Source organism: Macaca fascicularis, chromosome 7 (assembly GCF_037993035.2).
Source record: "Macaca fascicularis isolate 582-1 chromosome 7, T2T-MFA8v1.1".
NCBI lineage: Eukaryota > Metazoa > Chordata > Mammalia > Primates > Cercopithecidae > Macaca > Macaca fascicularis.
In genome coordinates, this window is record NC_088381.1 from 90712017 (window position 1) to 90781972 (window position 69956).

Sequence of the window (69956 nt, forward strand, 5' to 3'; positions counted from 1 at the left end):
CCATCCTGGCTAACATGGTGAAACCCTGTCCCTCCTAAAAATACAAAAAATATGAAAAATTAGCCAGGCGTGGTGGCATGCACCTGTAGTCCCAGCTACTTGGGAGGCTGAGGCAGGAGAATGGCGTGAACCTGGGAGGCAGAGCTTGCAGTGAGCCAAGATCACACCGCTACACTCCAGCCTGGGCAACAGAGTGAGACTCCAGTCTCAAAAAAAAATAAATAAATTAGCTGGGCGTGCTGTAATTGCAGCTACTCAGGATGCTGAGGCAGGAGAATCACTTGAACCTGGGAGGTGGAGGTTACAGTGAGCCGAGATCGTGCCATTGCACTCCAGCCTGGGCAACAAGAGTGAAACTCCGTCTAAAAAATAAAATTTTTTTTAGGCTGGTCACAGTGGTTCATGCTTGTAATCCCAGCACTGTGGGAGACCAAGGCGGACAGATCACCTGAGGTCAGGAGTTTGAGACCAGCCTGGCCAACATGGCAAAACCCCATCCCTACTAAAAATACAAAAAAATTATCTGGGCATGGTGATGAGCACCTGCGATCCCAGCAACTCAGGAAACTGAGGCAGGAGAATTGCTTGAACCCAGGCAGCGAAGTTGCGTGAGCCAAGATCGTGCCATCGCACTCCAGCCTGAGCAAGAAGAACGAAACTCTTAAAAAAAAAAAAAAAAATTAATAGTCAAGTACAGTAGTGAGAAGGGGAAGAGGAGAACAAAGAATTTGATCTACAACTGTGAACAATCAATTGAAATAACTCACTACCATTGGACCAACTCTAGCACAGTTTTGACTTTTTTTTTTTTTTTTTTTTTTTGAGACGGAGTCTTGCTCTGTAGCCCAGGCTGGAGTGTAGTGGTGAGATCTTGGCTCACTGCAAGCTCCGCCTCCTGGGTTCACGCCATTCTCCTGGCTCAGCCTCCCGAGTAGCTGGGACTACAGGCGCCCACCACCACACCTGGCTAATTTTTTGTATTTTTAGTAGAGACAGGGTTTCACCGTGTTAGCCAGGATGGTCTCGATCTCTTGACCTTGTGATCCGCCCGCCTCGGCCTCCCAAAGTGCTGGGATTACAGGCGTGAGCCACCACGCCCGGCATTTTTGACTTTTAAAAAAAATCATACTGGGCTGCACAGTGGCTCACACCAGTAATCCCAGGACTCTGGGAGGCAGAGGTGGGTGGATCACTTGAGGTCAGGAGTTTGAGACCAGCCTGGCCAACGTGGCAAAACCCCATCCCTACTAAAAATATAAAAATTAGCCGGACGTGGTGGCGTGCACCTGTAATCCCAGCTATTTGGGAGCCTGAGGCAGGAGAATCGATTGAACCCGGGAGGCGGAGGTTGCAGTGAGCCAAGGTCACACCACTGCACTCCAGCCTGGGGCGACAAAGCAAAACTCAGTCTCCACAAACAAAAAAAGCATACTGACTTGCTGAAGAGAACTGGCCAGTTGCCTGCAGAATGCCTCACCTTCTAGACTTGCCTGGTTGCTTCCTCCTAGTGTCCTTTAGTTTGTTTCTCTATCCCAAATATTTTCTCTAAATTGCAAGTTACTTCTTTTTGTGAGTGGGAAGCAGCTAGAATATATACTAGGTTGAGTTACACACCTGCATCACACCAGAACTGGTTTACCATTGGTGATGCTAAGACTGACTCCGGGAAATGGGCGATGATATTTGGTCTGTTCCCTCTAACATAGTTACCCTCCAACAGTCTAGTTCCACCAACATAGTTACATTTATAGCCTCATGACTATAAACTGAGCCAGGCAAGGTGGCTCATACCTGTAATCTCAGCACTTTGAGAGGCCAAGACAGGAGGATGGCTTGAACCCAGGAGTTTGAGACAGGCCTGGACAACGTGGCAAAACCTTATCTCTACAAAAAGTACAAAAATTAGCTGGGCATGGTGACACGTGCCTGTAGTCCCTGCTACTTGGTAGACTGACGTGGGAGGATTGCTTGAGCCTGTCTGGAAGGTCAAGGCTGCAGTGAGCCGTGATCATGCTACTGCACTACAGTCTGGGCAACAGAGCAAGACCCAGTCTCAAAAAAAAGAGACTGCGGAGTTACTGTGGTGTATGAATGTCCACTTGTCCACCAACGAATTCACCTGTTTTTTATTTTTATTTTTATTTTATTTTATTTTATTTTTTTTGCGATGGAGTCTCACTCTGTTGCCCAGGCTGGAGTGCAGTAGCGCGATCTCGGCTCACTGCAAGCTCCGCCTCCTGGGTTCATGCCATTCTCCTGCCTCAGCCTCCCGAGTAGCTGGGACTATAGGCGCACGCCACCACGCCCAGCTGATTTTTTATATTTTTAGTAGAGACGGGGTTTCACTGTGTTAGCCAAGATGGTCTCAATCTCCTGACCTCGTGATCTACCCACCTCGGCCTCCCAAAGTGCAGGGATTACATGTGTTAGTCACCGTCCCCAGCCTTCACCTGTTTTTTTAACACCAATTAATAATCTTTGCCAGACTGGGATCACCTGAGGTCAGGAGTTCAAGACCGGCTTGGCCAAAATGGTGAAACCCCATCTCTACTAAAAATACAAAATTAGCTGGGTGTGGTGGTGTGCGCCTGTAATCCCAGCTACTTGGGAGGCTGAGGTAGGAGAATCACTTGAACCCAGGAGGCAGAGGTTGCAGTGAGCAGAGATCATGCCATTGTACTCCAGCCTGGATGACAAGAGCAAAACTCCATCTCAAAATAATAATAATGATCATCATCTTCGCCAGAATCAATAATTTTATTAATATTCACAAAATATTGTTTTTCAATTCTATTACTTCTTCTACATTTATTAGCTGGCATTTTCCTTTCCTCAACTAGAGTTCTAATTAATATTTTATTTTAGTTTTAGTTTTTATTTTGTAGAAGCAAGTTCTCTACAGAACTCCTGGGCTCAATCCATCCTCCTATCTCAGCCTCCAAGTGCTGGAATTTCAGGTGTGAGCCATCACACCCAGCCCCTAATTAATATTATTTTAAAAAACAACCGCTTGCTGGGCACGGTGGCTCGCACCTGTAATCCCAGCACTTTGGGAGGCCGAGGCGGGCGGATCATGAGGTCAGGAGATCGAGACTTTCTTGGCTAACGTGGTGAAACCCTGTCTCTACTAAAAATACAAAAAATTAGCCAGGCATGGTGGCGGGTGCCTGTAGTCCCAGCTACTCGGGAGGCTGAGGCAAGAGAATGGTGTGAACCCAGGAGGTGGAGGTTGCAGTGAGCCAAGATCGCGCCACTGCACTCCAGCCTGGGCAACAGAGCGAGACTCCGTCTCAATAAATAAATAAATAAATAAATAAATCCCAGTGGGCCAAATTCAATGCATTTCAAGGCCAGATTTAGCCTGCTGGCTACCACCTTCTGATCTACAATCTAAGCTGGACAGTCTAATTTATCATCACTGTGTACCTTGTGACATTAAGCCTTTTTATTTTTATTTAGAGATGGAGTCTTGCTCTGTTGCCCAGGCTGGAGTGCAGTGGCACAGTCTCGGCTCACTGCAACCTCAGCCTCCAGGGTTCAAGCGATTCTCCTGCCTCAGCCTCCCGAGGACCTGGGGTTACAAGTTTATACCACCATGCCCAGCTAATTTTTGTTTTTTAATAGAGACCAGGTTTCACCATGTTGGCCAGGCTGGTTTTGAACTTCTGACTTCAAGTGATCTGCCTGCCTCAGACTCCCAAAGTGCTGGGATTACAGGTGTGAGCCACCAAGCCCGACCTTTTTAAAATTTTTGAATAGAGATGGGGTCTTGCTATGTTGATCAGACTGGCCTCAAGGAATTCTCCCATCTCCACCTCCCAAAATGCTGGGATTACTAGCATGAGGCACCATGCCCCGCCTTTTGTTTCTAATAATTACTTTGCAGTTGTTGACATGTTGCTTGTAATCTTTTCACGTCATTTTATGCGTGTATTTGTCTCTCTGGCTAGACTGTGACCTCCTCAAGGACAGGGACTCTCAGTATATTTCCTTTGCTTTTCCTTTGCTTCTCCTAATGTCCTTTTTTTATTTTTTTGAGATGGAGTCTCACTCCGTCACCCAGGCTGGAGTGCAGTGGGACCATGTTGGCTCCCTGCAGCCTCTGTCTCCTGGATTCAAGCAATTTTCCTGCCTCAGCCTCCTGAGTAGCTGGGATTACAGGTGCCCACTACTACACTCGGCTAATTTTTTATATTTTTAGTAGAGACGGGGTTTCACCGTGTTGGCCAGGCTGGTCTCAAACTCCTGGCCTCAGGTGATCCACCCACCTCGGCCTCCCAAAGTGCTGGGTTTACAGGTGTGAGCCACTGCGCCTGCCTCCTTTTTTTTTTTTTTTTTTTTGACAGAGTCTCACTCTGTCATCAAGGCTGGAGTGTGGTGGCACGATCTCAGCTCACTGCAACCTCTGTCTCCTGGACTCAAGTGATTCTCGTGCTTCAGCCTCCCGAGTAGATGGGACTACACACATGAGCCACCACATCCAGCTAATTTTTGTATTTTTATTAGAGACAGGGGTTTCACCATATTGGCCAGGCCAGTCTCAAACTCCTGACCTCAAATGATCCACTCACCTTGGCCTCCCAAAGTACTGAGATTACAGGCATGAGCTACTGCGCCCACCCTGTTTCTCCTAGTGTGCTTTTTTTTTTTTTGAAATGGACTCTCGCTCTGTAGCCCTGGCTGGAGTGCAGTGGCCAGATCTCTGCTCACTGCAAGCTCCGCCTCCCGGGTTTACGCCATTCTCCTGCCTCAGCCTCCCGAGTAGCTGGGACTACAGGCGCCCGCCACCTCGCCTGGCTAGTTTTTTGTATATTTTAGTAGAGATGGGGTTTCACTGTGTTAGCCAGGATGGTCTTGATCTCCTGACCTTGTGATCCGCCCGTCTCGGCCTCCCAAAGTGCTGGGATTACAGGCTTGAGCCACTGTGCCCAGCCCCTAGTGTGCTTTTAAAGTTTGGCTACTGTTAGTCCTAATGAACAAAAAACACATCAGTAAGAACAAGACGTTTTCATTATTGGTGCTTATGTTCCCTGGCTTTCCCACTAAGTTTCCCTAATTCTCTATCATAATGAAGTGCTTATCTCCTTTACAATATGTAAACCTTTACAGTTTACTTGTGCTGTGGGAATCCCTATGAAAGGGGGTGGAAGGGAGGAAGGCAAAAAGCTCTTTATTGCTCTTCAAAAGTTGGAAAGTCATTATCCAGCTGTGTGACCTTGGGAAAGTCACATCATCACTCAGTTTCTATTCTTCATTCAGTAAAATGAGGTGACTGGGTTATCTCTAAAATCACATCCCACTTGGCTTGAACCCTCAAAGCCTGATTAGCTCACTTCCTGCTTGGATGGTACTCTGGTTCCGTTCCCATGGATTAGCACTATCCTTTCCAAGTAAGGTCAATTGTAGGTGAAATGACACCCAGAGTAAACAGAACTTGTCTCTGATGACTCTCCTGTCATCACAGTTTTCTGGTCTAATCTATATGTCCCAGTAAAGATTTACTCATGTTTTCAAGGTAAAACTTCAGTCCTTCACTACCAGTGCCAAGTGTGGATATTCCAAAGGCCCCTATAGAAGCAAGAGACCCATTCTTAGGTATTCCTCACTGTAAGGTAGGAGAGGGCAGAGAGGACTGAGATTCATTAGACTCTTTTCGTGGAACTTTACCATAAGGGCTCTGAATGACCTCAGACCAGCTCTGGGGGCATGAAAGTGTCTAAATCACCAAACTAAATAATGCCTTAGCTTACCTGTGTCTTCTTCTTATTTCAGTCCTATGGCTCTCTTTTCTTTTTTGACACAGGGCACCATCACTACTCACGGCTCAGTACAGCCTCAACCTCCCAGCCTCAAGTGACCCTCCCACCTCAGCCTCCAGAGCAGCTGGAACTACGGACATACGACACCACTCCTGGCTAATTTTTTTATTTTTTGTAGAGTCAGGGTCCCACTATGTTGCCCAGGCTGGTCTTGAACTCCTGGACTCAAGCAATCCTTCCACCTCAGCCTTCCAAAGTGCTGGGATTACAGGCATGAGCCACTGTGCCTGGCCATCCTTTTCCTTTTTTTTTTTTTTTTTTTGAGACAGAATCTCGCTCTGTCACCCAGGCTGAAGTGCAGTGCCCTGATATCGGCTCACTGCAAGCTCTGCCTCCAGGGTTCACGCCATTCTCCTACCTCAGCTTCCCCAGTAGCTGGGACTACAGGCGCCCGCCACCATGCCTAATTTTGTGTATTTTTAGTAGAGACGGGGTTTTCATCGTGTTAGCCAGGATGGTGGTCTCTATCTCCTGACCTCGTGATCTGCGCCTCTCAGCCTCCCAAAGTGCTGGGATTATAGGCGTGAGCCACCGCGCCCGGCCGCCCTTTTTTTTGAGACAGAGTGTTGCTCTGCCGCCCAGGCTGGAGTGCAGTGGCCCGATCTTGGCTCACTGCAAGCTCCGCCTCCCGGGTTCAAGTGATTCACCTGCCTTAGTCTCGTAAGTGGGACTACAGGCGCCCGCCACCATGCCCAGCTAATTTTTGTATTTTTAGTAGAGACAGCATTTCACCATGTTGGCCAAGCTGGTCACGAACTCCTGACCTCAGGTGATCTGCCTGCCTCAGCCTCCCAAAGTGCTGGGATTACAGGCGTGAGCCACCATGCCCAGCCCCTTTTCCTTTTTTTTTTTTTTTTTTTCTTATACGGAGTCTTGCTCTGTTGCCCAGGCTGGAGTCCAGTGGGGCAATCTTGGCCCACTGCAAGCTCCGCCTCCAGGATTCACGCCATTCGCCTGCCTCAGCCTCCCGAGTAGCTGGGACTACAGGCACCTGCCACCACGCCCAGCTAATTTTTTTGTATTTTCAGTAGAGACAGGGGTTTCACTGTGTTAGCCAGGACGGTCTCCATCTCTTGACCTCGCGATCCACCCACCTCGTCCTCCCGGAGCGCTGGGATTACAGGCGTGAGCTACCGCACCCGGCCCCTTTTCCTCTTTTTATTCCCTTCTTTATAGGTACAATCTGAAGGTTCTCATCCAGCTGGCTTTATGTACTTGGAAGTAGGTCTTTCTCTACATCCTTCTTGACTGAGGATAGTCTCCAGCCTGATTATAAATGGCATCTTACCATTTCCCTGGCCCTGAGAGCTCCAAGTGGTGGAGGGGAAGATACTCTCTAAGGAGTAAGGCAGAGAGAGAACCATCACCAGATTTTTTCTTTTTTTTTTTTTTTTTGAGATGGAGTCTCACTGTCGCCCAGGCTGGAGTGCAGTGGCGCGAAGCCGGCTCACTGCAAGCTCTGCCTCCCGGGTTCACGCCATTCTCCTGCCTCAGGCTCCTGACTAGCTGGGACTACAGGTTCCCACTACCATGCCTGGCTAATTTTTTGTGTTTTTAGTAGAGACAGCGTTTCTCCACTTTGGTCAGGCTGGTCTCGAACTCTTGACCTCAGGTGTTCTACCTGCCTCAGTCTCCCAAAGTGCTGGGATTACAGATGTGAGCCACTGCACCCAGCCACCAGCTTTATTTTTGATAACCCACTCAGGCCTGTGGTGAACAGCGCTGGCCAGAGCAGAGCTGAAGTCTGCAGTCAAAGCCTAACCCTTGTCCTGTGACTGTCATCTGAAAAGACAGAGTTGATCCATAATTCCTCCCATTTTCCCCCTTTCTGCATCTCAGCACTAGTGGTTGTTGATTAAATCAGGTGGCAAGTTGGCCAAACAAGGTCTACCTTTTGATGTATACTTGGCAGCACCCCACGAATCTTTCATCATCAACTGTAAATACTAAAAAACTGTAAATACTAAACAGAAATATTGAGGAAGATTAGTCTCCCAGCAAATAGGAGGATTGTGATGCAGGATGCATCTGGGAGCCTGCCAGTGATGGTGTTGGGGTGGCTGGCACTGCTCTTTTGTCATGGCCTGCCCTTATCAGCTGTTATCATTTATTTTTCCTCAGGAAGAAGTTGCGTCAGTGGCAAGAACAGAATGTTGGGGAGCCCCGAGGCTAGGACAATCAGCACAGACCTAGAAACGAATGAGTCAGACCAGGAACGGAAGAGGCCAAAATCAGTAAGAAACAAAGGGTCAGGAGCTGGGCACAGCAGCTCATGCTTCTAATCCTAGTGACTTAGGAGGCCAAGGTGGGAGATCACTTGAGGCCAGAAATTTAAGACCAGCCTGGGCTACATAGCGAGATGCTGTCTCTAAAAAAATTTTTTTAAACTTAGCCAGGCATGGTGGTGCATACCTGTAGTCCCAGCTACTTGGGAGGCTGAGGCAGGGGAATTGCTTGAACCCGGGAGGCACAGATTGCAGTGAGCCATAATTGTGCCACTTTACTCCAGCCTGGGTGACAGAGTGAGACTCCCAACTCTTTTTTCTTTTTCCTTTGAGATGGAGCCTTGCTTTGTCACCCAGGCTGGAGAGCAGTGGCACAATCTCGGCTCACTGCAACCTCCGCATCCCGGGTTCACGCCATTCTCCTGCCTCGGCCTCCTGCGTAGCTGGGACTACAGGCGCCCGCCACCACGCCCAGCTAATTTTTTGTATTTTTAGTAGAGACGGGGTTTCACCGTGTTTGCCAGGATAGTCTTGATCTCCTGACCTCGTGATCTACCCGCCTCACCTCCCAAAGTGCTGGGATTACAGGCATGAGCCACTATGCCCAGTTTTTTTTGAGATGTAACCTTGCTCTGTTGCCTAGGCTGGAGTGCAGTGGCGCAATGGCTCACTGCAATCTCCACCTCCCGGGTTTAAGTGATTCTCCTGCCTCGGCCTCCCGAGTAGCTGGGACTACAGGCATATGCCACCATGCCTGGCTAACTTTATTTTTGGTAGAGACGGGGTTTTACTATGTTGGCCAGGATGGTCCTGATCTCCTGACCTCATGATCCTCCCACCTCAGCCTCCCAAAGTGCTGGGATTATAGGGGTGAGCCACTGCGCCTGGCCAAGACTCCCAACTTAAAAAAAAAAAAAAAAGGTGGGGCTCAGTGGCTCACGACTGTAATCCCAGCACTTTGGGAGGCTGAGGCAGGCGGATCATCTGAGCTCAGGAGTTTGAGATCACCCTGGCCAACATGGCAAAACCCTGTCTCTACTAAAAATACAAAAATTAGCCGGGTGTGGTGGCGCCTGCCTATAATCCCATCTACTCAGGAGGCTGAGGCAGGAGAATCACTTGAACCCAGGAGGCAGAGGTTGCAGTGAGCTGAGATCGCACCACTGCACTATTGCACTTCAGCCTGGGCGACAAAACGAGATTCTGTAAAAAAGAAAAGAAACAAAAAACAAAAAACAAAAAACCTGAGGGGATGGATGTAAAGTTACACAAGCTTGTCTGGATTTCCCATCACAGGGCCTTTGTATTCATTTATTTAACAATAGTACAGAAGAAGCGATCTCAGCTGTACAAGAAGTAATTCAGTTTCAGAACATTTCTCACTTCAACAAGGTGCATTTTCCCCTCTGGCACTCAGTTGTATAAATCTGAACTCTTTCCCTCTCACTCAGAGATCTCCTCTATGTATTTCCCAGGTTGGCTGGCATAGTCATCTTAGAATAGCCCCCAAATGTGGAATTTCTGTTGTCAGGAGTCATCATTTCCAGTATGAAACTCACTGAGTGATAGAAAATGAGGACTAAAGATCAAAGATTACTAGATTAATTTGCCTAAAACCAATTCCCCTAAAACCAATTAGTCTAAAATAAATATTTATCAAATCTGCAGCATTTCAAAAGGGTTTAGCAGATTCACCCTCTTAGTTATTACTGTTGTCTGTATAACTTTTCATTGTAAGTCAACTGAATATGCCTCATGCCTATTCATTTGTTTAAGATATACTGGCCTTTTAACAGTAGGAATGTAGAAGTTAGACCAAAGCATCAAAATCACATTGAACTCCATTACATTTTTCAAGGCATTTAATTTGTAAAGGAATATTGGATTAAGAAACAAAAAAAATGATACACAAAATGCCTGTACCAATTGTATTTATTGCTAGAAACTTTAAACTTTTTAAAAAAGTTTTTGAAAGGTAGATAACATAGAAAAAGACATCCATAAAGGTAGGAAGCAATCTCATCATTTACAAAGTGCTGCAAATTTGATAAATTTATGTTGCTGATAATAAGTCAGAAGTACTCTTGGATGAATAGATATAAATCCTTGAAATATCCAAAGCAAGACAAAAAAGAATAGGACACCTAAATGGATATAAACACACCAAAATACGAATTAAGCTTTTGGCAAATTAGTCATTAAGTCATTAACTTTAAGCAAACAAGTTTTCAGTAAATTGGTTTTAAGAGATCTAGCTTTAGGTGAACTAGTTTCAGGCAAACTGACTAGTACCAAATCAGTGTTTTGCTCCCTCCAGTTCCCCCCAACTGTAGTTTTGGGATTGTGATGGATGCAATCCAGGACCCCTCTGAGAGGTGGCAAGTGAGATTCTACTAGGAAACCAAGTGTACAAGTGACCTGAGAAGAGAGTAAGACAGAGAGAGTGTTTGTGTGTGTGTGTGTGTGTGTGTGTGTGTGTGTGTGTGTGCGCGCGCGCGCGCACATGAACACAACCACACATGCATACGCTGGGCTGTATGGCTCAGTGCACCTAAACTTGGGAGTGTAGCTAAGCTGAAGCTTCCTAGACATCCTCACAACAAGCTCCACACCCACACAGACCTGCTTATTACCTACCATAGCCAAGGAGAAGAGCAACCACGTACAAGCACCTACCTAGCCTCCCCAGACCCACGTGAGTCCCTGAGAAACAGGAAATATAGGCAGCAACCCCACTCAGAGCTGGTCCCCATTCTCAGCAGACAGATGAGGAGCTCTCCTAGTCCTTAGAAGAAGGCCAATAAATAACTCATTAATGAGGTCCAGAGTTTCTACTTCTTCATCCAGATATAGGTGGGGGACCCCATATCTGACACCATGTGTCACAAAAAAAGTGAAGAGCTTAAATTTGGTTGCCTAGCAGGAACTCACCACCCTAGACTTGCTGCCTCTCAGGGGGATCCCATCCTGCATCAACCACAACCCCAAAACTCTGGGGTTTGGGGGAGCTGGAGGGAGAATTACACTTTGATTTGGTTCTAGCTAGTTTAGCTGAAACTAGTTGATTTAAAGCTAGGTCCTCTACTCTTGGAATCCGGGACCAGAACATTATGTGACTCATGCACAATCATATACTAGGCCAGACACAGTGGCTTATGCCTGTAATCCCAGCACTTTGGGAGGCCAAGGTGGGAGGATCACTTGAGCCCAGGAGTTCAAGACTAGCCTGGGCAACATGGTGAGATCCCATCTCTAAAACAAACAAAATATATATACTGAAGATACAGAATCAGATGTTCAGAAAGTACTGGAACCCTCCTGTGTGTGCCTAAGCTCAGGATGCACACATGGGAAAAAGGCCAGTCACCCCCACCCTGGTAAATATAAGGTTTCTCTTCCACAATCCATTTGGAATGTCATGATCTTTGGGTCTCCAGTCCTTGGGGTCCTCCCCAGAGGACTCTTTTGCCAGGCCTGTAGAGTGCATTATTTGCCTTGGCTGGCCTTAGAGGAGCCCACTGGCCAGAGCAGTTTGTCAGTGGTGGTGACAGCAGCAGCAGTGATTGCAGCTCAGATATAGTTGGCAGGGGCTTGTCGGGCATTGAGCCGCTGCATGTGGCAGCCATGGCAAAGCAAGTGCCCATCCAGAGGGAAACAGCAGCAGCCTTCCTCATCACTCAGCTGCATCCGGCAGTCCTAGGGAAGAAGGCACCTAGTTCACCTCAGCCCAGGCACCTTGGATACTGAGGGCATCTTAGGAGTCTGCCCTGCTCAACACCTGACTCCTAATAACTGGAAGAAAGGGATGGGGTGGGAAGGGCAGGATGGAAGAGCAATCTGAGAAAATATTAATACCTCAGCTGGACACCAGGTGTCGCTGCTGCAGCAGAAATAATGACACAAGTCTGTCTTTACAGCAGTTTGACCAGACTCGCTACTCTTAGAAAGTCCTGACTCTGGGAGAGTCAGATTCAGAAAGGACTAAGCAACTTGGACCAGAGAAAGTGGCTGGAGGGGACAAAAAAAAAGGCTGAAGATAGGTCACAGTATCTTTCTGGTTTCCCATGCCCTACACCTCTCCCATAGATGTCTGGTTGTTGCAGGACTTGACTCCTACCCTCTTCCCATTTCCACTTCTTCTCCAGCACCGCTGAACCCCAACACTCACCTCACAGTGGTAGCACTCAAAGTGATAATCTCGGTCCATGGATATCACTCTCACGATGTCCTCACAGCCCTGAAACATGCAGACCCCCATGGAGATGAGAGCAGCATGTTGCTTCACCTCCACCTCCCTCATATATAACCCTTCCCATCCCATGGGAAGATCATACAAACGGCCCCAGAGTCTCTCTGCAATCACCTGTAGTTTTAAGATGCCTCTGCAAATCCTACCAGAACTCTCCTTATCTCCTTCACTGGGCTGCCCCCATGTAGCACACTCCCTCTGTACAAGAGCCCTGGCCTTACCTGCGTCTCCCAGTTGTGGGGGAAGGAAAGGGACAGGAGGCATAAATAAAGTAGGCTAGGCTGGGAACAAGGGAATCCAATAAGATCTGGCTTCTCGGCCGGGCGCGGTGGCTCAAGCCTGTAATCCCAGCACTTTGGGAGGCCGAGACGGGCGGATCATGAGGTCAGGAGATCGAGACCATCCTGGCTAACACGGTGAAACCCCATCTCTACTAAAAATACAAGAAAATTAGCCGGGCGAGGTGGCGGCGCCTGTAGTCCCAGCTACTCGGGAGGCTGAGGCAGGAGAATGGCGTGAACCCGGGGGAGCGGAGCTTGCAGTGAGCCGAGATCGCGCCACTGCACTCCAGCCTGGGGCACAGAGCAAGACTCCGTGTCAAAAAAAAAAAAAAAAAAAAAAGATCTGGCTTCTCTCCGTAGGTACATCCTCTACACACAGCTTAAATCATTTCTGACCCATTCCTACCAGTGCTGAGGATTCTTCCCACCTTTTTCCAGCCCCTACATCTGCAGTCTGGTGACCTCAACCTCAAATAAAGTCTCCTCCTCTGGACTGGGATAGAAGAGATAGAGCCTGGGCCCAGTTAGGCTTTCAGACATGTCCAGGCCCGGATGTTAGGGTCAGGGTGGTGACCCCAAGAGGCAGAGTCACACGGGAATCTTCACAGAGTACATTCCTTGGCACTACTGCTTCCGGCAGGAGGCCAGGCAGCATGTCCCTAACCCTACGCCAGAGGCAGTGGCACTGGCTGCCCTGAAGGAGAACCCAGACATACTGACCTCAGAGGGGAGGATGGGTTGGCCACAGGCTGCACACTTAGGAGCATAATTTCTGAAAGACAGAGGGAAGAGATGAGCTGAGGTTGGGGAACCCCTGGACCCAGTTCCACACTGCATCCCAAGGGGTGGACTCACTTGTGATAGTCGGTGACACAGTATACTTGGTTGGAGAAGTCCACTGTGAAGGGGATGCCATCCAGGCACTTGTTGCAAACAATGCATCGGAAACAGCCTGGGTGATAGGACTTCCCCATTGCTTGTAGGATCTGGCTCATGGGGTAGCAAGAGAATCAGTCTCCCTCCAGTCTCAGTTCTCCAGCTGCCCATTATGCTCCCTATTACTCCCATTAACCTCATCCAACCCGCTGCTATACTCCTAGAAACAATGCTATGTAATGTGGGGGAAGAAGTCTTAAAATGGAGGCAGAAACCCTGAAAAATGCCTGAGAGAGCATTCAGGCCAGTAGTGTTTAACTCTGGCTGCATATCAGGATCATCTAGGGAGCTTTTAAAAAACATCAACGCTTTGGCCCTCCTCCAGGCCTATTATCACAATCTCTGGTGATGGGATCCAAACACTTTTTTTTTGTTTTTTGGTTTTTTTTTTAGTTCTTCCCAGCTGATCTGCTAGGCTACCATGATTGATAATAACTGATTTAATCCTATCTCTCCTTTTTATAGAAAATAAAACTGAGTCCCAAGTGATTCTAACCAGTAGCAGAAAGGGGATTAAGACTCAGGACCCCAGGCTGGGCACGGTGGCTCATGCGTGTAATCTAGCACTTTGGGAGGCTGAGGCAGGAGGATCACTTGAGGCCAGGAATTCGAGACCAGCCTGGCCAACATGGCAAAACTCGTCTCTACTAAACATACAAAAATCAGCCACGCATGGTGGCGCACGCCTGTAGTCCTAGCTTGGGAGGCTGAGGCACTAGAATCACTTGAACCTGGGAGGCAGAGGTTGCAGTGAGCCAAGATCATGCCACTATGTCAGAGCGAGACTCGGTCTCAAATAAATAAATAAATAAATAAATAAAAAGACTCAGGACCCCACACTCCTAGCTCAGGCTGGAAGGCCTGGCTGTGCCTGCAGAATTAGGAAGGGGCCAGGTTACAGAAGCCTGGGTTGACAGGCTTTTGAGCCCAGACTTGATTCCATAGGCAGAGAGAAGCCACTGTAAACAGCTGCTCTGGGGAGGAATGGGATGAAAGTGATTCATCTGGTGACAGGCTTCTTCCCCCAACCTTCTCTCAGTATCCATTTAGTCCCTGATTCCACTCCTCAGCCTCACAGTGAGAGTTCTCAGCTGAAGGCACTTTACTTACCTTCTCCAAAATCAAGTGACCACAGACACAGCATTTCTCAGCTGCCTCCTGAAACCCTGAAAACTAAAGTAAAAGACAAGACAAAGGGAGGCTGTTATCAAACTGAGAATGATGGGTGGTACTCCAATGGGCCACCAAGAAGGGGGTCAGTATGGAAACCAATTCCAGGTCCAGGTGACCCTTACTCACCAGATAATCTTCCTCACAGTACACAGAGCCGTTGACACTGTAGAAAGCCTTGCAACGCAAAGTTCGCCCTAGAAACAGCAGAAAAGGGGCTGGAACCTATCCCACAGCCCAGGTGCAAGACTTCTGGGGTCACTGCTCCCCAGTGCTGCATAATATATTTAAACCTGGACTTTGTACTTTTCCTCCTAACTGCTGTCTGTCCTTCTTCCCCACACAAAAATTCCATCTGATGCAATTCCAATTTGCTTTGGCTTCATTCCAGCCAACTTCCCCTCTCTTCTGCTTGCTGCTCCTCCAGCTCCTGCCTCCTTAACAGTTTTCTAGGGCCCTCCCCTAAACAAACTGCCTTCCTCTCCAGTGCATAGGAAGCCACCTGGGAGAGTAAAGCCAACTACATGCTGGAATACATGAGCTCTTAATAAGGTACTATATGATTTGCATAGAGAGAATCACATTGTTACAGGCCTTGCCCTCTGGGACCCTTCAACCTAGAAGCCTCTTCACCTGAGCATGTCTATCCTGCTCTCAAAGGCCTATCTGTCTCCTTCCAGGGACAGACTCTATGGAGGTCAGGACTGGAGTTACTGCAGGACAAAGTGCTTTGTTTGGAAGCAAAGCAGGTCCCCTTTCCTGTTTGTTTAAGGCTGCTTCCCTAAGCTTAGAGGGACCCAGAGTCTCTAGGGTAAGAGACAACCCAGGATCTTCTTCTAGCAGACAAGGCAGGACCATTCCCCATGTGACCAACCCCCAGGAACTGCTCCCAGGTGTCTACATTATCAGGGATAGGGGAGGAGTGAGAACAGGTGGAGCATGAGCAATTTTCCCACCTTTGCCTTCTTCCCCTCAAAATCCCCACTTCCAATTCTGTCCAGTGGGTTAGGAAAGCTGACTTAGAAGCTCATGAGACACAGGGGAGGAAAGAGAGGGAAAGAGATATAGCCAGAAGAGGCCCTGTAAACAGAAGGATAGACAGACAGATGAGCCTAAAGAGAACCAGGCAGAAACTGGGGGAGTGAGAAAAGCTGAGTGCTGAAGTCAGACAGGCAGAGATAGGAGATTAAAGGTTTAGCAAAGGAATCAGAATGGGTTAGCAGGGAGGAGGGGGTAATGAGGGAGGGGAGGGGGGCAGTTAAGGCCGCTGGGAGCATCCCCCCTTTCCAAGTGGGCCTCCTGAGCTAACAGTGGCAGGCATTCCTGGAGCGTGATGTCATCAGCTTGGCATGGCCCGGTGGCCTGCACTCTAGTGAGGTGGCTGAACTCTGACCAGCCAAGAGAAAACCCCCCTCTCCGCCCCCAGCAGCTCCCCACTCCCCCAGCCTGCCCCCACCCTCCCCACATTCCAATCTTTCACTGTCGCCCCAGGCAACTTGGCTGCCCAAGACCAAGCCCCACCGAGAAGCTGGAGGGCCAGGCGAGTCCAGGATGGGCAAGCAAGGAGGCATGAGAAGGAGAAACAGAGGTAAGGAAGGAAGGAGGGACTCCAGAAAGGAGACCCACCAGGGGAAGGGAGAGCTAAGTAGAGGGCAGACAAGGAAGCAAGAGAGGCGGAGCAGCTGCGGACCTCCAGACACTTGGTGGGGATCCAACAGCTGCTCTGTGAGCAAATGAAGAGGCAAAAGCTCTCCTCCTGTTCCCTATAGCACTTGTGTGTATGTGGGCAGGGGAGGGGAGTGCTTGAGTGTTGGGGCTACACTCACCACAAGAGCAGCAGACAAAGCACTGGGTGTGGTAGAGGCTGTCCAGGGCCTGGCAAGCATTGCTCTGCCCATAGATGCCTTTGTTGCACTTGATACAGGTGCCTGAGAAGAGAAAAGAGTGTCACACTCTACTCCCCCAGGTCAAAACCAGGGATTCCCAAGCTTTCCTGACTGCCCTTTCCTGATGTGCCAGGGGTCACAGTCTCCCTTTGATGGGCTCCCTTCTGAGAAGAGAAGATAAGAAGTAATGACATGTAGCAAGATCTTGGTTGAGCAGATCCATTCTTGTTTAATTACTCAACAGATATTTTCTGAGCATCTATTTTGTGCTTAACACAGCACCACTACCTGAGGAAACCTGGAGAAGGTCAGAGATATGGTCCCTGGCATTCAGATGCTTAGTTTCTGTTGGGGAGAAAAGATTATACAGGCAAGGTATGATCTCTGTTGCAGTGTGTAGGATGAATGGCCAAAGATGCCGGTCCACAGGTGCTCAGCAGCAGACTTGAAAAAACTTTCTAGAGAAAGCAGGCTAGGCCCAGAAAGCCTCTCTGGGACTTCAGTTTCCCATCAGTCAAACGAGCTGTTCAGTTATAGAATGATTTCTCTCTGCTGCAGACTTCCAAGGATGGAGAAAAGGATCTGGCTCAGCAGAGGGCTCTGTGCAGAGGGGACCATGTGAGCATGACTCCTGTGGGGAGGTGACTGCTGAGAATGTAGGGTGTGTTCCAGGAACCAGGGTTGAACAGGAAAGCAGGGAGAGTAGCAGAGCCCCTGATGCCTCCTAGTCACCTTCTATCTTGGGAAGAACACAGAACTGAACTGCTTGCTATTCTCCAAAGTCCCCCGCTAAGATACATACACCTGGCTCTGGGACTCGCCTTTCCTGGGTGTGTTCTTCCCTCCCTCCACTCCCCAATTCCAGGCCCATGAGTGAGGGCTAGGGCCTGTCTTTGGGGAGCAGATCCCAACGGGCCCGCCCCACCTCTCCCCCTCGGCAGGCTGCCACACTCCCTGCCTGTTGGGGCCCATCCCAGTCTTTGCCCAGGGGCTTGGGAGCCTGTGCAGCAGCTGCAGCAACTGATGGGCCCAGACCTGTCCTGCTCCCACCCTCTGGCAGCTGGGCAAAGCTGAAGCCAAGGAAGAGGGCCCCTACTAGGGGCAGGAGGAGGGTACAGTCAAGCTGGGGCTGGAGGCACAAGGGGTATGTAGGGGTTGTCAAAGGAGGCAATCTCACTCCCAGGGAGACGGGGCCCCCATCTCTGAATTCAAAATGTGGCTTCCTCATGGAAGTGAAGATCTGCCCCAATATTGCCATGCCAGGGGGTCCCGTCAGAGCCGTTCTTTAGGAAACCTTGGACATTATGGGAAGAGCAAATGAAACTGCTCAGGCATGTTGGCTTTACCTCATCTAACCCAGCATATCTACACCTATGTTCTTCCTGCTCTTTTATTGCAGTTTCTCTGAGTTCCTTTCTTCCTTTTGGCTCTGATGGTTCAGCCAAAAAGACTTCTTTACTAGCCACCTCTCCTGGGCCTCAAAACGAAACTGCTAAATGGGCCCTGTCATTCAGTCTTCCTTGATCAAAGCGGTTTGGCATCATCTCCTCTGGGCTTTCCTCTCGGTGGATTTGGAAGTGGGGAAAAGAATGGGGGTGGAGGTTGGGGGTTGAGTTATGCAGCGCCCTTGTAGCCTGCCGCCCTGCTACCTCTGAACCTCCTACCCAACCATCCCTCCCTGGCCGCGTTCCTCTTCCTATTCACTTTTCTAGCCATAGAGTTCTACAGCATGGGGTCCAGGAGTGGGGCACGAGTGGTGAGAAGAGATGCTTGGAAAAGTGAAAGAGGCCCAAAGCCCTTAGGGGGTAAGCCTGCCACTTCTTTCCAATCACAATCATATTCGAAGTTTTTTAGGTGTGTAGTAGTGCCTGTGAATTCTGACTAAAAGATCTTTCAAGACCCTAATGTTCCTCATAGCTGAGACATATAATCAATCAATACTTTTTGAACAGAGTAGGGGAGGGAGACAGCGACCAGGTTTCCTTAACAGTGTCAGGAAGTAAGGCGCTACTTCTAGCCTGAATTCTGAGAGGTTATAACCAGAATTCAAGATCAGGTTATTTCTGGCAATAACACAGGGTCGTTATCCATCCAGAGGTAATGGTGTCCCAGCAGTCATCGCTTTTGCCCTGACTTCCGGAGGATGGGGAAAATAGAGGCTGGTACTACTGGGTCTCTGATTAAATGCCCACGCACGCACCTAGCCAACAGGACTGGGGAGGGACAGCAGTTAGGTCCCAGGACGCTCCATCCCGCCTCCCAGGCTCCATTTCCCCGACAGCCGCCACTACTCTTGTGTGTGCTAGGGAGCGCCCCCCCATCCCCGAACCCCACCCCTCCGCCGCGCGGCGGCGGCCGCCCCGCCCGTGGGCACCTGGAGCGCCCGGGCAGGAGTCGGCACGCACGCGGCCAGCCTGCCCAGCCCCCCCACCCGCGCATTCTCTGAATTCCTGCGGGCGGAGCCTGGGCCCGGGTGGGGGCGCAGCGCGCACAAACCTCCAGGGGCACCGCCGTGAAGGGGGGAGCAGGTTGGGGGGAATGCGCCCTCACTGCCCCACTTGATCCTTTACCTACGAGGCCTCCTGCCGCGAAAAACCGAGGTTCAAATGCTTGAGAAACGGACTCACGCGATACCAGGAGGGTTGAATTTAGCAGAAATAAGGAGCCCTGGTTCATTTGAAAACTAGCAGGAAGGGGACAGTGCTCTGAGGCCGCCCCCATCCATCCCTCTTGTTTCTTTCCTAGTCCCGCGTCTTCACTTCAGACCCCGGGGCGCCGGCACTTTGGGCCGTCGGGGCAGTGGAGAACCGAATGCCGTGACGGGTCCCTTCCCGTCCCTAACCACTTCTCTCACTCACCGAAGTAGTCCTCCCTGGCCTCCGACTCCCGCATCCTGGCCCGGGCGGCCTCCGGAACGAAAGGACCTGGCGGCTCCTCCAGACCCGACGGCTCAATCCCCGAGGGTTCTCCGCGGGCGCCAGCTTCTCGCCCACCGGTGCCCACGGTCAGGCGAAGCAACGCTGTTAGCTCGTCCTGGTACCGGGCGCCCACGGCGCAGTCCCCGTAGCCGGTCACAGAGTGTCGTCCGGGTTGTGCCCCCCGTCTCTCCAAAGGCCCCGCCGCTCCCACTCCGGCCCCGGCTAGAGCTCCAGGGCTGCCCAGGGCCGGGGGATACGAGTGGCGGCTTTCCTGGCAGCCGAACCCCGCGGGCCGCTGAGCGTACAATCGGTCCAGGGCGGCATGGAGCTCCGGATAGGCGGACGGGACCCCTCCGGGAGAATAGCCTGCCGGTGCTGCGGCCAGCGGTGGGCCAAACAGGCACGGCCCCGCTGGCAAGGGGCTCCCGTGGCGCTGGTCGTAGCCCATGCTGATGCCGCTGGTGCGATTGCTGCAAGGCCGGCTACCTCCAGCTCCGCCAGCCCCCGCCCCGTCCAGCAGCAGGCTGCCCCGGGGGCTGGACGGCTTGCTAGCGTCGCTGGCCGAGCTACTGGCGAAGCTGGAGCGGGGGCTGAGGGCCGGGGCCGTGGCCTCCAGCCGAAAATCGGGGGGCAACGACTGAGGTAGAGGCAAGGCCCGGGTGGGCGGCGGCCCCCCGGGAAAGGAGCCTTCGTAGCGCGGTGCCTCAAAGGAGCCGCGCTGATTCCGCTCAGCGTCCAGGGAACCTTGCTCCCGGGCCGGCTCTAACGGCTCATCCCCAGGTCCCCCAGTAGCTCCTCGGGGCCCTGACTTCCTAGGTCCCCCCAACCCACTTAGGCGCCCCTTGCCTGGCCCGGGGGTCCCGTCAGACCCAGACCGGCTAGATTCACCCTTTCTGCGGCCGAACTTCTCCAGCAGGCGACTGGCTTTCTCTCCTAACCGCTCCATGCCCTTGGGTCTGGGGCCTCTCGCCCCCTTCCCGCCTGGCACCCTGTGGCGTCTCGGGCGGCCGGTTCTCTTTCCCTGCAGCCGGACTCTGGTTCCCCAGGGGCACAGGGGAAGCACAGGGGCTTAGCCGGCGGCCTGGATGCCCGGCGCCAGGAATCCCACAGCATCCCCCAGCGGGAGGGGCTGCGTCCCCTCGCGCATCTGGGGCTGAGCGGGGCTAGCAGGGCCTCTGGCCGCGGCTGTCCCGTCCACAGGTCTATCTGTTCACGCGTCTACTCGCCCGACTGCCCCACTCTCCCCGGCCCCCGCCCCCCTCGCTCTCACGCTAGCCACGGACCGAACTTCTCTCCCAAACTTTTGTCTGCTTGGCCGGATCTACTTTCCTAGGAGGGCGGAGCGCGGTGTGTGTGAGAGGGCCGGGGGTGTCCGCGCAGGAATAGCTGGTGTGCGTGCAGAGAGGGCGCTGGCGCTAACTGCCCTGGATGTGGAGGCCCGCGGACTGTACATGAGAGGCGGGCAGGGGCAGTTGGGGCAGCTGCCCCTACATCACTCAAGAATTGAAACAGGAAAGAGTGTGGAGGTAGGGGACGGGGACTCTTTGTCTGCAGTTGGAATGCGCGGAGGGGCATGGTGGAATGTGTCGCGGCTTGGGACCCGACGACAGGAGGCATGTTCTGCGCTAGCACCGTGACTTTGTTCCCAGCGTGGGGACTGTGGGAGAGATGGAGAGAGACTGGTACAGAAATGGTGAGACAAGGAGAGAGCCATAAAGAGGAAGACAGAGAGAAAGAAGACAAATGCATAAAGAGGTTCAGAGACGTGTACGCAAAGACAGTCCTGAAAAGCGACGAAGCCCACAGAGAGAGGTGGAAGACAGGTAGCGAAAGAAAGGGAGAGCTGGGGAGCAAAGAGGAGTGTGGACGATGCAGAGACCGAAGGGTGCGCAAAGGAAAGGACAAGCTTGACCGGATAGAATGAGAGACAAACAGATAAACTGCAATTAAAAAGCACCACCTTCTGGACCCAAAAGTTTTGTGATGGTGGAGAAATTTTGTGTCTGTAAAAGCAGTGAAAAGGAGTGAGGAAAATGGGACTAATCTCTCCCTTGAGAGGGAGGGAAAGAGATCTAGTGTGTGTGTAGAAGCAGTGAAAAAGAGTGAGGAAAAGGTTTGGGACTAATCTCTACCTTAAGGGTAGGACAGTTAGAGGGATAGACAGACACCCCCTGGTGTTGGGAAATGAGATTTTTAGCAAACATTTCAGGTGATTATCGAGATTGAAGGCCTGGTTTTAGGGCCAATGAATACCTTCCCCCGTTGGTTTTGGTCGACAGAAGACTGGTGATACGGAGTAAGTATTAAGAGGAAGAAAAGAAATGCCATGTAGAGGATTTGCAAATGAAAAGGAACAGGATGGAAAAGAGACTGATACTGACTATTTTAGAAGGATCAAGAATAAGGAAAAGAAACCCTGGCTGAAGCAGCGGGGCGCGGTGGCTCACGCCTGTAATCCCACCACTTTGGAAGGCCGAGGCGGGTGGATCATGAGGTCGGGAGTTTGCAAACAGCCTGGCCAGTATGGTGAAAGCCCGTCTCTACTAAGAATACAAAAATTAGCTGGCGTGGTGGCACACACCTGTAGTCTCAGCTACTCGGGAGGCTGAGGCAGAAGAATCACTTGAACCCGGGAGGCGGAGGTTGCAAAAAGCCGAGATTGCGCCACTGCACTCCAGCCTGGGTGACAGAGGGAGATTCCGTCTCAAAAAATTTTTTTAAAAAACACCCAATTAATTTTGCCCAGACTAGAACATCAGAGGCAAGGGGCGGAGGAAGTAGAATGGAGAAGGAAAATGATTGCTTTGAATTTAGATAGTAAACGAGTATGAAAATTATATGCAAACAAGTTGTGCATATTATTTTCATCTCAACATTTTGAACACCTTTTATAATCTTAGTGTAGCCTTAGGGAATGTGGAAAGAAAGGAGGTTAATATCTTTTGGGAAATTAATTTGTGCCAAACTATTTGGCTTCTTTGTCCTAGTTGCATTGTCTCCCTGACCTCATCTCCCCTGAGAATCAGCCTCTCTGTTTCCCTGGTCAAGGCCACAGCTTTTCTCTGATCCTGAGGAGAGTTTCCTACCAGACTGGAAGCAGGGAGGACTGAAAGCACTAGGAACAGAGGGGAGCTATCAGATTGCATCTAAAACCTGCTGTGAGCAACATCTTCAGAATTAACCATAATGTGTTCCCTCCTTTCCTGTGTCCAGATGGGGAAGGAGAACCTTGATTCTTCCTTCCAATTGCATCCAAAATATCCACACAACTTCCAAATACTAAGATTTGGAAGCTTTGATCCTTTGGGGTGAGGATGGGAGAGGAAATCTTATGAAATGCTGAGAAGCCATTAAAGGAGGCCCATGCAAGAGGTGGTGGTAACAATGGGCACAATTGGGATGAATAGCCTGTGTTTTCAAGGGATAACTGGAAGCAGAGATGAGTGAAGGGGAAGAAGTAGAAGATGCATATGCTAATAGGGCATGCTCCAATAGTGCTCATGACCTCAGGTGGCCTCTCCAGAGTCTGAACTGGAGCTGGGATCTCCAAAGGCCCTCTTCATCCCCAATACTTTAATTATAATCTGTATACACAGGTGACTCCCTAATCCTTATTTCCAGCCCAGTCTTTCTTGGACTTAAAAACTCAACTAACTACTCGCATCTCCACATGGCTGTCTCAGAAGCACCCAATATCCTAAACTGATATCTTCTCTGCCTCATGAAACTGGCTCCTCTAGCATTCTCTGAGTAAATGGCACAATCCTGTTAGCTGCTTAAACTAGAAATATGAGCATCAACCCTATGTCCTCCTTCTCCCTGAACCTCAAATCCAACCAAGTCCTATCAATCACCAAGTTCTATTAATTCTGCTTCCTAACCATCTTCCAAATCTGTCCTCCCCTCATCACCACTATATATGTCAAGTCACCATCTTTCCTCTCCTAAACCAATGCAAAAGTCTCCTGGTCAAGGCTTGCTCCCTGCAATCCATCTTATACCCTGAGGTCAAGTGATTTTTCAGTACAGAAGCTTTTCAACTTACAATGGAGTTATGTCTGGATAAACCCATCCATTATAAATTGAAAATATCATAAGGCAGAAGTGCTTCTTCAACTTACGATATTTTCAGCTTAAAATGGGTTTATCTGATGTAACTGCATCATAAGGTGAGGAGCATACCGAATCATTTTGCACCATTGTAAAGTTGAAAAATCCTAAGTCAAACCATCCTAAGTCAAACCAGTGAGTTGGGGACTTCCTGTAGGCAAAACCTGTCGTTTTATTTCCCTGCTAAAAAAAACTTTCAACGATTTCTCACTGCCCTTGGGCTGAAGTCTGTACTCTGTATTATGAGGTCTCACTCTCCAGCCTCTCCTCTAGCATTATCCCTTCCCCAAACCAGTCTACAGTAGAACTGGACCTTGTCTGTACTCTCTGTTGCCCCTGGATTTTTGTACCTGCTGTTCCCTGTTTGGAACACTCTCTTAGCCTCCCCTTTCCTTCTCCTGATTAACTCTTCCCAGTTTAGACATTACACCCTCTCAGAAGCCGCCTTTCCACACTGCAAGAGTCGGTTAGCTACCCCTGCTGTATATTGCTATAGTGCACTCCACTCCACCATGGTCACCCTTATCACAGTTCATTTCATTGCCTACTCCACTGCCTGGCTTCCTGACTAGACTAAAAAAAATCTCTGTACAGCGTCCAACCTTATCGACAATATATCCATAGCACAGTACCTGACACCTAGTAAAGCAATCAATATTTGTTGTAAGAATGAATAAATATAAAGGCATTTTTGCTTTTCAATCCATCCAAAATGCACACCCCTTCTTCAAAATACAGCTTGGCTAACAGGACCAAGAAATAGCTGCAAAGCTGTGTATTTTGCTTGGTCACATAGTGGGAGAGAGGCTGCCAGTGAGACATGGGAACTCTTTAAGCCTAATTTCCTCATCTGCAAGATAGGAATAGTAAAATTTTTCTCATGTGATTCAATAAGCAATAGCTATTATATCAGGATCCCAGTTCCCCAATAGTGAGAACTTGTGTTCCTCTGGTCAGAAGACTCAAGCTCATGACTGAAACTGCCCACCAGGTGGCGGTATTAACCTGGACTGGTCCTGTTCAGTTTCCACTGCAGAGCAAGACCAGTAGTCATGGGGAAGCAAAAGGTGCAACCTGGGCTGCTTCCTCAGAGCTTTGGGTGGAACTGGGCAGGGGCAGAAACAACTCAGAGACGGGGCATATGTCAAGAAGGCCTCATGTTTCTTGGACCCATCCTCCTCCTTTTCTCATCCCAGGCTTCTCTGAGACACTGTTTATGCTGAGGAATAAACATTTTCTGGTTTACTGTTCACACAGGAGGGAGTTTCTCCCCTTCTAGATAAGTTTTTATCCCACCAGAGTGTTCTGCTTCCACTTCCAGTAGAGACTGTGTTTAAAAAAAAAAAAAAAAAAAAAAAGAGGCAAATGTGCTTTCTCACACTGCACAGAGCATCTCATTATTTTGTGAAGCCCCATGGCCACCTATTTCTGAGACATGGGGCATGGCGGAAGCCAGAGTTATTCTTGGCTGTAGATTTTATTCATCCTTTTCCACCTTGATTTCAATGAATGAGTTCAAGTCAGGACAGCAGGTTTTGTGGGGTTGGTCAAAAGATGGGGAGACAGGTGCATTCTCATCCCCTCCCTCATCTTCCTCTTCTTGGAAATTAGGATTGTAAAGTTCTGGTGGAAGGAGCTGGGCTTCAGCAGAAGGCAGTCTGTCTGAGGGAGGCCCATACACACGGTTGGCTTTGGTGCCATGCTTAGAGTTAGCATCCAGGTGGTAGCAGAGCTCTGTGAGGCGCTGGGCCCGGAAACGGGGAGGGCGGGCCACCCACACACCTGGCTCATTAAGACTGTCCTCTTCATCTGACATCAGCTCCTCTGTCACATCCTTCCACAGACGTTGGTCCTCAGGTCCAAAATGCCTCATGATACTGGATCGGTTGGCAAAAAGCTAAGGCAGGAACCCAGGAGATAGATTAGGAAGGTAAACATTCTATGGATTAGATTTGGGGAAGAGGTTTGGTGGGGAAGGCTGTGTAAAATCTGTGCCTAAGTGAACCCAGTTCCCAAGTCAGATCTTAGCACTGGCTCACTGTTATTCTCTATCTTCCTACATTCCTGGCTCTCAACCCTATTCTCAGATGCCATGTCCTCTGGCCCTTCCCACTCAGGGAAGGGTTTAGAGTTTAGTTTCTTGAAAGAAAGGCCTAGAAACCTACCCGATATCGGCGACTTCGAAGTTTCTTCTCCTCTTTTTCCTTCAGGCCTTTAAAGGGATTCAGGGAGTTGCGATACTCACGCCTCTTAGTAAGGAAGTAGGCCACACAGGCTCCTGAGGGGGAGGGAAGGAAGGGAGCAAGAAGGAGGGTCCTCTAGAGTAGTGGTCCTCAGCCCGTTTTTCTGCCCTAACACTAATGAATGGGAGGTTGGGGATCACTACTTAGATGATGGGCTTTTTTTTTTTTTTTTTGAGACACAGTTTTGCTCTTGTTGCCCAGGCTGGAGTGCAGTGGCACAATCTCGGCTCACCACAACCTCTGTCTCCTGGGTTCAAGCGATTCTCCTGCCTCAGTCTCCCGAGTGGCTGGGATTACAGGCATGTGCCACCACACCCGGCTCTTTTTAGTAGAGACGGGGTTTCTCCAAGTTGGTCAGGGTGGTCTCGAACTCCTGACCTCAGGTGATCTACCTGCCTCGGCCTCCCAAAGTGCTGGGATTACAGGCGTGAGCAACCGCACTTGGCCTAGATGCTGGGCTTTCTTGGCATAGACATTAGCATCTATTCACTCCTCTTTGGTTTAGGTTTCTTTTTATTTATTTATGATTTTGTTACGAGACAGGGTCTCGCTTTGTCACCCAGGCTTGGGGGCAGTGGCATGGTCATAGCTCACTGCAGCCTCAAACTTCTGGGCTTAAGTGATCCTCCAGCCTCAGCCTCCTGAGCAGCTGGGACTACAGGTGCACACACCGTGGCCGGCTAATTGGTTTAGCTTTCTTTGCCCACCTCCATCTCCAACACTAACTCCTCCCAAATATCTCCCACTGGAAAAAGACAACTCCACTTGCTCCTGTGTCTCCCAGCTCCCTCCACCAAATAAAACCTACCTCTTCTTGGGTGTGGTGGCTCACACCTGTAATCCCAACATTTTGGGAGGCCTCCTGCTGAGGCAGGAGGATTGCTTGAGCCCAGGAGTTTGAGACCAGCCTGGGCAACATAGTAAGACTCAGTCTCTATTTTTAAAAAAAATTAAAAAACAACAACAATCTACCCCTATTGCCACTCTTGATATAAGATTACAAGTATTTTTTCTTTTTTTTGAAACAAGGTTTGCCCACACTGGAGTTCAGTGGTACAATCTTGGCTCACTGCAACCTCCACCTCACAGGCTCAAGCAATCCTCCTGCCTCAGCCTCCCAAGTAGCTGGAACTATGTCATGCATGCCACCCCGCCCAGTTGATTTTTATTTTTGTTTGTTTGTTTTTGGTAAAGATGGGGTTTCACCATGTTGCCCATGCTAGTCTCGAACTCCTGGGCTGAAGCAATCCTCCTGCCTTGGTCCCCCAAAGTGCTAGGATTACAGGGATGAGCCACGGTACCTGGCCCTACCAGTACTTTTTCAGCAGAAGCTTTCGTAATACTTCAGTGTTAGCTACAAATAACAAAAGAGAGCAAGGAAAGAGAAAGCCTGGGAAATAATATTTAGGGACCAAGGGGCAGGCCTGGCTTCTGAACATAACACCTCCTCATAACACCTTAGATTCCTCCTTCTTATAATATCTTAGATTCAAGACCTGCATAAACAGAATACATGATGGTGTTCTAGACCTTTCCTTCTCTCATTTTCGTTTCAGACTGAGAGGGAAATAAACAGGCAATTTGAGATAATTCTATGAATATATTTTAGGTGAGAATAGCCAAAAAAAGTTTCAAATCCACTATTTTCAAAACCACCTAAATCATCTCTATTATTCCTCTTCTCCTCTGACCAAGAAAGAGGAGTGGGAGGAGAGGGGGAGAAAGGATGGCATAGGAGTTAAACCAGTTTTTCTCACCTTTTAGCTCCTTATCAGTGTAATTGTGGGGACTGGTCACCAGCTCTTGCTTGAGCTTTTCCAGAAGAAACTTCACTACTGAAATATTCCAAGAGGACTTGATGCTGCCACAAAGAGAAGAGAATGAATAAGGTTGTCCGCTTTGTAAGAGCCAGACAAACAGAGGTACCCGGCACTAATCAACTTTGTGGCAAATCCCTCCATGGCCTAAGAAGGTATGGTGAGATCAAAGCCTGAGTCTCATTGCTGTATTGGAGCATCCCCCTCTACTTCCCTGTCCTCAGCAAAGTACCTTCTCATTCTTTTTCCTCAAGGGGACCATACCTTTCAGACCCATTGAATCTCTTGTCATTGGTGATGTGGTTATGCACATTGTGGACCAGTTTCTAGGGGGAAAAAAGAAAACATAGTCAAGCCAAGAGTGGATATTATGAAAACTCTCCTCTGGTCCCTACTGTAAAAAGGCATTGTCCCTAAGGGGCTCTCTGCCTGAATCCTTCCCATAGCCTAGGTACCACTTCAGTAGATGCCCTTTCTAAGCCAAGAGCCTATCCAAGTTACTATTTCAAGTGGGGTCTTCCCTGACTTTTCATTTCATGTGTGTCAGGATTCCAGGATCATCCCTGGCCTTACTTCTGCTCCTGAGTAGTGTGATCACTAGGGCAGAGGGTCTCAAACATTTCCATGAACATACCCCTGATACCCGAGAAAGCAAGTATATACTAGGAGTACTGCGAGTGAACATTTCTTTTTTACTTTTCTTTGTTTTTTCGAGACACAGTCTTGCTCTGTCACCCAGGCTAGAGTGCAGTGGCGCGATCTCGGCTCACTACAACCTCCGCCTCCCAGGTTCAAGCAATTCTCCCGCCTCAACCTCTCGAGTAGCTAGGATTATGGTCACCTGCCATCATGCCTGGCTAATTATTGTATTTTTGCAGAGATAGGGTTTCAACATGTTGGCCAGGCTGGTCTTAAACTCCTGCTCTCGGGTGATCTGCCTACCTTGACCTTCCAAAGTGGTGGGATTACAGGCATGAGCCACCACGCCCAGCCAAGTGAACATTTCTTTTTTTTTTTTTTTCTTTCCCACAAATAGCACTTTTTATTTGACACTAATTGAAGTCTGAACTTTAAACAGATTCTTGGACTGGTGGTTCATATCCATCAGCTCGTTCAACTTTAGCACCTGTCTCGTCCCCAGTGGCTTTTCCAGAACTCCTGCCTTCACCATGAAGCTCCATGAGCTTTCCCAATTCAAACTTGGGCTTCTTCAGCATTTTTACTTTTCTAACGAAGACATCATGGAGAGGATAAATAGATTGGCAAGCCTTTTCTATGTCTTTTCCAATGCTGCCTGGAATCAATTTATTGACCACTTCTTTCAAGTCATTTGCACCTCTCGGGTCATGATTTCCATCATCTTCTTCTGGATTTGGCGGACCTGTTGGTGCTAAGCATAAGAGGTCTTCCGTATCTGATTCTTGCATTTTTTATAAAACCAACACAGAACAGACGAAGCAAGTAACCATTGGTAGTCTTGACGTCAACATGAGCTTCAATCATTGTCTGCCACTTTTTGACCATGGAATACATTTTGTCACGGGTAAGATCCATGCCATGGAAGTTAGTCAGGCAGTTTTTGCCCTGAACATCTTCAGTAATCAGCTTGAATTTTCTTTTTTTTTTTTTTTTTTTTTTTTTTTTTTTGAGACGGAGTCTTGCTCTGTCGCCCAGGCTGGAGTGCAGTGGCGCGATCTCGGCTCACTGCAAGCTCCGCCTCCCGGGTTTATGCCATTCTCCTGCCTCAGCCTCCGGAGTAGCTGGGACTACAGGCGCCCGCTACCTCGCCCGGCTAGTTTTTTTTTTTTGTATTTTTTAGTAGAGACGGGGTTTCACCATGTTAGCCAGGATGGTCTTGATCTCCCCGTCTCGGCCTCCCAAAGTGCTGGGATTACAGGCTTGAGCCACTGCGCCCGGCCATCAGCTTGAATTTTCTAAATGCAACTTCATCATTCTGCAAATCAGCAAGACTCACTTCAAACACACGACCCTTGAGACCATCAGATGCAATTTTGGTTCCTTGGGTCCTGGTGACGAGCGTCTTTCCAGTATTTCTTATATTGAACATAGCAGGTGCTTTCACATCATACCAATCTTTCTTAGAAAATGGATCAACCACTTTCTTCTTGGCTCCCGTTTTGCCGCCTTTCGTAAGGCGCTTGTTCTTGCCAACCGCCATGGTCAGAGAGCCGAAAGGCGTGAACATTTCTTTAAGTCCTCTACTCTTGCACTTTTTTTCTTTTCTTTTTTTTTTTTTTTTTTTTGAGACAGAGTCTCGCTCTGTCACCCAGGCTGGAGTGCAGTGGCGCGATCTCAGCTCACTGCAACCTCCACCTCTCGGGTTCACGCCATTCTCCTCCCTCAGCCTCCCGACGAGTAGCTGGGACTACAGGCGCTCGCCACCACGCCCAGCTAATTTTTTGTATTTTTAATAGAGATGGAGTTTCACCGTGTTAGCCAGGATGGTCACGATCTCCTGACCTCGTGATCCACCCGCCTTGGCCTCCCAAAGTGCTGGGATTACAGGTGGGAGCCACTGTGCCTGGCCCCTACTCTTGCACATTTAAATTTTTTCTTCAAAATGTATTTGTATTTCTTTTTTATTTCTTTTCTTTTTTTTTTTTTTGTGAGACAGAGTTTTGCTCTGTCACCCAGGCTGGAGTGCACTCGTTAAAAAGTTTTGCCCACCAGGTGTGGTGGCACATGCCTCTAATCCCAGCACTTTGGGAGGCCAAGGTGGGTGGCACAATCTCAGCTCACTGCAACCTCCGCCTCCCAGGTTCAAGTGATTATCCTGCTTCAGCCTCCTGAGTACCTGGGATTATAGGTGCCTGGCACCACGCCCAGCTAATTTTTGTATTTTTAGTAGAGACAGGGTTTCACCATGTTGGTCAGGCTGGTCTCAAACTCCTAACCTTGTGATCCACCCACCTCAGCCTCACAAAGTGTGCTGGGATTACAGGCGTGAGCCACTGCACCCGGTCTGTGTTTCTTTTAATATAAAAATGTCTTCTTAGCCGGGCGTGATGGCTCACGCCTGTAATCCCAGCACTTTGGGAGGCCGAGACGGGCAGATCACGAGGTCAGGAGATGGAGACCATCTTGGCTAACATGGTGAAACCCCTTCTCTACCAAAAATACAAAAAATTAGCCAGGCGTAGTGGCGGGCGCCTGTAGTCCCAGCTACTCGGGAGGCTGAGGCAGGAGAATGGCGTGAACCCGGGAGGTGGAGCTTGCAGTGAGCTGAGATCGTCCCACTGCACTCCAGCCTGGGTGACAAAGCGAGACTCCGTCTCAAAAAAAAAAAAAAAAGTCTTCTTGAAATTTTTTTTTTCTTTTTGAGACAGAGTCTCACTCTTTTGCCAGGCTGGAGTGCAATGGCGCGATCTCAGCTCACTACAACCTCCACCTCCCAGGTTCAAGCGATTCTCCTGCCTCAGCCTCCCGAGTAGCTGGGACTACAGGTACACCACCACCACATCCAGCTAATTTTTGTACTTTTAGTAGAGATGGGGTTTCACCATGTTGGCCAGGATGGTCGCAATCTCTTGACCTCGTGAACCACCTGCCTCAGCCTCTCAAAGTGCTGGGATTAGGGGCATGAGCCACCCAGCCTGGCAGTCTTCTGGAATCTGCTAGTAAAATTGATGACCCAGGAAAAAGCCCTGGGTTTGTCTGTGGCTTTATATATCCCCTTGTGTGTTACCACAAATCTCAGGAGTATATACACAATGGTCTGAAAAACAGAAATCTAAAATAACAGAAATGTGAATCTGAAAGAACCGTGGAAGCTATATTACCCAATCTCCCTTTCACATCATTAAACAGGCTGTCTTTCCACTTTGTTTATACCCATCTAATGATGAGCTCTCCATTTTGAGTCAGCTTATTCTATTGTCGAACATTTTCACTCATTAAAAAGTTTTGCCAGCTGGGCGTGGTGGCTCATGCCTGTAATCCCAGTACTTTGGGAGGCCAAGGCAGGTGGATCACCTGAGGTCAGGAGTTTGAGACCAGCCTGACCAACATGGTGAAACCCCATCTCTACTAAAAATACAAAAATTAGCCAGGCGTAGTGGCGTGCAACTGTCGTCCCAGCTACTCGGGAGGCAGAGACAGGTGAATTGCTTGAACCCAAGAGATGGAGGTTGTAGTGAGCTGAGATCATGCCACTGCACTCCAGCCTGGGCAATAGAGTGAGACTCCGTTTCAAAAAAAAGAAAGAAAAAGTTTTGCCTTAGATGCTTCAAAATCTGTTCCTAGTTTTGCCCATAATAGCACCTACAATATTTATTTATTTATTTAGAAATGGAGTCTTGCTCTGTCGCCCAGGATAGAGTGCAGTGGCATGATCTCAGCTCACTGCAACCTCTGCCTCCCAGGTTCAAGTGATTCTCCTACCTCAGCCTCTCAAGTGGCTGGGATTACAGGCACACGCCACCACACCCAGCTAATTTTTGTATTTTTAGTAGAGATTTGGTTTCTCCATGTTGGCCAGGCTAGTCTCAAACTCCTGACCTCAGGTGATCTACCCGCCTTGGCCTCCCAGAGTGCTGGGATTACAGGCCCGAGCCACCACACCCAGCCCTAATGCAGGGTTTTACATTTCCTTCAGTTAAGTTTAGTTGTGTTGTTTCTGATTATATTTTCATCCCAAGCTCCCTTAGTCAGTGGAAATTACCCAGTTCCAAACTGACAGATTCATATCCCGATCCAAGGACTTTGCAGCTCCATATTCAGAAATCCCCAATTTATCCTTCTACCTCTATGGCTGATTCACCATACCAACTTAGGAAAGTATTGTCAACTCTTTATGGCTAGGGTCTCCACTCTGTAAAAAAGACCATTATTATACTAGCCGCATATTCAACACCGTCATTTTACCTCTTAGTCCATACTTAAGGAATCACAAAGGAATGGGTGAATGTTTCGGAAAGTATTTGGGAGAGTTTCAAAAAAAAAAACCAAAAAAAAAGGAGAAAGAAAAAAGGGAGTTACATAGCTTCCAACTCAAGTGGCTTTGAAGAGATCAGCTGATAAAAATCAAAACAGGCTTGACATGGAAAGGGAAAATACTCTAGACAGTAAGTGTGAGGAGTGTAAAGGCTGTTGGCTCACCTACCTCCTGAATAAGCTAAAAATATTTCCCCAAGGAGTGGCTGGGATCTGCAGCATTCCAAGGAATTAAAGAATTCTGGTTTGATCTTTTTGGTTTATAGGATCCCTAGCAGCAATCCTCAAGAGCCCCAGCCGATTAGAGAGATGCCTCTTTGATTCCGTCCCAGAGCTAAAGATTGGAACAACTGTCCCTCCCGCTCTAAACCCACAGTCTGCCACAAGAACATTTTTTTTTTTTTTTTTTTTTTGAGACGGAGTCTTGCTCTGTCACCCAGGCTGGAGTGCAGTGGCCGGATCTCAGCTCACTGCAAGCTCCGCCTCCCGGGTTTACGCCATTCTCCTGCCTCAGCCTCCCGAGTAGCTGGGACTACAGGCGCCCGCCACCTCGCCCGGCTATTTTTTTGTATTTTTTAGTAGAGTCGGGGTTTCACCGTGTTAGCCGGATCGTCTCTCGATCTCCTGACCTCGTGATCCGCCCGTCTCGGCCTCCCAAAGTGCTGGGATTACAGGCTTGAGCCACCGCGCCCGGCCCACAAGAACATTTTAAACCTTCCTCCATGATGAGCAGCAAAACTCCCTGACTGGTCCTCCAGATCCTTCTCAAGCACAGAATAGAGAGAGCATGATGGTGAGTGAGCATACTGTCCTTCCTGCACGTCTTCAGTTCCACCACACTCTCCTAAGGGAAGGAAGAAGCCAGGCCTCAACGCTGTACCTCTCTCTGGAGGCAGCAGGCACAAGTGGAATGGAAATGATGGAAAATCCTGCTTTTATGCAAATTGTAACTATAAACTCATTATAGTCAATATGAACATTGTATGGCTAAAGAATATCTCCAGCCGAGCGCGGTGGCTCACGCCTGTAATCCCAACACTTTGGGAGGCCAAGGTGGGTGAATTGCCTGAGCTCAGGAGTTCAAGACCAGCCTGGCCAACATGGTGAAACCCCATCTGTACTAAAATACAAAAATTAGCCAGGCGTGGTGGTGCACGCCTGCAATCCCAAATACTCGGGAGGCTGAGGCAGGAGAATCGCTTGAACCTGGGAGGCTTGCAGTGAGCCGAAATCACGCCACTGCACTCCAGCCTGGATGACAGAGTGAGACTAAAAACAATATCCCCATGATTGTCAGAAAGAAACTTTTGTGAGACCAGCCTGGGCAACTAAAATACAAAAATACAAAAAATAAGCCAGGTGTGGTGGTGCATGCCTGTAATCCCAGCTACTCTGGAGGCTGAGGTGGGAGATCACTTGAGCCTGGGAAGTCGAACCTGCAATGAGCCATGATCACACCACTGCACTCCAGCCTGGGCAATGGGAGTGAGACCCTGTCTCAAGAAAGCAAAAAAAAAAAAAAAAAAAAAAAAAAAGAAGTTTTTGCATATAGAGTTTATCCCAAAGACTGTGGTCACTTTAAAGATTTCTCAACCTCTTCACTATTGGCATTTTGAGCTGGATAATTCTTTGTTATGGGGGCTGTTGTGTGCACTGTAGGATGTTTAGCAGAACACCCACTAGATGTCAGTAGCATTCTCCTTCCCCTGCCCCCAGCCACCCACCAGTTGTAATAATCACAAATGTCTCCAGATGTTTCCAAATGTCTCCTGGGGGTAAAATCACCCCAGGTTGAGAACTGCTGCCCTAGAACTTCTCTAAGTTTGGTCAGCTGCCAGGACGGGGACTCCCAGCTCAGCAGGATGTTCTTTGGGCTCCCAGCCACTACAAGAAGCTTTTAGGCAGACCTGGTTCAGGCCAGTCCCTTCCTGGCTAAGAGCTCTTGGGATGACTGGAATCTCCAAACCTCTATAACTGAGCTGAAGGTCTAGTGACTCTCTGCATCTCTGAAGCTTGAGACTACCTCAGGACAGCTTCACTTGCTTTTCCACCCAAGTTGTCCCTTGCCACTTACTCTGCACACTAGCTTAATTTGCAGGCAATTTCCAGAGTTACCCTTTGGTGATCAATCTGCTCAATCCCTTAAAGATCTTCTCATCAGGATTATTAGAACACTGGGAAGGCCGGTCATGGCGGCTCACGCCTGTAATCCCAGTACTTTGGGAGGCCAAGGCGGGTGGATCACCTGAGCTCAGGAGTTCAAGACCAGCCTGACCAACATGGCAAAACCTGGTCTCTACTAAAAATACAAAAATTAGCTGGGGGTGGTGGCATGTGCCTGTAATCCCAGCTACTCAGGAGGCTGAGACTAGAGAATCACTTGAACCTGGGAGGCGGAGGTTGCAGTGAGCTGAGATCGCACCATTGCACTCCAGCCTGGGTGACAGAGTGAGACTCCGTCTCAAAAAAAAAGGACAGCAGATGTGATATAAAGGAAGATACCACATTATCTGGAAAAGTCTAAAAGTTTGATGTTTAGCAGGGGACTTCCTATCCCTAGTGTTACAGAATAACCTCTCTCCTTATCCATCCCACTCTGGTAGGATTCAGTATAGTATTCATTCAATATGGGGGGCCTAAAATCAACCCACCCTTCATTCTTCACTTATCTTTCCAGACTGGAGAAAAATTTATAGCAATTGAGCTCACTCACAGAGAGTACCAGATCCCGCTTACGCCTGGAGTTCTTCTGCCCACTTCCTCTGGTCCTGCATGGGGAAACAGTCAGCCCTAGAGAGTGTCTCAGCTCTCCAGTACTCCCAGGGCCTGACTCTTCCAAGGCACTGTCCAGCGCAGCAGTGGCATTCAGCATGTCCTCAGGGCGGGGTGGTGGCAGCTTGGTTCCATTTTCTGGTCCTGTCTCTGAGGTTGCCCGCTGGATTGCCAGTTGTGTGGCTGGTGAGAGCTGTTTGGCATAAGCAGGGACCAGAACTCGCTGTACTGCACCCTCAGAGGCCACATAATCATCCACCAGCTAAGAATGTAAAAAAATAATAGCCTATTAGCCAGCCAGGCTTAGAGCAACCTGGTTAACCATCATTCTTTGGCTAAGAATAGTGAACAGAAAGTGGAAAGAAGGGGGACTGTAGCACAGTCTTTAATGCTTAATGGCTTGTTTCTCTGGGACTCCTATGAGTGTTGGGCAAATATTTCTTGTGTGTACAGGGCCTCTCATGTTGGGTTGTTACCGTAGGGCTGCTCACAAGGAGAAAGCATGCTTCTGACACTGTTTGTGAATCGTCATTTATAGATAGCTCTTGGATATAAGAAATGTAGCGGCCGGGCGCGGTGGCTCACGCCTGTAATCCCAGCACTTTGGGAGGCCGAGGCGGGCGGATCACAAGGTCAGGAGATCGAGACCACGGTGAAACCCCGTCTCTACTAAAAATACAAAAAAAATTAGCCGGGCGCGGTTGTGGGCGCCTGTAGTCCCAGCTACTCGGGAGGCTGAGGCAGGAGAATGGCGTGAACCCGGGAGGCGGAGCTTGCAGTGAGCCGAGATCGCGCCACTGCACTCCAGCCTGGGCGACAGAGCAAGACTCTCTCAAAAAAAAAAAAAAAAAAAAAAAAAAGAAATGTAGCTAGGTAAGTGTTTTCTCTGAAAGGACTGGGAGAAGAAGTGATGACAAGAAAGAAACCAAGCAAGAGAAGGAGTAAGAAAATAAAACAGTAACAACAATAAAGAGGAGACATAAAAGAAAAATGAGCAAAGGAGGAAGATATAAAGTCAGAAATCCCAAGAGAGACTGGCAGTGACAGCTCCCCTCACCTATCCTCCATTCCCAGAGTCAGTCCATGCCCTCACCTTGATCCTACCCCAGCCACATTCGACTGTCATAGCCCCTGACATCTACCTGACTGCCTGTGCCCTCAATCAAGGACATACAGAGCCAGGAAAGGAAGGAGGGAGCAAGGGAGAGAGGGAGGAAGAAAGGAGGGGGGATTTCTGCAGTCAAGAAAACAAAACACTGAAAGTGGGGAGACACACACACACACACACACACAGAGAGAGAGAAAGAAGCGGGGGAGGAGGCTGAGATTTATAGACCTGTGAGCTGCTTTCTGCACTGTGAAATCTAATTCCATCCTGTCAGCCTGGAAGCCTTTCCTGCCTCAAAGAACCCACAGCTCAGGGCAATGCCTGGCCTGGTACCCTCCTGCTTCCCACCTTCCAGGTCCTCCCCTCTTGAGCTGGAACAACTGAGAGTCCTGACCAGCCACAGACTGGGGTGAGCAGCAGTGGCCATTACCCATATGGCTGTGCCTTCAGGAGAGCAATGACCAGTTGCTGTGTTACACTGGAGGGGGAGAGGGGGGCTTCTGTATTCATTTCTCAGATCCAGCAGATGGGCTGGGAGTTCCATCCCTCCCATCTACTCCATGTGTTCTGCTCCTTTACTCTTTACTGGGGTGTCTATGTCTTGTCGTGGGAGCAGGAGAAAAAGAGAGGACAGACAGAGAATAAGGTGGAGGAGAGCTGATAGAACTCCCACCGTCTCTCAAGTGGCACCACATCTGTTATTTTCCTATCTCTAAGATCTCTATAGTTGCTCCATCTCCTTTTCATACTTCCATGTGTGACATTCTGCAGTTCTTACTCCACTCAGCCAGGATTTTCCTGCTCATATGGCCCTTAAGCAATAAAGAAACTGAAATAGCACAATGTACATCTATGTCTTTTCCTGCTCACAAAATATGCTTGCTTGCTTCCTTCTTCCCTCTTTCTCCCTATATGTTATTATCTTCCTGTTAACACTCAGTTGGCCATTTCTTTTTCTCGTTTCCCATTTTATTTCCTTTCCTCTACCTTCCTCTCGCCTTATGTCATAGTCTCTCTCCTGTGGTGTAGATTCTCTTTCCACATAGACTCACCTTTTTTCTGTGCTCCCTTTTTGCACTTTCTCTCCTCCCTCAGCCCTTCATTTCTACTTGTCTCTTTCCCTCCCTATACCTGTCGTCTGTTATCTTTATCTTTGTCCTCTCACTTTTTCCTTCTCTCGCCACCTCTGCCTCTCTCCCCTGTACATTCCCATCTCTCTTTGTACTGAATTCCTCTTGGCAAGCAGAGGGCCTGCAATAAAATATGAATGAGCCGTCTGTGCACGGCAGGCATCCTCACCAGGAGAGGCAGAGCCCATGGAGCAGCCGAGACAGCTGTGGAGGAAAAGGTGCCATGTGGAGCTATTGAGAGAGAGGGAAGGGCATCCCGTCACTACACACAGCAAAAAATGACCTTCTGCCAAAGAGGCTAATGGTTCAGGAAGAAAATAGGAGAGCTGATTATCCCTGAAGGAAAAGGAAACTTGGTACTGTTTTGCTTTATCACAAATACAGACAAAAGGTTTAAAGATGGAAATAAAAGAACAGAAAGGAAAAAGAGTGAAAGGCCGGGAAAAGCACTTAGGAGCAACAGCCCTCTGCTGCCATACTCACAGGATTGAGCAGGGGGGCCCCCTCGCTGGCAGCCAGTGTGCACCCCGGGAGCCGCATGTCCCTCTGAGTTGCTGGGAAGCCCAAAGGCCCAGGCCCCACTGAGGCTGCTCCCAGCTGCCGCAGCTCCTCAATCACCACCTGCACGCCGCTACCCACGCTGTCACACTCCTCTTCCACAGCAGACAGAGCCTTAAAGGCTTCCCCGGGACTTTCCTTGAGAGGCCCAGGCTCCTCAGGTGGGGAACTATGTGCCCGGCTTTCCCCGTCTTCATCAGGGGTGGACACTTTCCCTTGTCTCAGCTCACCCATTTCCTCCTGGAGACGTTTTAACAACTCATTGTTGGCTCTGGCAAGACCCAGAGCAGCTTCGGCCAAACCCACTGCCTTATCCACCCGTTGGTAGATAATATGCAGGAGCTGCTCTGAGCTCTGAACAGCCAGGCCATGTCCAGTCACTGTGATGGGGGTGCTAGGAGGAGGATTCCCACCCTGGGAGCCTGTGTTGCCTCCATTAGTCTCACTCTTACAGGCACAGCAGCAGCATCTGGCCTCACTGCCACTAGGAGGGGAGAAGAGAATGGTGGCACTGAAGGACATGGTGGATGGGGCAGTAACAACTACGCTTACACTGCTGGGCCACTCCAACAGGTAGGAATCATCGACTTCTCTTGACTCACTTTCCTTTCTCAATGAGGATGGTCAGAGGAGCCCAGGCCCCCAGCTGTAGGGTCTGTGAAAGAAGAGTAGATAAGCCATGAAGAAGCACACAGTCCACGGCGGCCTCTCCTCAGCCTGCAGAAGGGAGACAGGTGCCTTCTATTTGCAGATCCTGTGCTCTCCTAGAACATCACAAATCAAGGCCTTCCTGATGAATGGTTTTAGAGGGTAGAGAGCGTTCCTTCTGCCCCCCAGCATGGAACCCCCGACTAGTGCAACCTAAGGAACAGGGAAGGGATTCAGAAGGACCTTCCGGCATCTGGAAAGATTAGATGATTAAGGAAGAAAATGTAGATCTGTCTCCTCCTCCTCCTCCTCACCATCTTTACTGTAATAATGGTACTGCATTTCATTGCTTTGACATTGTTCCTTAAGGAGTTCAGAACGCTTCACGTAAGTTACCTCATCTACTCAACAGCGCTAGGAAACACATATTACTCCAGGTCCGGAGAAGAGACATACAGAGAAGTTATATGTCTTTTTCAAGGTCAGAGGAATAACAGCAGAATCCAGTTATTGGTACTTTCAATGTAGTGTTTTTTTTTTGTTTTTTTTTTTTTTTTTTACCTGATACCACTTTTTGTTGACATTAAGAATCACGACAATCATGATTCTACCCTCTCTATAATTTTCATACAAATGCACATTTAGAGTAAAACTCCTAAATAAGGAATACATCCATCACTGCCCCCCTCAGCATGTCACCAGCTTCTCACTATTATATCATTAATGCTTTGGGGATGAGGGCAGGGAAATGAAATGAAAAGATCAGGGAATTGAACCCAGGGCTGCACAGCCTCCTTTCCCACATAGTCGTATACCTGGGCCATGAGTCTCTGTAATGGAAACTAGCTGTCCTGAGTCTTCCAGCCAGGAGCCCAGAGAAAGCACCTGTGGGGCCCCTTATCTTCATTTCTCATACTCCTTAAGGGTGGATCCAAAATTCAACAGGAATGTCTCAACAGCCATGCTGCCACTTTGCCTGCATGACCAGCCCCCATAAAAGGAGAAACCAGAATGTCAGTGATAAACCAAACTGCCTTTCTTTTAAATTACTGTAGTTAAGCAACTAAACTACTCCAGGAGAGAAAAAAAGGAGTAAAGAAGTTGATTCGTACCACTGAGAACACTCCAGGGAACTTAATAAATATTGTAATTTTCTAAATAATACTTGATAGTAGAAAAAAAATCCTTCTGATGCTCCGTGTCAAAACCTTAAGTATGTTTACAATTTCCCTGAGAGATGCATTTCTCTCTTACCCTGTAAATTAAAACATTACAATTAAAAGGAGAGGAGGGACCGGACATGGTGGCTCACGCTTGTAATCCCAGCACTGTGGGTGGCTGAGGCGGGGCAATCACCTGAGGTCAGGAGTTCGAGACCAGCCTGACTAACATGGTGAAATCCCATCTCTATTAAAAATACAAAAATTAACCGGGCGTTGTGGCGGGCGCCTGTAATCCCAGCTACTTGGGAGGCTGGGGCAGGAGAATCACTTGAACCCAGGAGGCAGATGTTGCAGTGAGCCGAGATCATGCCACTGCATTCCAGCCTGGCAACAGGGCGAGACTCCACCTCAAAAAAAAAAGAGTAGGAGGTTAGGAGAATTTTCTATATATTGAGGGTTTTCTTTTCTTTTCTTTTCTTTTTGAGTAGGCAATCTCATTTCAGAAACAGGCAATATCAATGCCTCTGAGGTACTAAAACATAAATCTGACAATGCATTTTAATTACATGTGGTTATCAAAGAATAGTCTTTAATTTGCTCTTTCCACCCTTTATGTTGAAGAAATGGCTTTTTCTGTGCCAGATACTTACTTCTCACAAAAACTTAACTCAAATACATTTACAGCTTCCTTGTCATTATAGTCACTGGAAGGCACAGTTAAACCTGAAACTAAAGGTTAAACCAAATTAAAACTAAAGGTTAAAGGAAAGCACTAAGCGATTCTATGTCAATTTATAGATGAATCACTTATGTATTCTTTTCCTTCCTAAATTAGGGCCTACACTGCTCCTGCAGAGCTTTTTCTTTTTAATTCTTTCTTTAACCTACATCATGCAGGGAGTTTGCTCTTAAACATGGATGCTGTGGGCAAAAGAATGTTTTGGTGATAATAAATAATAGTATTCAAATGCTTGCCAGCTGCGTTCAGTATTTGTAAAATCAGTAATTATTAAGATGCATCAGGTTGGGACACCGGGTGAGTTGTCTAACTCCCTTCTGGTACCAAACTCTCTTGCCTCACGCAGTTACTCTTTCTTGCAAGAGGCTTTTACCCCTACCAGTGTTGAGCCTGCCTCAAGCTCTTCCCCTCTCTTTTATTTTTATTTATCATTTTTTTGAGACGGAGTCTTGCTCTGTTGCCCAGGCCAGAGTACGATGGTAAGATCTGGGTTCACTGCAAGCTCCGCCTCCCGGGTTCAAGTGATTCTCCTGCCTCAGGCTCCCAAGTGGCTGGCATTATAGACACGCGCCACCACATATGGCTAATTTTTATATTTTTAGTAGAGACAGGGTTTTGCCATGTTGGCCAGGCTGATCTCGAACTCCTGACCTCAAGTGATCCACCCACCTCAGCCTCCCAAAGTGTTGGGATTACAGGTGTGAGCCACTGTGCCCAGGCCCCTCTTCTTTAAATAGTCTTTCCTTGGTCGTCTTTCCTTGGTCATCTTTCCAAAACAGCACTGTATTGCAGGTTTAAAAAAAAAAAAAGGCCGGGCGCGGTGGCTCAAGCCTGTAATCCCAGCACTTTGGGAGGCCGAGACGGGCGGATCACAAGGTCAGAAGATCGCGACCATCCTGGCTAACACGGTGAAACCCCGTCTCTACTAAAAAAATACAAAAAACTAGCCGGGCGAGGTGGCGGGCGCCTGTAGTCCCAGCTACTCGGGAGGCTGAGGCAGGAGAATGGCATAAACCCAGGAGGCGGAGCTTGCAGTGAGCTGAGATCGCGCCACTGCACTCCAGCCTGGGGGACACAGCGAAACTCCGTCTCAAAAAAGAAAAAAAAAAAAAAAAAAAAAAAAAGGCCAGGCGGTGGCTCTTGCCTGTAATCCCAGCACTTTGGGAGGCCAAGGCGGACGAATCACGAGGTCAGGAGATCGAGACCATCCTGACTAACAGAATGAAACCCCGTCTCTACTAAAAATACAAAAAATTACCCGGGCATGGCGGCGTGCGCCTGTAGTCCCAGCTACTTGGGAGGCTGAGGCAGGAGAATGGTGTGAACCTGGGAAGCGGAGCTTGTGGTGAGCCGAAATCGCACCACTGCACTCCAGCCTGGGCAACAGAGCAAGACTCCATCTCAAAAAAAAAAAAAAGGGTGGCCGGACGCGACAGCTCACGCCTGTAATCCCAACACTTTGGGAGGCTGAGGTGGGTGGATAACTTGAGGTTAGGAGTTCGGGACCAGTCTGGCCAACATGGTGAAACCCTATCTCTACTAAAAATATAAAAATTTGCCAGCCATGGTGATACATGTCTGTAATCCCAGCTACTCAGGAGGCTGAGGGAGGAGAATTGCTTGAACCCAGCAGTCAGAAGTTGCAGTGAGCCAAGATCATGCCACTGCACTCTAGCCTGGGTGATAGAACGAAACTGCATCTCAAAAAAAAATTTTTTTTAAATGAGGTTCTCCCCTGGCTGCACCATGTATAAGCTGCATGAACATGAGTAAATTATTTCACTTTTCTGAGTACAAGTTTTCTCATCACTATCTACTTTGAGTGTTTTCTATGAAGATTATACATAATATATGTAAGGCACCTATAGAGTGCTGGCACATGGTCAGTGCTCCACTAGCAATGGCTGCATGATATTATGATTATTCCTGTAACCTTTTGTGTTCCCACCCTGGACACCCATCCTGATTCCTTAATCTTTTTTTTTTAAGAGGCAGGGTCTTGCTATGTTGCCTAGGTTGGTCTTCAACTCCTGGCCTCAAGCCATCCTCCCGCCTCAGACTCCTGGGTAGCTGGGATCACAGGTGTAAGCCACCACCTTGACTCCTGATTCCATAATTTTGAATAAAATGCAATGGCTTGAAACAGAATTTGGGGAAATTTGCCCCCAAATTTAATAATTAATTTCTAAGAAACAATACATTATTCCTCAAGTCTATGAGGATGCATTTATAGGTACAAAACCTTCTATGATGCAAATTAGAAAGGTAATTGAGTATTTGGAATTTACTTGCTATCATGACTTGGTCTCAGACTAAGGATAATATTTTATGTTAGTTTTTAATGCTAAATGTATTTTCCTATTGTGAGTTCAATTTGTTCCTCAATTTCTCTTCCGTTTTTCTACTTTGTATATTACCATACTATGTCCATCTTAAAACATCACATTCAGGGCAACAAATAAGTGTTTTCTTGAATTAACCTGCCTATAAAAACCTGGTACAGTGTGGTCTAGCACAATGGGGATTCAAATAATTCTTTTTTGGTTTCCATGGACACTAGTGCTGACTTAATTTCCCAGCCTCTTGCTATAGTCTGTCACCTAAACTTTATATTATAGAAAGAAATTGGGATCACCAGGTAATAAACGAATATTTCATGTTATATTTACTAACCAGGTAACTATTTAAGTGCTGGATACATGACTGAAAACAAAACATTAATTTCATTAGCTGCATATATCCCCATTAAAGAAGGTGAGCTGGGCCCGGCACCGTGGCTTATGCCTATAATCCCAGCACTTTGGGAGGCTGAGGCGGGCAGGTCACCTGAGGTGAGTTCGAGACCAGCCTGGCCAACATGGTGAAACCCTGTCTCTACTAAAGATACAAAAAAAAAAAAAAAAAAATTAGCAGCACATGGTGGCGCAATGCCTGTAATCCCAGCTACTAACTCGGGAGTCTGAGGCAGGAGAATGGCTTGAATTCAGGAGGCAGAGGTTGCAATGAGCTGAGATCACGCCATTGCACTCCAGCCTGGGAGACAGGGCGAGACTCCGGCTCAAAAAAAAAAAAGAAGGTGAGCTGGTGAGTGCGGGGAGGTGTTTTTAGGTTCATATATATATAAAAAAAAATTATTTATTTATTTGAGACAGTCTTGCTCTGTCGCCCAGGCTAGAGTGCAGAGGCATGATCTTGGCTCACTGCAACCTCTGCCTCCCAGGTTCAAGCGATTCTCCTGCCTCGGCCTCCAGAGTAGCTGGGACTACAGGCGTGTGCCACCACTCCCGGGTAATTTTTGTATTTTTAGGAGAGATGGGGTTTCACCCTATTGGCCAAGCTGCTCTTGAACTCCTGACCTTGTGGTCTGCCCTTCTCAGCCTCCCAAAGTGCTGAGATTACAGGCATGAGCCACACCCGGCCTATATATATATATATATATATTTTTTTTTGGATACAGAGTCTCGCTCTGTCACCCAGGCTGGAGTGCAGTGGCATGATTTTGGCTCACTGCAACTTCCGCCTCCCAGGTTCAAGCAATTCTTCTGCCTCAGCCTCCCGAATAGCTGGGATTACAGACGTGTGCCACCACAACTGACTAATGAATCCTGACCTCAAGTGATCTGCCCGCCTTGGCCTCCCAAAGTGCTGGGATTACAGGTGTGAGCCACTGTGCCCAGGCTCAAAAGTTTTTACATGTAAAGCCGTGTTAAAGGATGATTCACCAAAATGGATTGCACCTACTAAGTACTCAAATGAAGGGAAGACAAAGTCTCTACCTACAAGGTACTTAAAGTGTATTTCAGATGGGAATGTCTTAAGAACATGGAATGTTCTAAACATGGACTATCTAAAAAACAAAGTGAGGCTGGGCGTGGTGGCTCACGCCTGTAATCTCACCACTTTGAGGGGCCGAGGCGGGCAGATCACCTGAGGTCGGGAGTTCGAGACCAGCCTGACCAACATGGAGAAACTCTGTCTCTACTAAAAATACAAAATTAGCCAGGTGTGGTGGCACATGCCTGTAATCCCAGCTACTCAGGAGGCTGAGGAAGGAGAATCACTTGAACCCAGGAGGTGGAGGTTGCAATGAGCCGAGATTGCACCATTGCACTCCAGCCTGGGCAACAAGAATGAAACTGTCTCAAAAATAAATAAATAAACAAATACATAACAAAGTGAAATACATGCAAGTCCTAATAATATGGTATAGATTGAAAAATTTCTGAGTAGTTCAAAATAATGGAAAGATTAACAAAATGAAATCATATTGAGAAAGAGTTCTTACAGAATAAAAGCTTCCAGTTGAGCCTTGAGCAATGTATCAGATGAACTGATAGGGTAGTAAGACATTCTAGGGAAAAAAATAATTACAGGACTTAACAGGGTACATGTCAGAGGTCAGAGCAAAGGGGCTTATATAGTAAGGTAAGGAGAATTGACAGAGGTATAGAGATGGGGTATAGAGATAACTGGTTAAAGACAACTGCAAGATTATAAGCCTAAGAGTAACAGGATGGTACCACCACCACCACCAGAATGACAGAAATGAGGCAGTTGACAGGAAATGACCAGAATGGCCGGGCATGGTGGGTCATGCCTGTAATCCCAGCACTTTGGGAGGAGAGGAGGATCGCTTGGGCCCAGGAGTTTGAGACCAACCTGGGCAGCATAGCGAGACCCAGTCTTTAAAAATTAATAAATAAAGAGGAGACACCAGTATATTAGGGAAGTGTATTTATTTAACATTTTAAATTTCAACTGATGGCAACATGTTATGTAGAAAGTCCTGAAAACAACTGACTAGGTCTAAAAAACAGAAAAAGATCTTCAATCTTGGGATAAGTTGCCAACACAGCATGACAGTAGATGTCACACTTAGGTTTGCAAAAAATATATGCATTTGGGGTTCATTTCAGTATTGGTCTAATTTAAATACATGTGAAATGAGCCTTAAAAATGTACTTTCCAATACTTTTGGTATTTTTCATAAATATTCAGATAAGAAAGAAAGAAAATTCATCTCCTTTAGACAGACAGTTCAGGGTGAGACTGGCCATAATTTTAACTATCCCTTTCCTCCCAAGTCACATTTTTGTTAGGACTAAATATATCATACTCTTGGCAGTTCCCTTGCTTGCTTTCTCCCCATTCTGAGTTTGAATTTTCTGCATGACTGAGTTCACCTCCAAACTATGAAAAATAAAAGTTTTCTCACTATTTAATAGATGTGTATGATACAGTATCATTCAGATGATATATGTTTTTATAATGGGCGCTTGACTCATTCAGGGTCATGCTAGCAATAGACTTCCTTAAATGTGATTACTGAAAGCATGGCAATTCATATCATAATCTTCATTTTAAGAAATAAATAAGGTAAATGGCCACTTAAAACTCCTGCTGTGTTGGTCAGTCCTACTCCTCCACTTCAAGGTGCAAAATGGCTCACCTGTCAAAAGGTTCTCTCAAAACCTATTTTTATCAGAAATGAGCTCCTTATCACACAAGAGCAGCTAAGTAAATACCACAAAATACTATTTTCCCACATTTTAAAAGAGTGACTCGTCTAATGATCTGCAAAAAATCCAAGACCTTATTTTTAGGGGTAAAAAACAGAACTGTAGACCCAGAAGGCAGAATGCGGTCTTAAAAGGATTCCATGTAATCTGAAAATTCCAGGTATATTTCTATAACAGGATGAGAATTTTTAACCCAGCATAGCACAGTCCTTTTTATTTACACTCGCTAAGATTACATTGGTAAGATTAATATTTCCGATTTCAGGTTTGCCTAATGTAAGGGACTCACTACATTTATGGAGAAACTGAAAAATTAAAAAGTAGCTCCTAGAAGTCTCTCTTGTGCCAGCGAGAACTTGGTAAATGTTAGTTGATTAAATATTAGTCAAGGATGACAAGGTGGACCCCAGGGACGGCAGAACCATTTCCGATGGGTAAGTGTGATTCAGCTACCGGCAGGGCGATCGCAGCGACGCTGGCGGCAAAGATCGGCGACTGCTCAAGAGGCCGCAGGCGACAGGGTGACTCGCCACTGTGCCCAACCATACAGTGCGCTCTGGGAGTCCCGGGTAAAGGGGGTCATTCCCGGGAGGGCTGCGGAGAGCAGGGCGGCCGGAGGAGCGGCTGGGGATCTCGCCGGGTCACCGGGGAGGGTAGACTACGTAGCACCGAGAGCTTTGAGAACCTGGGCTGAAGGCGGCGCTCGCCGTGAGAACTGACGCGGAGGTGCAGCTTAGCAGCCCTACGGTTGTTCTACCGAGTGTGCCCGGCGCTACCGCACGGGCTGACTCAGCTAGGCTGGGCCTGAGGCGGGTGCGCGGCAGAGGAATCCGCTGCGCCTCCCCGTGTACCCGGCCGGCTCGCGCACGCGGGGAGACACCGCCCCGCTTGCCTTCTGGCTCCCGGTGATTGGCGGTTATACGACGGTTGGGGAGCAGGGTCACGGACACTATTGGCTGCAAACAACAGTCACTCAAAAAGTCAGATAGGGGAGGGGCCTCCTCAGGGAGGGACAAGACTGGGAGGCTATTTCAAGGCCGTCAGACGCCATCTTTAGCTTGTTTTTGTTTACTTGCTTTTGTTCCCTGTTGCTCACAAACCTGTGTGTACACGATTATAAGCACAGTGGCCACAAATCGGCGTCACACGTTGGGTGGTGGCCGACTTTTAGTTACTGCTGGCCTCGGTTACATTTCTTTCACATGTCACCTGCAAATTAGTAGCTCATAGTTTTTAAGTTTCCGATACTAGGGGCCCCGAGGATTCCCAGGCAAAATCAACAAAGTTTAGTTTTGCTTTGCTTTGGAAGGCCAAGCCAATGATATATATGTCCGAGGAATTATCTCCTTTCTTACAAAAGAAAGAAAAAGCAGTAACTGGATATGACCCTACGTTCCTGGATGTAGAAATCAAATGGCCTAGGAAATCAGGAACACGGGCTCTGCACTGTTCTGGGGAGAGCTTCCTTATTTTTTGAGAAGCTAAAAAGTAAAGTAAAAAGTATATGTGATGACCTGTATTGATGTGGAAAAGAGCTAAAAAGGGTAAAACTCCATTAAAAATTGCCGTCACTGGCCGGGTGCGGTGGCTAACGCCTGTAATCCCAGCACTTTGAGAGGCAGAGGCGGGCGGATCACCTAAGGTCAGGAGTTGGAGACCAGCCTGACCAACATGGTGAAACCCTGTCTCTACTAAAAATACAAAAATCAGCTGGGCATGGTGGCACATGCCTGTAATCCCAGCTACTCGGGAGGCCGAGGCAGGAGAATTCCTTGAACCCAGGAGGCGAAAGTTGCAGTGAGCCAAGATCGCGCCATTGCACTCCAGCCTGGGCAACAAGAGCGAAACTCCGTTTAAAAAAAAACAAAAACAAAAAACTACTGCCGTGATCACAAAGGTCACTAGAATCTGACTAGATTTCAAAGAAATGCAGGCCTGAACTTGTGGAATAATCCACAGTCGAGCCAGTATTTATTAAGCACTGGTCTGACTTGAATTGTTAGAGAATAAAAATACACTCAGCACAAGTAAGAAACCCAGAAAGCCCAAACAGGGCCACTTTTGTTACAAATTTGTACAAGTAATTTTATTGCAGTCGGTATTTAGGAGTCAAATACTGCTTGAAATAGAATAGGATGCTAGCTGTGTAATAGAAATGCATTATTATACAGAGGTTTTGTTGTAATGAAATTTAAATTCTACAGTAGATCCTTTCTTTTTAATCTCCTGGTTGTCACTGCATCTGTGACATTCCAGTTTCTCCCTCAGCACCCCATATACCTCCTATGCTTTCACTCCAATCTGCGAATACAAATTTGGATACAGATATTTTCCATACGACTTCTAATGAGGAGACAGTGATTCTGTGACAGAATGAAGTGAAAATAGGGCTCCTGTAACAGGAGGTTCTGCTCTGCGAGACTGTTTTTCTCTAATTCACATACTTTTTTTCTGTGACTCTTAGAAATGAGGAGAAGGCTTTCCATTCTAAAAATGCAACATGATAACCAAAAGGCATTTCTTATCCCTTCTATTATTTGCCTTTGCATCCTCTTGGCTCCCTATCACCATCACCATGAACAGTTTTTGAGAATCAGACTTGACTGGATTTTTTTTCCTGATACTTTGCCAGCTGTGGAGCTTTTCGAATAGATTCCAACCAATAAACGACCATTTTGTCAAAAAGCCAAGAAAGAACTTCCCTTCTGAACACACCAACCAAACCACACATAAAGGCCAAAATATACACAGCTGTACATTTAAGAACGTGAGACAATAAAAAGCAAAACCACTTAGGCAAAACAGTCACTGAAGGCTTTGAACCACAGATTCAATAAATTGCCTACTCTCATTTGCCACATGGACTATATACTCCTTGGCAATTATTTAATTATTCATTATTCTGATCCTTTAGGAGCAGAAAAATATAGTAAATGCACATAGAAAGTGCCTAAGTATGCTAAGCATAGGATTTCTTCTAAGCTCTGCTTTGCACACAAAATGTTTCGATCACATTTGGGAAGACAACAGAAAAAAAATTCACATCCTAGGGGATACTTTGCACACATAAAACCAGATATATTTATCACTTTTGAAAATAAAATCTGATATGGCACATATACACACATATTGTACATATACACAAATAACCCCAAATTATAACTTTACAAATTTGTTTCAAGAAACACACACACACACATACACACAAATGTTCTAATGAAAATGTGTGTGAAAGACACACTGTAAGGTCTGTCCCCTTTCCCTAGGGAAATGAATGTCTCCATTATAATATCCCAATATTAACCTATTGGCCTTGGACAAGTGCCACATCCCAGCCAGTTGGTTTTGGTTCTGGGGAGTGGGTGTGTAAAAAGCAATCACACGGCTTTCTGAGGGAGCCTCAAATCTCTCTCTGCTTCCTTCGATGTTGCCTGTGGCAGAAATTTACATTATCCCTTCAGCCCGCTTAAAAAAATCTGTACTTCCCAAGCGGCTAAATTTTTAAAGTCCCTCAACCACAAAAATCTACCAGTTCTTAAAATGTGATTTGAAAAAAAAACTATAAATTTGGCTGGAAACGGTTGTACACGGCCATCCTGCTTCTCAACTTCTTGGTATATTTAAAACCTTGACCAGGAAAAAGAAAGAGGAAGAGAGACAGAAAAAGAAATGGGGGAAAGAGCAAATTCCCCTTAGCAACAGTTTCCTCACCCCAGCACTGCTACAGATCGCTATTTTTAAAAATTTGAAAACACACACAAGATTAAGGAGGGAAAAAAAATGGAAAAAGGATACCCGAAGGTCGTATGGCTCTTTGTATTCGTGTGTGTGCAAAAAGGAGGACTCGCGGAGCCCGAGCCGGCAAGCCCCGCCCCTCCCCGGACGCCCTCCCGGATTGGCCGCCCGCGGCCGCGGGGCGCCCCGCCCGCAAGCACACGCTCCGTGCCCGAGGCGCCAACCCCGGGCGGGGGGGCCCCTGAGGGCCACCGGACCGCCGACCCCCAACCTCGCCTGGACCTTGGCAGACATCTTCCCCACCTCTCTCCCTTTCACTTTCTCACCGTCCTCTCACTCTTTCCCATCTTTTTTTCTCGGTGAAACAAGGCCCAGTCACCAGCATAACCATCCAGTGAACGACCTCCGGACACTTTGTTAAATTGGGTGAACTAGTCAGTAACATTCTAGACTGCGATTAAACATCAGGGACTTGGTGCGTGGGCCCTACTCCGGGTTTCCAGGTGGAATGTCTCTGGGTCACGTGTGTTACTTAACACCCCCACGTTTAAATGAACGTTCAAGTATGGAACATTTTTCTGAAGAAAGGCAAAGTAGTCTTACACTTCAGCCAGAGCTCCCAGTTTCTCTACCTGGCTCAGACCACATTCTCAAAACTAAAATGGTTCCTCCTTATTTCCTGGAAGACCGCTGGTATACCTGGATTTTAAGCCAGCCATAATCTGGTCCCACCCACCTATCTGTTATTTATTTATTTATTTATTTATTTATTTATTTATTTAGACAGAGTCTTGCTCTGTCACCCGGGCTGGAGTGCAGTGGTATGATCTCCGGTTACTGTAAACTCCGCCCCTCCGCCCCCACTACCACCCCGCCCAACCGATTCTCCTGCCTCAGCCTCCCAAGAAGCTCTTGGCCTCCCAAGAAGCTGGGACTACAGGCACGCGCCACCGCACCCAGGTAATTTTTTGTGTTTTTAGTAGACACAGGGTTTCGCCATGTTGGCCAGGCTGGTCTCCATCTCCTGACTTCAGGTGATGCACCCACCCTGCCTTTTTTTTTTTTTTTTTCAGTGATGCAATCTCGGCTCACTGCAACCTCCACCTCCCAGGCTCAAGCGATTCTCCTGCCTCAGCCTCCTGAGTAGGTGGGATTACAGACACGTGCCACCATGCCCGGCTAATTTTTTTTTTTTTTTTTTAAGTAGTGATGGGGTTTCACCATGTTGGCCAGGCTGGTCTTGAACTCTTGATCTCAAGTTATCCGCGTGCCTCGGCCTCCCAAAGTGCTGGGATTGTGCCTTGGGCACATACTTGTTCTTAGTTCCCCCTACGCTCATCTTATCAATCTTGTATTATTCCTTTACTCAAGTGCCTTTTATTTTTTAAGCCTGAATGATGCGTCTCCCCTTCCCTGACTGGTCGATTTTTATCCATTCTTTCAGCACAGACCGCTTACTTCCTTCTCTCTGCTCCCATCAGCATGAACTTCATGCGTACTCCAATTAGCAGCACGTAACTCTACCTTGATTCACATATTTTAGTAATTTCACTCCAGTAAACTGTTTGAGGTCAACAATCATATCTTAAAATTGTTTTTCCATCCAGGAACTGTTTGATTCTTATTACAATAGCTGCCATAATTGCAGATATTTAGTAAACACTGACAAAAAATTATTTATTTATTTATTTATTTATTTATTATTTTTTTGTTTTTGTTTTTGTTTTTTGTCGGAGTCTCGCTCTGTCGCTCAGGCTGGAGTGCAGTGGGGTGATCTCGGCTCACTGCAAGCTCCGCCTCCCGGGTTCACACCATTTTCCTGCCCCAGCCTCCTGAGTAGCTGGGACTACAGGCGCTGGCTACCACGCCCGGCTAATTTTTTGTAGTTTTAGTAGAGACGGGGTTTCAACGTGTTAGCCAGGATGGTCTCGATCTCCTGACCTCGTGATCCACCCGCCTCGGCCTCCCAAAGTGCTGGGATTACAGGCGTGAACCACCGTGCCCGGCCAAAAATCATTTATGATTAAATAAGTGAATTTGTTTTCTAGCGAAAACAGATTTTGAAACTCACATCCCACAAGAATTTGCCTTCTATAGTTAAGTAGTAATTTGTGAGCACTTAGTGTGCAGGAACTGTTCTGAACACTTTATGTGTATTAATTTAGGTATTATTATTATTATTATTATTATTATTATTTTTCTTTTTGAGACGGAGTCTCGCTCTGTCTCCCAGTCTGGAGTGCAGTGGCACAATCTTGGCTCACTACAAGCTCCACCTTCCGGGTTCACGCCATTCTCCTGCCTCAGCCTCCCGAATAGATGGGACTACAGGCGCACGCTGCCACGCCCGGCTAATTTTTTGTATTTTTAGTAGAGACGGGGTTTCACCATGTTAGCCAGGATGGTCTCGAACTCCTGACCTCGTGATCCGCCAGCCTCAGCCTCCCAAAGTGCTGGGATTACAGACGTGAGCCACCGCGCCCAGCCGGTTTTATTTATTTATTTATTTATTTATTTATTTATTCTTTCCTTCCGAGACAGAGTCTTTCTCTGTCGTCCAGACTGGAGTGCAGTGGCCTGATCTCGGCTCACTGCAACGTTCGCCTCCCAGGTTCAAGCGATTCTCCTGCCTCAGCCACCCCAATAGCTGGGATTACAGGCACGCACCACCACCCCCGCTGATTTTTGTATTCTTAGTAGAGATGGGGTTTCACCATGTTGGCCACGCTGGTCTCAAACTCTTGGCCTCATGATCTGCCCGCCTCGGCCTCCCAAAGTGCTGGGATTACAGGCGTGAGCCACTGCACCAGTTTAGGTACTATTATTATGACCATTTTAGAGATGGGATCAAGGCACAGAGTGGTGTAACAATTTGACTAGGGTTGTATAGTTAGTAGAGGCGGACCTAGGATTTGGACCCACAAAATCAAGCTCCCTAACCCAAGTTCATAACCATTATACTATACCTCGCTGGCTTTAAAAAATAGTTTAAGGCGGGGCAACATGGCTCATGCCGGTAATCCTAGCATTTGGATCACGAGGTCAGGAGTTTGAGACCAGCCTGACCAGTATGGTGAAACCCCATCTCTACTAAAAATACAAAAAGTTAGCCAGGCGTCCGTCGTGGTGCGCACTTGTAGTCCCAGCTACTCGGGAGGCTGAAGTAGGAGAACTGCTTGAACTCAGGAGGCAGAGGTTGCAGTGAGCTGAGATCGTTCCACTGCACTCCAGGCTGGGGGACAGAGTGAGACTCCATCTCAAAAAATAATAATAAAATAAAAAGGCCGGGCGTGGTGGCTCAAACCTGTAATCCCAGCACTTTGGGAGGCCGAGGCGGGTGGATCACCTGAGGTAAGGAGTTCGAGACCAGCCTGGTCAACATGGTGAAACCCCATCTCTACTAAAAATACAAAAATTGGCTGGACTTGGTGGCACACGCCTGTAATCCCAGCTACTCCAGAGGTTGAGGCAGGATAATCCCTTTAACCTGGGAGGCAGAAGTTGCAGTGAGCCAAGATCACACCATTTAAAAATAATTTTTTTTTGGCCGAGTGCAGTGGCTCACATCTGTAATCCCAGTACTTTGGGAGACCGAAGTGGCGCGACTGATCCCTTGAGCTCAGGAGTTGGAAACCAGCCTGGGCAACATAGCGTAACCCCTGTCTCTCCTAAAAATCCAAAAACTAGCTGGGTATAGTGCCGCATGCCTATAGTCCCAGCTACTTGGGAGGCTGAGGCATGTTTATCGCTTGAACCTGGAAGGCGGAGATTGCAGTGAGCCGAGATGGTGCCACTGCACTCCAGCCTAGGTAACAGAGCGACACTTAGTCTCAAATAATAATATAGGGACATAACAACTACATGCAAAGTATGATCTGGGTCAGAAGAAAAAATGCTATCCTGGACGCTACTAGGATACTTGGGAAAAATTAAATATGGCCTGGATATTAGATAATTTGATTGCAGCAAAGTTAGACAGATTAGTGGCATCACCATTTTACAAGAAAATGAGGTTCAGAGAGTACTTACTACAAATTTACATAGCTAATAGGTGACAGACCTGAACCCCCAAGCCAGCTGTCTTATCAAGCTGTTCAACATACACACACTCACACACACATTTTGACACTGGCCATCAGTCAGGCCTCGTCCATAAAATTGTTGGTTCTCAATGTACAGGGCATTGTTGGTAGGATCTAGTTCTCAGCAGAAAGGCCCAGTGCCTTCAGTGTTGTTTTCACCCTTGAAGCACCTTAGCTTAGGCAATAGCTTTGCCTTTTACCTGAAAATGAGGTGCTATTGTTTACTTTCTCAAGGGTTATAGACTGTCTGTGTTTCTTTTTGTCTCTTTTTAGAGACAGGATCTCACTATGTTGCCTAGGCTGGTCTCAAACTCTTGGACTCAAGGGATCCTCTTGCCTCAGCCTCCCCAATAGCTGGTGCATGCTACTGTGCCCGACATGTGTTTCTTTTTAGATGTTTTCCATTTAAACTTTAAAAAAATAATACAAGCCTGGTTGGGCGCGGTGGCTCATGCCTGTAATCTGAGCACTTTGGAAGGCCGAGGCAGGTGGATCAGTTGAAGTCAGGAGTTCGAGACCAGCTTGATCAACATAGTGAAACCCATCTCTACTAAAATACAAAATTTAGCCGGGTGTGGTGGTGTGCGCCTGTAATCCCAGCTACTCAGGAGGCTGAGGCAGGAGAATCACTTGAACCTGGGAGGCAGAGGTTGCAGTGAGCTGAGATCACACCATTGCCCTCCAGCCTGGGTGACAAAGTGAGATTCTGTCTCAATAAATAAATAAATAAATAAATAAAGCCATGAGATCACTAGGAAAATATTAAATATTAACTCTTGATGAGAATGTACTAGGACAGCTCATATTCTCAAATGTACAGGTGATATATATATACATATATATATATATATATATATATATTTTTTTTTTTTTTTTTTTTTTTTTGAGGTGGAGTTTCTCTCTTATTGCCCAGGCTGGAGTGCAGTAGTGTGATCTCGGCTCACTGAAACCCCCGCCTCCTGGGTTCAAGCAATTCTCCTGCCTCAGCCTCCAGAGTAGCTGGGACTATAGGCACCTGCCACCACACCTGGTTAAATTTTTGTATTTTTAGTAGAAACAGGGTTTCACCATGTTGGCCACAGGGTTTCACCATGTTGGCCAGGCTGGTCTTGAACTCCTGACCTCAGATGATCTACCTGCCTTGGCCTCCCAAAGTGCTGGGATTACAGGCACAGGCCACTGTGCCCAGCCACAGGTGATGTATTTTCAAAAATGTTAGGATAAAGGGAAAACAGAAATGTTAATAATTATTAAAATCAACAGTTACTGAGCGTTTACTTGGTGCCAGGCACTCTGTATCTCATTTAATCAATTCTGTGAGATAAGTACTATTATTCTCCCTCTTTTACTGAGGAGAAAACTGAGACTTAGAGGGGGACTGCTAAGTTACCTAGAGGTCGTTGAGCTAATTAACTCCATGGTGGTCACTAATGGAATCATAGCTTGAACCCAGGTGTGCTCACTACAGAACCTGTGCTCTTGACTATTCATTAGTCTCTGTCTAAATTGAAACCCACTCTGCCTTGCTGTTACCCTCTTTTGTTCTCTTGTTCTGTCCATGAAAGACAAGCTGTCTTCACTTTGATGATCAATGGAATGTTCATAACTGCCATACGGTCTCCTGGGATATATTTTTAATTATGAGTCCATTACTACAAGGGTCAAAGTTAAGTTGGAAAAGCTGTATCTTTTTTTTTTTTTTGAGACAGAGTTTTGCTCTTGTTGCCTAGGCCGCAGTGCAATGGTGCGATCTCGGCTCACCGCAACCTCCGCTTCCTGGGTTCAAGTGATTCTCCTGCCTCAGCCTCTCAAGTAGCTGGGATTACAGGCATGCACCACCACACCTGGCTAATTTTGTATTTTTGGTAGAGACAGAGTTTCTCCATGTTGGTCAGGCTGGTCTCGACCCCTGACCTCAGGTGATCCGCCTGCCTCGGCTTCCCAAAGTCCTGGGATTACAGGCATGAGCCACTGCACCTGGCCTTTTTTTTTTTTTTTTTCTTTTTGAGACAGGATCACTTGCTTTGTCACCAAGGCTGGAGTGCAGTGGTGCAATCATGGCTCACTGCAACCTCTACCTCCCGAGTAGCTCAGACTACAAGTGTGTGCCAACATGCCCAGCTAATTTTTAAAATATTTTGTAGAGACAAGAGTCTAACTATGTTGCCCAGGCTGTTCTCAAACTCCCGGGCTCAAGTGATTCTCCCACCTTGACCTCCCAAACAATTACAGGCATGAGCCACAGTGCCTGGCCTAAATTTCTATTTTCCCCATGGTCATAGGATAATCTTTGAGTAGAAGTTTTGAGTAATGAACTTGTATGCTGTTAGGTAATGATAATAGGGAGAAAATGTACCATTTTCACCTAAAAATTACAATTTTCAACTCTAAAACATCTGAAATGTCAAATGTTAGAGTTTACAGATGACTTGTCGATTGAGGAAAATTGCTAATTTGGCTTCGAATCAAGCAGATCTTTTTTTTTTTTTTTTTTTTGAGATGGAGTCTCGCTCTGTTGCCCAGGCTGGAGTGCAGTGGCCGGATCTCAGCTCACTGCAAGCTCCGCCTCCCAGGTTTTCACCATTCTCCTGCCTCAGCCTCCCGAGTAGCTGGGACTACAGGCGCCCGCCACCTCGCCCGGCTATTTTTTTGTATTTTTTAGTAGAGACGGGGTTTCACCGTGTTAGCCAGGATGGTCTCGATCTCCTGACCTCGTGATCCGCCCGTCTCGGCCTCCCAAAGTGCTGGGATTACAGGCTTGAGCCACCGCGCCCGGCCTAGATCTTTTATTTTAAGCTGTTTCTGTTCAATGAGATCCCAAAGTGGCCTCCCCTACAGTGAAATGTAACTTCCCCTAGAGTGAGGCCAGGAAGCTGTTTCTGATAGTCATTCGTTAACACATGGGAGAGCATTTTAGAACAGGAGCGGAAGGAAATCCTACAGCCAGCTGAGAATATGTCCTAAGAGACACTGGAGAGCAAAGTATGAGAGAGCTGAGATTCAGAGTTGAGAGAGGGTACAGAAAGGTGGAAGGGCCGGGCACGGTGGCTCACGCCTGTAATCCCAGCACTTTGGGAGGCCGAGACGGGCGGATCACGAGGTCAGGAGATTGAGACCATCCTGGCTAACACGGTGAAACCCCGTCTCTACTAAAAAATACAAAAAACTAGCCGGGCGCGGTGGTGGGCGCCTGTAGTCCCAGCTACTCGGGAGGCTGAGGCAGGAGAATGGCGTGAACCCGGGAGGCGGAGCTTCCAGTGAGCTGAGATCTGGCCACTGCACTCCAGCCTGGGCGACAGAGCGAGTCTCCGTCTCAAAAAAAAAAAAAAAAAAAAAAAAAGAAAGAAAGGTGGAAGGTAATGCAAAGGAAATGACGAAAAGGAAGATGGCAGGCAGCAGAGAACAGCCCTCAAGGAAGAGGGAAGAAGGGGTTTGTGTTGTAGCAGGAGTGAGAGTAGATTTCATTTTAAAGAAAAAAGTTCTGAATTTGATTGTTAGATGCAAAAATTTGATAAAAATTTTAGAAGCAACTGGAACATCTTAAGATCAGTAAAAAAAAAAAAAAAAAAAAAAGTGTCAAAAACCAAAACAAAATAAATTAAAATACCATAACAGGCCAGGCATGGTGGCTTACTCACGTCTGTAATCCCAGCAGTTTGGAAGGCTGAAGTGGGCGAATCACCTGAGGTCAGGAGTTGGAGACCAGCCTGGCCAACATGGTGAAACCCCATCTCTACTAAAAATACAAAAATTAGCCAGGTGTGGTGGTGGGCACCTGTAATCCCAGCTACTAGGGAGGCTGAGGCAGGATAATTGCTTGAACCCGGGAGGCAGAGGTTGCAATGAGCTGAGATGGCACTCTAGCCTGGGTGACAGAGCAACACTCCATGTCAAAAAAAAAAAAAAAAGAAATAACATAAATGTAAAGAACAGAATGAAGAAGGGAAAGAAGAAAAAAATGAGCAGATAGATGCCAGCTATTATATGTAGAAGAAATGACAAAATTTGAAAAACAAACCAAAAACCCATTTGGCAAACCCCAATGCAAAAATTAATAGGCAGGTGCAAGGTTGTGGGAGAACAGGATTTTCACATTATCTCAGATAATCACTGTATTAGTTTGCTAAGGCTGTTACAACAAAACACCATAGTCTGGGTGGCTTAAACAACAGAAATTAATTTTCTCCCAGTTCTGGAGGCTGCAGGTCCAAGATCAAAGTATCAGCAGCGCTGGTTTCTTCTGAAGCCTCAGTCCTTGGCTTGTAGAGAGTTACCTTCTCACTGTATCCTCACATGGTCTTTCCTCTGCACTACAGGTATCTCTTTGTATCCAAATTCCCTCTTATAAGGACACCAGTCAGACTGGCTCTACCCTAAGTGCCTCATTTAACTTAATCACTTCTTTAAAGACTCAATCTCCAAATACAGTTGAATCCTGAGATACTGGAGGTTAGGGCTTCAGTATATGAATTTTAGGGGAACACATTTCAGCCCATAACAATCACTCTATTTATTATTAGTTTACTAATTAATTACAAACGGCAAATATACTTCTACAATAGAGACGTCTAGCAGACATGAATAAACTTGCAGTCACCAATAATAGAACAAACTGACATTATATGCCTCTTGATGTGATACAATAAGAAGTATACAAAATTACCTAAGTAATATTCTTGCCAAAAATGTTTAACCTTGGTCTTGATGTGGTGGCTCATGCCTATAATTCCAGCATTTTGGGAGGCCAAGGCAGGAGGATCCCTTGAGCCCAGGAGTTTGAGACCAGCTGGGGCAACATAGGGGGATCTTGTCTCTACCAAGTAATAATTTTTTTTAAATTAGCAGGGTGTGGTGGCATGCGCTTGTAGTCCCAAGCTACTCAGGAGGCTGAGGCAGGAGGATGGCGTGAGCTTTAGATGTCAAGGCTGCAGTGAACTGTGATTACATCACTGCACTCCAGGCTGGGTGACAAGAGCAAGACCCTGTCTAAAAAAGAAAAAAAAAAAAAAAGCTTAACCTGAACCTAATCACAAGAAAACAGATAAATCAGATTGCAAATAATGTCCTGACTCTTCCAGTATAAACACCACGAAAGATTCACACACATGCACATGGCAAAGGAGCACAGCACTCAGGTGCAGTGCTGCAGAATCCTGTCCCACAACATTGCAAATGAGCTTGTCCTCAGTCTTGGGACACTTATGGATGTGCCCCGTATCGTCACAGTACTTGATTTTCACAGTAGTTGCCAAGGAGAAAAACCATAAAGGCACCTATAATCCCAGCACTTTGGGAGGCCGAGGTGGGCAGATCACTTGAGGTCAGGGGTTTGAGACCAGTCTGGCCAACATGGTGAAACCCTGTCTCTACTAAAAGTACAAAAATTGGCCAGGCACGGTGGCTCATGCCCATAATCCCAGGACTTTGGGAGGCCGAGGCGGGTGGATCATCTGAGGCCAGGAGTTCGAGACCAGCCTGGCCAACATGGTGAGACCCCGTCTCTACCAAAAATGCAAAAATTAGCCAGGCCTGGTGGTGCGTGCCTGTAATACCAGCTACTTGGAAGGCTGAGGCAGGAGAATCGCTTGAACCCAGGAGACAGAGGTTGCAGTAAGCTGAGATAGCGCCACTGCACTCCACCCTAGATGACAGAGCGAAACTCCATCTAAAAAAAAAAAATTAGTTGGGCATGGTGGCGGGTGCCTGTAATCCCAGCTACTCAGGAGGCTGAGGCAGGAGAATTGCTTGAACCTGGGAGGGAGAGGTGGAAGGGAGAGGTTGCAGTGAGCCAAGATCATGCCACTGCACTACAGGCTGGGTAAGAGACTCTGTCTCAAAACAAACAAAAAACATAAAGGGCACATTTCACAAAATCATTAGGTTTTAAGATGAGTGTGTGTATTTGAAAGTTTTGTGATGATTGTTTTTTTTCTTATAGGTTGAAACTTTTTCTCCTGTCTATAAGAACCTCAAAGGCAAGAATGTTAATTTTGAATTCCCAGGTTCCATTGTAAACAAAAATGACTAAATAAAGTATCATTCACAGTTTTATGTTTGTTTGTTTGTTTAGACAGAGTTTGGCTCTTGTCGCCCAGGCTGGAGTGCAATGGCACGATCTTGGCTCACTGCAACCTCTGCCTCCCAGGTTCAAGTGATTCTCCTGCCTCAGCCTCCCAAGTAGCTGAGATTACAAGCGTGCACCACCACACCTGGCTAATTTTTGTATTTTTAGTAGAGACGGGGTTTCACCATATTGGCCAGGCCGGCCTCCAACTCCTGGCCTCAGGTGATCCACCCATATGGACCTCCCAATGTACTGGGATTACAGGAGTGAGCCACAGTGCCCAGCTTCACAGATTAAATAATAATAATAATAATAATAATAATAATAAAGAGGCCGGGCAATGTGGCTCACACCTGTAATCCCAGCACTTTGGGGGGCTGAGGCAGGAGGATTCCTTGAGGCCAGGAGTTTGAGACCAGCCTGGGCAACATAGCAAGACTCCATTTCTTCCCCTCCCTCCCTCCCTCCCTTCTTTCCTTCCTTCCTTCCTTCCTTCCTTCCTTCCTTCCTTCCTTCCTTCCTTCCTTCCTTCCTTCCTCCCTTCCTTCCTTCCTCTCCTGACAGAGTCTCACTCTGTCGTCCAGGCTGGAGTGCAGTGGTGTGAACCTGAACTCCCAGGTTCAGGCGAGTGGCTGGGATTACAGGTGTGCACCACCACGCCTGGCTAATTTTTGTATGTTTAGTACAGTTGGGGTTTTGCAATGTTGGGCCAGGCTGGTCTTGAACTCCTGATCTCAAGTAATCCACCAGCCTTGGCCTCCCAAAGTGCTGGGATTACAGACATGAGCCACAGTGCCTGGCCCTAAGACACCATTTCTTTTTAATTTCCTTCCTTCCTTCCTCCTTCCTTCCTTCCTTCCTTCCTTTGGCCCTAAGACACCATTTCTTTTTAATTTCCTTCCTCCCTCCCTCCCTCCCTCCCTCCCTCCCTCCCTCCCTTCTTCCTTCCTTCCTTCCTTCCTTCCTTCCTTCCTTCCTTCCTTCCTTCCTTCCTTCCTTCCTTCCTTCCTTTCTTCCTTCCTTCCTTCCTTCCTTCCTATTTTTTTTCCCCTGAGATGGAGCCTTGCTCTGTCACTCAGGTTGGAGTGCAGTGGCATGATCTCGGCTCACTGCACTCCCGGGTTCCGGTGATTCTCTTGCCTCAGCCTCCCGAGTAGCTGGGATTACAGGCGTGCACCACCACACCTGGCTAATTTTTGTATTTTTAGTAGAGATAGGGTTTCATTGGCCAGACTGGTCTTGACCTCCTGACCTTGTGATCTGCCCGCTTTGGCCTCCCAGAGTGCTGGGATTACAGACATGAGCCACTGTGCCTGGCCCTAAGACACCATTTCTTTTTAATCCTCCCCTCCCCTCCCCTTACCTCCGCTCCCCTCTCCTCTCCTCTCCTCTCCTCTCCTCTCCTCTCCTTTCATTGTTTTTCCCCCCGAGATGGAGCCTTGCTCTGTCACTCAGGTTGGAGTGCAGTGGCATGATCTCGGCTCACTGCAACCTCCGCCTCCCAGGTTCCAGTGATTCTCTTGCCTCAGCCTCCCGAGTAGCTGGGATTACAGGCGTGCACCACCACACCTGGCTAATTTTTGTATTTTTAGTAGAGATAGGGTTTCATTGACCAGACTGGTCTTGACCTCCTGACCTTGTGATCTGCCCGCCTTGACCTCCCAAAGTGCTGAGATTACAGATGTGAGCCACTGGGCCCAGCCGACACCGTTTCTTAAAAAAAAAAAAGGAAATAAGGCTGGGTGCGGTGGCTCAAGCCTGTAATCCCAGCACTTTGGGAGGCCGAGGCAGGCAAATTACGAGGTCAGGAGATCAAGACCATCCTGGCTAACACGGTGAAACCCCCGTCTCTACTAAAAATACACACACACAAAAAAAATTAGCTGGGCATGGTGGCAGGCACCTGTGGTCCCAGCTACTCAGGAGGCTGAGACAGGAGAATGGCATGAACCCAGGAGGTGGAACTTGCAGTGAGCCGAGATCACGCCACTGCACTCCAGCCTGGGTGACAGACCAAGACTCCGTCTCAAAAAAAAAGAAAAAGAAAAAGGAAATAAAATAAATTAAGATAAACTAAAATGATAAGACAACTAAATGGGATATGTGAACCTTGATTGGATCTTGGATCAGGGGGAAAAAACCTGAAAAGCTGTAATGGACATTATTGGGACAGATGGGGAATTTGAATATGGACTGGATATTAGATAATTCGACTATAGCAATGTTAAGCTTTTTGATGTGATAATGGTACTGTGGTTTTATAAGAGAATATCTTACTTCCTTGTGTGTGTGTGTGTGTGTGTGTGTGTATGTGTGAGACAGAGTTTTGCTCTGTTGCCCAGGCTGGAGTGCAGTGGTGTGATCTTGGCTCACGGCAACCTCCACCTCCCGGGTTCAAGAGATTTTCCTGCCTCAGCTTCCGAAGTAGCTGGGATTACAGGTGCCTGCCACCACCACACCCAGCTACTTTTTATATTTTTAGTAAAGATGGGGTTTCACCATGTTGGCCAGGCTAGTCCCGAACTCCTGACCTCAGGTGATCCACCGCCTTGGTCTTCCAAAGTGCTAGGATTACAGGGGTAAGCCACCGTGCCCGACTGATAACATCTTACTATTTAGGAGACACATTTAGTGGTAAACTGTCATGATCTCTATTACTTACTCTCAAATGGTTTGGGAAAGTAAATATATACTAATAAATAAACGGACGTACACATATAGAGATAAGGCAATTGTGGTTAAGCAATACCAGTGACTCTATATGATACTTATATGAGTATTTGTTGTACTATTCTTTCAACATTTCTGAAGTTTTGAAACATTTTGAAATTTTTAAAAATTAAAAATAGATATTTGCTTGAGATATTTAGATTCTCAGCCCTTTCTAGAGGCAAGGAAATGATATCATGGACTCCAGCATTCTCTGATTTATTTTAGGGCTACATTGTAATGCTTCAGAAAATTCCAAAGTGCACATTAGATGACCACCTAGGCTGTCAAAGCATTTTTTTTTTTTAAATAGGTAGAAGAAAAAGAAATGGTGACAATTCTAGATTGTAAAGAAAACCAAAACATAAAGAAACATGGCTTGTCTACCTTTTTAGGGCATGGGGCTTGTTGATACAATTTATCCTCTTTCACCATCAGGGATCAGTCCTGACCTTATGGAGAGCAATGCATTCAAGCACCCAGACATCCAGGGACCACCCACACATCCAGGGACCACTCACACATCCAGGGACCACCCACAAATCCAGGGACCAGAGTTTCAGCTAAGCCTCTGTCCATGGATTTAAAATAAACAAACAAAACAAAATATGCTAAGGTAAATAACCTACAGAGCTACACCTGGGGCCCAGTTCTTCAGGGGCTGACCATATTTTGTGTGGGACTTATCCTGCCTTTTGAATAAAAAGACAGCAGGGCTGCAGAATGTGGAAAAGGCAGAAATGGGTAGGGCTGCTTCTGAACTGGTTTTTATGACACCTACTTGCCTTCCTTTATAACTAGGAGGTGGCATAACACTTTAAAAATTCACAAAACAGGCCGGGTGCGGTGGCTCAAGCCTGTAATCCCAGCACTTTGGGAGGCCGAGACGGGCAGATCACGAGGTCAGGTGATCGAGACCATCCTGGCTAACACGGTGAAACCCCGTCTCTACTAAAAATACAAAAAAAATTAGCCGGGCATGGTGGCGGGCGCCTGTAGTCCCAGCTACACAGGAGGCTGAGGCAGGAGAATGGCGTGAACCCAGGAATCGGAGCTTGCAGTGAGTAGAGATCGTGCCACTGCACTCCAGCCTGGGCGACAGAGCAAGACTCCGTCTCAAAACAAAACAAAACAAAACAAAAACCCAAAAAATTAGCCGGGTGTGGTGGCGGGCGCCTGTAGTCCCAGCTACTCGGGAGGCTGAGTCAGGAGAATGGCATGAACTAGGGAGGCGGAGCTTGCAGTGAGTCGAGATCGCGCCAGTGCACTCCAGCCTGGGCAACACAGCCAGACTCTGTCTCAAAAAAAAAAAAAAAAAACCACAGGGCATAGTGGCTCACACCTGTAATCCCAGCACTTTAGGAGGCCAAGGTGGGTGGATCATGAGGTCAGGAGATGGAGACCATCCTGGCTAACATGGTGAAACCCCATCTCTACTAAAAATACACAAAATTAGCTGGGCATGATGGTGGGCGCCTGTAGTCCCAGCTACTCGGGATGCTGAGGCAGGAGAATGGTGTGAACCCCGGAGGCTCAGCTTGCAGTGAGCCGAGATAGTGTCACTGCACTCCAGCCTGGGTGACAGAGTGAGACTCCTTCTCAAAAAAAAAAAAAAAATTCACAAAACAAGTAATTTTAATTTGTCTTAATTTTAAAAATTAATATATATGTTTCATAGTTTTTGTTTTGTTTTGTTTGTTTTTTTGAGAAAGAGTTTCACTCTTTCACCCATGCTGGAATGAAGTGGCACAATCTCGGTTCACTGCAACCTCTGCCCCCTGGGTTTAAGTGATTCTCCTGCTTCAGCCTCCTGAGTAGCTGGGATTACAGGCGCGTGCCACAACACCTGGCTGATTTTTGTATTTTTAGTAAAGACGGAGTTTCCTCGCCATGTTGGCCAGGCTGGCCTTGAACTCCTGACTGCAGGTGATCCACCTGCCGCAGCCTCCCAAAGCACTAGGATTACAGGTATGAGCCACTGTGCCCAGCCCATAGTATGTTTAAGAGCAGCAAACAGCATCTTAAAAGTAAATAAATGGGAGTCACAGTGCTAAGAAGGGTAGGAACCACTGGCAAAACAACACCATAGTTAAATCATTCATTAATTCTTTTTTTTTTTTTTTTCTTGAGACTAAGTCTTGCTCTTGTCTCCCAGGCTGGAGTGCAATGGCACAATCTCAGCTCACTGCAACCTCCACGTCCCGGGTTCAAGTGATTCTCCTGCCTCAGCCTCCCGAGTAGCTGGGATTACAGGCGCCTGCCACCATGTCCAGCTAATTTTTGTATTTTTAGTAGAGACGGGGTTTCACCATGTTGGCCAGTCTGGTCTTTAATTCCCAACCTCGGGTGATCTGCCTGCCTCAGCCTTGGCCTCCCAAAAGTGCTAGGATTACAGGCGTGAACTAATGTACCTGGCCTCATTAATTCATTTATTAAAAGTACATTTATTATGCATCTTTCCTGAGTAGCCAACAGCACGCAGCATGCTAGGCACTATGGGGTAACAAATAAAAACTACAGTATAGTGCTTCACCGAAAAAGCAGGCAGATATGCCATGAAACAACCAGAGACACGACATAGATGCTCTTTGATGTGGCACATGCCTATGGCTGTTTTCTGATTTGTTTTGTTTTGTTTGAGACAGGGTCTAACTCTGTCACCCAGGCTGGAGTGCAGTGGTGTGATTACGGCTCCCTGCAGCCTCAAGTCCCAGGTTCAAGTGATCCTTTCGCCTCAGCCTCCTGAGTAGCTGGGACTAGAGGTGTGTACCACCATACCTGGCTAAATTTTAATATCTTTTGTAGAGATGGGAAGGTCTCATTATTTTACCCAGGATGGTCTTGAACTCCTGAGCTCAAGTGATCCTCCTACCTTGACCTCCCAAAGTGTTGGGATTACAGGTGTGAACCATGGCACCTGGCCCTAAGGCTGTTAAATGAGATGTAGAACAGTGCTGACCCCTAGCCAAGGACCACACTTGGATTGACCCACCTTTATGCATATTTTTCCTTTTTAGGAGGTGCTTGGAAATGCAGGACTATGCTGAATATGTTGTGTTGCTTTAAAACGCTCCATTGCTTTCTTTTCTAAAGACTAAGCCATGAGCGCAAACTCAGGACTCAAGGGAGACATGGTGATTATGAGCCCTCCCACATAACCATGGTGCTCAGAGGATTCCCTCTAATCAGACAATACCACACATCACCGCTGGAGATAAGCTGCTGTGTAAAAAAGCCTGTGTATTGTGTGAAACTCTGTGTGCATGGGGAGGCTTAGAGTGCATAGATGTCCCTGGGATACTGATGCTGTTGAGGCTAGAATGAGAAAGAGCTGCAGTAGTGCAGCTCTACCTTGGTGCCTTGTAGTCTACACGTACTTCTACTTGGACCTACTTATTTCCCTTCTTACCTGACACATGTGCTATTCCTCAGTCTTCCTGGGAGGTAGTGGCTTCCCTCTCCTGACTTAGGCATCCTTGGCCCTGATCTGCAGGCATGTATGGAGAAAAGAGGATGAGTTATATGTGTATGATGCGTGTGGCCAAGGAGTATGGAGGTGTGGGAAGAGAAGGCTTCTTAGTGAACCTAAAAACAAATTTTCAAAGGTACTGAATCTGTGATCCTGCCTCACTCACCCTGTTAACTTTTATGAGAGAGGTTTCTAATTTTCTGTCTTTGGCCTGGCTGGATTGAGACGGGGATTGTGAGAGCCCAGACCTTCTTTCCAACCTTGCATAAGTGGTGTAGACATGGAGAGATTCTTGCAGAATTTAAGTGACTGTGACAGTACAGGGGCAACACACAGAGAGGCACGTGTTCATTACGTATGGCTGGAGAAATTATCTGTCTCCAGGGGGACATGTTTCACTGTGCATTAGATTCGAGCCGCTTCCTTCCTCCCTGTTTTTCTGCCCACTCTCTCTATCACTGTCCTTCTCAGTCTCCTTTCCCACTCCCCTCCCTGCCTCCCCCCATTCACAGTCTAGCTCTGCCTGTCAATGTCTCCATCCACCTTTCTCTGCCACGTTCACATCTCCCTCTGCACTTTGCTCAATCTTGTGCTTGCTGCCTGAGAGTCGCTTTTCTGTTTGTCTCTGGTTTATCTCTTGTTCTCTCTAGTTCACTTTCTGCCATTCCATCTGCGTTTTCCTCTATAATACCAGGTTTTTGGGTACCCTGCAGCTAGTGATAACCTTTTCTTGTTACATTAAAGCCTATAAGCAGCCCTTGGTTTACTGATTGATTGGTTTTTATTTAAACTCTGCAGAGGAAAGATAATTTTTATAAAGTGAGAGAGCAGAGAGAAAACATGGAATGAGGCAAAGGGACGAACAGCCTAAGATGGGGCCGAGGATAAGAAACGGGAGGTATCAGAAGATGTCGAACCCATGGTGTCTTATTTCCTTTCAAATAAACTAGGTCATATCTTTATGGCTGATGACAGCTTAATCTGGACCATAAAGAGTTAAATACCAACTTAGGCTTGGCAACTAACTCAGAGGCAAAAGCTTCTGGGAGAAATGAGTTGGGTCAAATAAGCCCAAGAAGCTGACGTGCGTAGAATTTCTTCTGCTTGACCCACTAACTACTGCAAAGGGGACATTTTAGAACTGTTTCTATTGAAATGCTTCAGTGGGGGCAGAGCTCCTGGAAACCAGAACTTGTCTCTGAAGCCAGGCCTGGGGAGCATGGGAGGCTGGCTTTGGGGGGAAAAAGAGGGGTGGCCCAGGTCAGGCAGAAGGTGGCAGCAGCTGCTGATCAGGGCAGTTCTGATTGCTGTGTTTGCACTCCTTCTTGCCCACTATAATTAAAGCTTTCCCAATAGGATTCTGGCTTCCTGAAGGGAAACTAGAATTTATAAAAACAAACAAGAAACAAACGCAAAACAGCAGAGACGCTTGGTTGCAATATATGTATATTTTTAATTATAGAGCACTGCTCTACACTCTATACAGTTTCAAAGTCCATATCTGTTATAGCCCCGGGAGCAGGTCAGGGGAAGATCTAACAAAACAAATAAAAAGAAAAGAAAATTAAAAACCTAAATGTAACCAATTAAAATTAGGTATGGTTATGTAGATTCTCTCCTAACCCAATCATCCTATCCTTGTTACTCCTGACACAAGAGAAATGCTCCCCTCAAAATTTCCGTCCACCTTTTTTTTCTACTTTATTCTCTTTTCATCCCACCTCTTGCTTCTGTCCCCTAACAGACCACATAGAATCCCTGGGCCAGAATAAATCAGTTGTTTTATTTCCCCTCAGAGGATGTGACCTTCCACTCCCCAAATGGCTTTGACAGTTTTCTCATTTGCTAGCTGAGGAGGATATCAAGAGACATTGACCTTCTGGTTTTGCCTAAAGAGGAACACTCAGTAACTATTATGCTTCAGTCTTTGATTTGCATGAACTGTGCCCTTCCTCCCTCCTCCCCCACATCCTCACCTACCTTTTCACCTTCCTTCATGAACATTCTACTCACCCCGCAGTGCACTGCTATTCCCCACAGCCCTCCCTTGCCTGGTGTGCAGATACTGGAAGGCTAGCAAGAGAAAGCAAGGGGACTCCAGGAGTATTTGCTCCCTATTTAATCAGATTAGTCCCATCACCTACCCTGAGGAGCCAGATTTTGGTGTTACTGAGTTATCTGTTGAGGGAAGAGAAATTGTCAGACATCACTTAAAGAGCCCAGTCCTTTGGATGCCTGGGAACTGCCGAGAGAAATTAATCTTCCAGCTATTTAAGGCAATTTCTTTTCCATCATCCTTTGTCAAGAGGACTGCACTGGGAAATGAATCTGATGGGAGTCCCTGAACTGGTACACTTCACTCAAAAGCATCTCTCCAATCCTATGCGGCATCCATCATCCCCACACAAGCAGAGACACACAACATCGCTGCAAAGCCAATTTCCCCCAAGTAACCATCAGCAAGAAATCACAAATGCACAGGGTGGATACCACTAGCCTACAGACTTGCAGTTTTTCTCTACCTCTGTTCTACTTTCTTCCCAGAAAAACCTACCACAAATTGAGCTCTTTCATTAAATGAGTCTTTTACCCAAGACCCAGGAAGGTAGATCAACAGGGATATGCCAGAACAGAACATGCATTTTCTCTTCTAACATAAGGACTCTGCCAGTGCAGAATAGGTGTTTCCATTAAACAGCTAAACCACTGCCAAAGCAAAGTGTCAGACAGAAACAGGGGCAAAGGGTTGCATTGTTTCAAGATCATCTCTTCTCTCCAGAATGAATTTTCTGTTCATGGACCAAAGCTGAGGTCTTATGCTCTCTGGGGTCATGTAAGGAAATTCCAATCTTCAATTCTCTTTCTATCCTTAAGGCTATTTCCCAGGGAAGGGGTTTTCAAATTGTGTTCCTTGAGGTTCCAAGAAGTGCCAGGGACTATGTATGTGTATAGGGCTAACAAAGGGTGCTTCAGGGAGTGACTGGATGGGGAAGCTCAATGGTTGAGGCTCTGGACCTCTCAGTTCAACTTCAACCTCTGATTTTTTTTCAGGCATTGGGATTTCTCCTAGGAGTGCTCTTTTTTTTTTGATCTGCAAACCATTGTCCTAAGTGGGAGGAAGATGACTGTACCTGTGCTTCTCACGCAGCTAACCATTTCCCAACAGTCTACAAGAAGGAAGATGTAGCTTGGGTCCTGCCTATTTCTTTCTCTTTTTTTTTTTTTTTTTTTGAGATGGAGCTTTGTTTTTGTTGCCCAGGCTGGAGTGCAATGGCACGATCTCGGCTCACTGCAACCTCTGCCTCCGGGTTCAAGGAATTTTCCTGCCTCAGCCTCCCAAGTAGCTGGGATTACAGGTGCCTGCCACCATGCCCAGCTAATTTTTTGTTTTTATTTTTAGTAGAGACAGGTTTCACCATGTTGGCCAGGCTGGTCTCAAACTCCTGGCCTCAAGTGATCTGCCCGCCTCAGCCTCCCAAAGTGCTGGTGCTGGGATTACAAGCCTGAGCCACTGCGCCCGGACCAGCTCTTGCCTATTTCAACCGTGTAGTCTGAGTCCACACTAGCAGCTCCCTGACTCCAGGGGCTCCTGAGATACTTTTCTGCAAAAAATCTCCTTAGGCATGTCATTTGTTTTCCAAACCCCCTTCTCC

The 69956-nt window shown here is 47.4% G+C and overlaps 3 protein-coding genes, 1 long non-coding RNA gene and 1 pseudogene across 4 annotated transcripts; 1 reads left to right on the forward strand and 4 right to left on the reverse strand.

The window, feature by feature from the left end:
* Window positions 1-9323: 9323 nt before the first annotated feature.
* Window positions 9324-20716, reverse strand: AJUBA (ajuba LIM protein). Its single transcript, XM_005560829.5, has 8 exons — window positions 19425-20716; window positions 16507-16608; window positions 14810-14877; window positions 14621-14683; window positions 13430-13560; window positions 13295-13346; window positions 12213-12281; window positions 9324-11740 (listed from the first exon to the last, which is right to left on the reverse strand). The coding sequence occupies exons 1-8, from the start codon at window positions 20428-20430 to the stop codon at window positions 11615-11617; spliced, it is 1617 nt and encodes a 538-aa protein (XP_005560886.2). The 5' UTR covers window positions 20431-20716; the 3' UTR covers window positions 9324-11614.
* Window positions 20717-24734: 4018 nt separating this feature from the next.
* On the reverse strand, window positions 24735-50082 carry C7H14orf93 (chromosome 7 C14orf93 homolog). Its single transcript, XM_045396165.3, has 7 exons — window positions 50040-50082; window positions 38101-39076; window positions 35321-35641; window positions 27919-27980; window positions 27595-27698; window positions 25760-25872; window positions 24735-25491 (listed from the first exon to the last, which is right to left on the reverse strand). Exons 2-7 carry the CDS (start codon window positions 38695-38697, stop codon window positions 25072-25074), a joined length of 1617 nt encoding a protein of 538 aa, XP_045252100.2. The 5' UTR covers window positions 38698-39076; window positions 50040-50082; the 3' UTR covers window positions 24735-25071.
* Window positions 28657-29352, reverse strand: LOC135971573 (small ribosomal subunit protein eS1 pseudogene; annotated as a pseudogene).
* On the reverse strand, window positions 28694-29971 carry LOC102137536 (small ribosomal subunit protein eS1-like). The gene has a single exon (XM_065548635.2). It carries the CDS (start codon window positions 29858-29860, stop codon window positions 29546-29548), a length of 315 nt encoding a protein of 104 aa, XP_065404707.2. The 5' UTR covers window positions 29861-29971; the 3' UTR covers window positions 28694-29545.
* A 717-nt stretch (window positions 50083-50799) lies between the features above and the next one.
* On the forward strand, window positions 50800-60111 carry LOC135971940 (uncharacterized). Its single transcript, XR_010588363.2, has 2 exons — window positions 50800-50939; window positions 60000-60111. It is a non-coding gene; the product is annotated as an uncharacterized lncRNA (long non-coding RNA).
* The last annotated feature ends 9845 nt before the right edge of the window (window positions 60112-69956 follow it).

What these genes read in the sequence shown, in the direction of transcription:
- LOC102137536 (XM_065548635.2), bottom strand. Translation starts at nt 29,860, where the DNA reads ATGTTCACGCCTTTCGGCTCTCTGACCATGGCGGTTGGCAAGAACAAG.
- AJUBA (XM_005560829.5), bottom strand. Translation starts at nt 20,430, where the DNA reads ATGGAGCGGTTAGGAGAGAAAGCCAGTCGCCTGCTGGAGAAGTTCGGC. An exon ending in GGCCAGGGAGGACTACTTCG is followed by an intron (nt 16,609 to 19,424) that starts GTGAGTGAGAGA and finishes TTCTCTTCTCAG; the next exon opens with GCACCTGTATCAAGTGCAAC. An exon ending in TTGAGTGCTACCACTGTGAG is followed by an intron (nt 11,741 to 12,212) that starts GTGAGTGTTGGG and finishes CTTCTTCCCTAG; the next exon opens with GACTGCCGGATGCAGCTGAG.
- C7H14orf93 (XM_045396165.3), bottom strand. Translation starts at nt 38,697, where the DNA reads ATGTCCTTCAGTGCCACCATTCTCTTCTCCCCTCCTAGTGGCAGTGAG. An exon ending in AGATTCAATGGGTCTGAAAG is followed by an intron (nt 27,699 to 27,918) that starts GTATGGTCCCCT and finishes TCTTTGTGGCAG; the next exon opens with CATCAAGTCCTCTTGGAATA. An exon ending in TTCGAAGTCGCCGATATCGG is followed by an intron (nt 25,492 to 25,759) that starts GTAGGTTTCTAG and finishes TTCCTGCCTTAG; the next exon opens with CTTTTTGCCAACCGATCCAG.